Consider the following 72,089-nt stretch of genomic DNA (forward strand, 5'->3'; position numbering starts at 1 on the left):
TTGAAACTTTTTTCAGTTACTTAATTTTTGAACAGTGTACGGTTTCTTTCAGATATCCATTTTTTCCACGTAGAAGAAGTGATTTATATCCCAGTTTCAGCAGAGTATTATCAGAGTTTCATCAGTTTTTCTAGGATGATAAAAAAAAGTTTCCCCACCTTCTTCTATCAGTCCGTGAAAAAAGGGCAGCACTCAGATAGCATCCAAGTCCAGTCCGATTTTTTTCACGGACCCATAGACTTGCATTGCTGATTTTGATCCGACACATCGCTGCGATTTTCGGAGGAACCATTTGGATTGACAATAAATCGCACATGTGAACAGCCTCATAGACTTCACGGATAGAACTCGTACTTGAATAACGGACATCTAAAATGAGCTCATAACTCTCATTTTCCAAAAATTTTGACATGTCAAAAATTTTGGTTGATGTGGTTTGAGTGCTAAGATTTTCCACCGCTCGCTAAAATAAAAGAGAGTGCAGCGTCCATTCATTTCTGATCAGCTTTGATCATCTCGGCCTCAGAGAGCGGAGTGAGCGGTGTATGGATACAATGAAAGTTCAAAGTGGTGGGGTCTCAGGGCCTGGACCCCCGATGCTCAAAACTTCTGACGTGTCAAAAACTTTATAAAATGAGAGTAAACTTTAAATATTCTATTTGGCCATTTTAATTACAGTTCTTTCCGGGAATGTTAGATGACAGAAAACCTATACGGGAGCTGTAATAGCAGACATATCAGTTGTCACCCAGATTTCCCCAAAAAGACATAACTAACTAAACTATGGGACAGATAAGGATTTTTAATAAGTGGATGACTCAAGGACTTTAAAAAAAAAACAACTTTAGGTGGAAATGTGCTTTATGTCTAAATTTCGCTGTGTGCTTAAAGTGAACCCTGTAAAGAAGGTCTATAGGAAACGATAGAGTAACACGGTGTAGCAGAATATATAGAGGGGTTGGGCAATTTATTCTTTTTATATATATGCATGTATGTTGGCTACAACATGCCTGTAAATGGCAAACCGTGCAAAATTTTCAATGAAACCGAATTGCAAAAATTATTTTTAGCCTAAAGTACGGTACATATATTCGAGTTAAAAAAAAAAATTAAAATCAAAATAGACATTGACGGATAGGCCCTTAATGCAAATTAGATCTGGTCCATTTGCAGAAAGTCCTAAAAGGAAAAAAAAAAATATACCGTATATATTATTTTCGATTTAATTTTACCCCAAATTCAGATATATGACTGTGATCAGTTTATCTATCAAACTTATCAGACAACAGATTAAACAATACTACTAGAAAATCTCACGACCGGGTCTTTAACGATTGCTTCATGGGTAGAAATAAAAAATAAGAAAAATACAAACGATCAAGTTTTAAAGGATGTGCAGTATAAACGTATCCTAACAGTCTGCCAGCTGCCATGTCTATACTGTACGGGCAGATGGAGCGGCATTTCTGGTACATACTGGTCGTAAATTCACGGACAGTGGAATTATGCTTTTTTATTATAGTTTTTTTATTGTAGTTTTCTAATTTACCTCGAGTTCCCATTTATGACCATTTTCAAAGGCATCGCTTGCTGTCATTGACTGTAAAGTCCAGAAATAAAAAAAATAAAGTTCTGTTTCCTTCCAACCGTCCACCTTTCCCTTTCCGCCATGGACAGTTTTCATATTACACTTTTTTTCCTCAAACCCTACTTCCAAGAGTCATAACTTCTTCTTGTATTTTACCATATAATTTGCTGAAAAATGTGGAAAAAAATTCAAAATGAGGTGAAATGGAGAAAAAAAAAGAAAAAATACAATTCCGCCATTTTTTGTTTTTGGCAATTATAAAATTACTTGGCAATATAATTCCTCAGGTCTGTACTATCCCTACAATACCAAACTTTTATAGTATATATATATATATATGTATATATATATATATATATATATATATATATATATATATATATATATATATATACACTCACTGGCCACTTTATTAGGTACACCTGTCCAACTTCTTGTTAACACTTAATTTCTAATCAGCCAATCACATGGCGGCAACTCAGTGCATTTAGGCATGTAGACATGGTCAAGACAATCTCCTGCAGTTCAAACCGAGCATCAGTATGGGGAAGAAAGGTGATTTGAGTGCCTTTGAACGTGGCATGGTTGTTGGTGCCAGAAGGGCTGGCCTGAGTATTTCAGAAACTGCTGATCTACTGGGATTTTCACGCACAACCATCTCTAGGGTTTACAGAGAATGGTCCGAAAAAGAAAAAAAATCCAGTGAGCGGCAGTTCTGTGGGCGGAAATGCCTTGTTGATGCCAGAGGTCAGAGGAGAATGGGCAGACTGGTTCGAGCTGATAGAAAGGCAACAGTGACTCAAATCGCCACCCGTTACAACCAAGGTAGGCCTAAGAGCATCTCTGAACGCACAGTGCGTCGAACTTTGAGGCAGATGGGCTACAGCAGCAGAAGACCACACCGGGTACCACTCCTTTCAGCTAAGAACAGGAAACTGAGGCTACAATTTGTACAAGCTCATCAAAATTGGACAGTAGAAGATTGGAAAAACGTTGCTTGGTCTGATGAGTCTCGATTTCTGCTGCGACATTCGGATGGTAGGGTCAGAATTTGGCGTAAACAACATGAAAGCATGGATCCATCCTGCCTTGTATGGAGCATCTTTGGGATGTGCAGCCGACAAATCTGCGGCAACTGTGTGATGCCATCATGTCAATATGGACCAAAATCTCTGAGGAATGCTTCCAGCACCTTGTTGAATCTATGCCACGAAGAATTGAGGCAGTTCTGAAGGCAAAAGGGGTCCAACCCGTTACTAGCATGGTGTACCTAATAAAGTGGCCAGTGAGTGTATAATGTGTGTGTTAGTAGATAAAAGAAAATTTACAATGTTGTAAAAAATATTTGGGGGTTTGTCGCCGTTTTCTGAGACCTGTAACTTCATTATTTTTTGTCGAAAGGGCTGTGCGCAGCTTTCCTTTCTCGTTTCGAGATGTCGTTTTCATTGGTATCATTTTGAGGTACATACAATGTTTAGATCGCTTTTTTTTTGCATTTTTGGGGGGAGATGCGGCGACTGAAAAACAGCAATTTTGAGTTTGGTTTTTATTTTTTTCTTTGCGGCCTACGGGTTAAATAATGATAGGTTTTGATAGAAATATGTTTTGATTTTTTTCTAAATTTCTTGAATATGTTGGCGCTATATAAATAACATTATTATTTTTAATAAAGGGGGTTATTCAATGTTTTATATTTTTTTTATTATTCTAATATTTTTTTAAAACGGTTTGATCTTTTTCTTTTTTTCCAGTCTTCCTAGGGAACGTGAACCAATAATTGTTTGATCCCTTGCAATATATACTTCAATACTTCTGAATGAGTAAAGAAATGGTGGTGATGGGGAACCTCCAGTAGGCCTCAGGTTGTCATGGTAACCATTGGTACCCTGTGATTGGACACCCCTCTGGGATTTCAACACTTAAAGGGATATTCCCATCTCCAAGATCCTACCCTAATATGTAGTAGGTACAATAATATTAGCAAATACCTCCAACTAGAAATGTAGTATAGTTCTTCTGATTCGCCATGTCACTTATCTCATGTGCATTAACTGCAGCAACTTGAAAATCAATGGTTACGACCACTAACAACTAACTGTCACTATATCAGTGGTCGTAACTATGGATACCTAAGCTACTGCAAAGTCCTGCACATGTGGTAAGTGAAATAGGGAATTAGAAGAACTATACATTTCTAATTGGAGGCATTTGCTAATATTATTACATCAACTACATATTGGGATAGGATCTTGCAGATGGGATGCCTGGCAGAAATTGTGGATAAATGGATGTATAGTGGATTTAGAAGGGGCTGCAACCCCTTTAAATTTAGGTCTGGATAACTGTTACCAAACATGTCTCATTGATTTTGTAACGAGCCTTGCAGCTGTATCAGCAGGACCAGGCCGGACCAGTCATAAACAGAAAGATTACCATTCTCTGACCGCAGGCAGAAATATTGAAAATGGTGACAAAATAAAGAATAAAGCACAAAATATATTTAAAAGTTGCTTAACTTTTTGCTTTAAATCGATTAAACTTGGTTTACGAAACAGCAAAAAAACACCTTTAAGCTGCTGCAATAAAGAAGACTCCATCTGTAACCATAAAGAAGACTCCATCTGTAACCATGCATCAACGATCATTGATTCACCATTTTAGCTCCCCGGAATTAAGTACCAAAAAATCTAATGAATTATTATGTAATAATAGTACAGAACGGATGTTGAAGTGTTTGCCAACACCCTCCATGTTTTTATTTTTTAATTATAGGGTTTAATTTATTTGTATTATGAAGAGAACTTTCACGCAAAAAATGTAAAAATCGTCTATATATCAGCAGACAACATTTTGCAATAATGTTTTATTCCCTCACAGACATGTTGGCCTTTTTTCTATTTTGCTATGGCATCCATTTTGTGACACAGTAAGTGCAGCCATTTTGTGACACAGTCAGTGCAGCCATTTTGTGACACAGTAAGTGCAGCCATTTTGTGACACAGTAAGTGCAGCCATTTTGTGACACAGTCAGTGCAGCCAATTTGTGTCACAGTCAGTGCAGCCATTTTGTGACACAGTCAGTGCAGCCAATTTGTGTCACAGTCAGTGCAGCCATTTTGTGACACAGTCAGTGCAGCCATTTTGTGACACAGTCAGTGCAGCCATTTTGTGACACAGTCAGTGCAGCCATTTTACGACACAGTCAGTGCAGCCATTTTACGACACAGTCAGTGCAGCCATTTTGTGACACAGTAATTGAAGCCATTTTGTGACACAGTCAGTGCAGCCAATTTGCGTCACAGTAATTGAAGCCATATTGCCTAACACCTTCAAAATGGCTTCTCGTTAACTGATATTAAACCCCTTGTTTTGTTACTGACAGATCATTCTAAGAAAATGGCGGTTCTACCAAGAAACGAATCAATATATGGCGCACAAAATGGCCACCATATCAAAGCAGAAGAAAACCCCCACACAGGATTTCTGTGAGGAAATGTAACATAAGTGCTGCTAATCATTTTGGTTTAAGGTTGAGGAAGAAAAAGTGTTAATTAATTTTCAGATTTGGGAATACATTTGAAAAAATAAACACTCGGATCATAAGATTTCTAAGACAAACGTATGAAAACTATTAGTGTTGCCTACAGCAACCAATCACAGCGCAACTTTCATTTTTTAAGAGCGCCTTCAGAAATTAAAGCTGCTCTGTGATTGGTTGCTATTGAGGGACAAATTCAGTTTTTCTTTTAGACGGGATTATAAAACTTCCCCTATATATTTTAGGGCAACAAAAAAACATAAATTGATCACAGATTATCTATTCTGATCTGTAATGCCAAGCCTGACTGAGATCAATATTGTAGTTAACAACAATGCCCCCAGGTCCACCTCAGACCCATTTGGAACCGTACATTCGCTGTCCATTGCCAAGCAAATCTATGGGGGTTTTAGATTTAGCAGCTCTGTCCAGTTCTTAGTGTACGAGAGGTCCAAACGCCACGGCTTTAGTGAGAGGTGGCTAATCTCTATGGTTTGTAAGGATTGGCAGGGGTCCTGTCAGTCAGAGCTACATCGGTTAGGAAGTGATGGCTTCTCCTAGCGGTATACCATCCCAAATTATAGCGGGAAAACCCATTTTTGAAAAAAATACAATATTTTGCTGCTCCCACCAAAAGCACTGGTTGAGTTACCCAGTGGTAATGGCCATTTCTGTTACTGGTCCCAGTGGCATAACTTGAAGCTAATGGAAAATCTCCAAAATGACTCCTGACTATGGTGGGTCATTATTAGTATTGCCCAAAGTGACTTTTTGGGAAACCTCCAGGCTCCAGGGTTCTGGGTGTGACTGACTGCAATTCCTGCACCTCCCACTCATGGCCTTTTACATGGCAGAGGGTTTCTTGGGCAGCCTCACCACAACCCAAAAAGTGTCACAAGTAGAGATGAGTGAACCCGAAGTGAAAAGTACAGGGTTCGTACCAGAGTCCTAGTGTCCGGTGCTCAACTCCAAATACAAACTTCTCCTCTTCGAGAGTATAGAGAGTGAAAGATTCTCATTGATTTCTATAGGGATTGTGTTAAGGTACAAGTTCTGGTGCCCAAACTTTGGAATAAAGTTTGGTCGAACCCGATAAACCCAAACTTGCACAGGTCCGCTCAGTGTCAGACTGAAGAACTTTGGGCCCACAGGAGGATTTGAGTATTAGAGCCCACCTTTCTCTCCCACTCAAGAAACCCATAGCATCTGCAAAGTTTGCACTATGAACTCTCCTGAAAGAGAAGCCACAGCCCACCGGAGGATTTTCCGGTTTTCTGGTGGGCCAGTCCAAGCCTGCGTCCGCTCATCTCTAGTCACAAGTGCCCATGTTTATAATGTTATATTACTATTCATAGGCACCAGTATTAATGGTGGAAAGATCCAAAAATTGGGGTAATGCACATGCCCCACCGCTATATTCACAGGGAAGTCACATGATAAATACGGCCATTGGGCTACTATGGATAATTTCTTCATATATTTCTGTCTACAGGATAGCTGATAAATGTGTGATCCCAGGGGGTTCCCAATTATTATGGAACAAGGGATGACGGAGCAGTAGTGTGCACCCATGACCACCATCGTGAATGAGAGTAGTAGTCATGTATCTGACTACGGGACTGATAGATGTAATAAATGATGCGGTAGGTACAAAAAATTACTCGTAATTTGTGGCATTTATCAGACTTAAAAAAATAAATAAAAAAGTGCCTAAAAAATCAACAGAAGCCAATGTCCCAAATGTTTTCGAAACAGTGAAAAATTATAAATAGGGACTAAATTTATGAAAAAAAAATAAATATCAAATATTTTGTGTAGAATTGTGCAGAATAGATGGAATTATTACGTCTACATTCGAGCTCGGGACTTTACTCACAAAATGTAATGCTTGGTCGGATTGACGGCGATGATGGAAAGTAAACACGGTACAAATCGATTTGCTGGACCTGGTGCAGCATCAGGTCAGTATTCTGTGGCCGTCGGTTGGGAGCCTTATGGGCCACCTCTTACTGACTAGCATCCATGGCTCTTCTTATGATTAGCTCACGCCGCAACGTTGACGTCACACTACACTCGCTAATCAGAAGAGGAACCGATTCACCGCATGACCCCATCTGATGACCACCGATCAGTGACGTGGCCACCGGGCCGCGTCCTGCAAATCTATTTGCACCGTCACTATGCAGACTCCTGATTGTTAACGTAACGTGTGACAATAAATAATAGCAGCAGATGTAGGGATGAAAACAGTGGGGGGAGGTTTTCTTATAAAATACCTTCAGCGTCATCCTCCGTTAACAATTCCTCTGTTGCTAAAATAGTACAAATATTAAAGTGCAGCTCCGCCCTAGATTAACATTGACTCTGGATCCTGAAAATATCAAAAATAGTAACTTCATTCATTTTTTTCTTTGCGATAGATTTCAATTTGGAAACCATCAGCAAGCTGCTGTTGATTGATCTGTCAGTGTTCATCTTCTGTGCTGCTATTTGATACTTTGAGGGCACACTGATATCCTGCTATAAATAGCTTCGGACCTATTTTCTTCCCTGCAAATACACAGCCCCCAACATTCCCAATCTTTCATATCCGACATCTTACTATAGGAAACTGTCAGCAAGCATGCATGCATATTAGTTTGTTGGCCAATCATTTCTGGGGGCGTTTATGTTTTGCCCCCAACCACACCCCATGTGCCTCCCAAGAGCTTCCAACCCCAATTTGGAACACCCATTTTTGGGGGGTTTACATAAAAAATAACCAACTTTTGGCCCCTCCTGAGAATGTCCCAGACCCACCCCAGTGCATCCACTTTTGGGCTAAGATTTACTTAAACTCTGTCCCTTTTTGTCCCATGAGTACTAAGAAATCTGGGACATCTGGAGACAATGCCAGGATTTATGACGTTTACACCCCACTCTTCCTCTGACCCACCTTGTAAGACAGTTATCAACTGCATTTTACCTACTTGTTTACGGTCTCCATCCGATTAGTGAAACCTCCACATAGCCACCGTACAAGCCATCCACAGCTGGACAACATTGTTCATTAAATGACTAAGGTCCAAAATAGAGACACATAACAAGATCAATGGATCTGCCAATGCAGCTTGCTGATGGTTTCCTGGTAGCAAAAAGATCACTTTTTCTACTCTGCAAACTGTAGAAACATATTGAAAAATAAAATATAAATAGCAAAAGATATAGACCAATAAGGGGCCAATGTGGGTCAGAGGAGGAGCTTCACTTCCAAAATTAAAACGTATGATTATTACAGGCGAGTCAAACTCAAGGGGCAACGAGAGCTTTATTAAAAAAAGAAAAACCCTCATACTCCGGGTACCCAAAAATGCCCCGGAGAACACTTTCCTTACATCTTAAGAGGTTGATATGGTGGGAGACAACCTGGGCAAAATGTGTGAGGAATTGTAACTAGTGATTAGTGAACGTGGTTGGATAAGGTGTTATCTGAGCATGCTCGAGCCCTAAATATGTTCGAAATATATTTGAGTTCCCGCAGATCCATGTCTCGCGGCTGTTCGACAGACGCAACACATGTAGGGATTTCCTGTTTGTTAGGCAATGTGTCGAACATCCGTGAGACGTGCAGCCGCCGGGACTCAAACATACTATTCGAGCACTACAAATCACTCGGTTGGCACCTGAGCATGCTCATATAACGCCTTACGTTCGCTCATCATTAATTGTAACACAAAGTATATTAGAAAGTTAAAAATTCAGACATATTTAGAAAAAAAAAAGGATCACCCCTTTGAAACCTTACGATGAAGAATACTACACGCCTTGGTGGTGGACCTAATTTGGGACTATGATAGAACTGTCGTAATGTGAAGGACAAATCTCAGACACCTTCACTTTAGAATAAGGGGGTAAAAGATCCAATCTATTACAGTAGCCCCTCGAAAACCTCCGTAAGTTTGACCCGCCTGGTTTCCTGGAATTTACATTCTATGTCATCATGAAGAAGATTTTCGTTACATTTTTGTTGGTTTACGGTGTCTATTCGATCACATTTGGGCACTTTTTTTTTTTAATAACAATTGGCACTTCATGTTTCCTGTTTCGTCTTTAGGCACAATGTGACAGCGTCAGCTTGGTCAGTCCTTCTCTGTGCATTTTGTACAGCAGTTTGAACTCTGCAGGAAGCTGGTGCGATTCCTGCCATTTTGTAGTGAATTTTGTTCCTTTTTTGTCATAGTAATGATACGGAAGATCCTTCCCTGTATTAGGATCCCAACCGAACGGCCAGAACCCGTACAAGTGTATTTCATCACAGATGGAAGAGGCCAGCGTGTACATGAGAATGCCGGTGCTCAACCTCTTGGGAGATAAGTGTTTGTTTTTCCAATATCTGTAAAAAAAAAACAGAAAAATTAAATATATTTATATATATATATATATATATATATATATATATATATATATATTATATATATGTGTGTAAATTAACATATTTGGATTTAAAACAAAGCATTTTTTATATCACAATCTTTATTTTTTTTTAAATTGTAATCTTGCAATTTTTACATCTGCCACTCTTAAGAGAGCATTTTCAACAATTTTCTTATCAACAGAGGCAGGATTACAGTGATAGGTAACTCCCCTACTCCCCCTCCCTTCACAATGACTTTCACACACGCTGATTAGAAGCTTCAATACAATGTACATGTGTTGTTTCCTGAAACAATAGTAATTTTGAGTCTAAAAAAGCCCCAGTGGCCAGTGTGAAAAGCACAAAGTTTCTAATTTTTATTTGCAACAAAGTCTGTGATATAGAAACAAAAAATTGGCAATAAAATACATTACACAAAACATGAATTAAACATAAAGTCATTTTCTGATGACGGCTTCCCTTCAATGTCTGATATGAATTTGTTCTATTTGGGACCTACTAATATCATAGTGTGGATATCACAAATGTCCATTTATTCTTTGGAAGACTTAGGGTATGTTTCCACGGTAAGGAAACGCTGCTTGTTTGACGCTGTGCAGCGCTGCAGCGTCAAACAAGCAGTGTCCAGATGTTCCAGCATAGTGGAGGGGATTTGATGAAATCCCGTCTCCACTATGCGTGGAAACCCACACGCGGCGGCCCTGCGACTCCGGACATGCTGCGCGTCTTTTCAGATCGCAGCATGTCCGTACACCTTGCGGGGACGCAGCGTCCCCGCAAGGCATATCACAGGGCCCTATGGGAGAGCGCAATCATCCCGGATGTGAAGAGTTAACACATCAGGCATGATCGCGTCCCATTAAGGGGGCGGGGCTTAGCGCCGAGCGGCTTCGCCGCTGCGGCGATACCGCCGCCCATCCGTATCGTGGAGACATACCCTTAGCATGACTATACAGTGGCATGTAAAAGTTTGTGAAGCCCTGGTTATAATTACTGTTATTGTGAACAGTTAAAAGGAATATGTCACCCCAAAATTGACAGGCGTAGTTTATCTGCCCCATTGAGGGCAGAGCAAAGTACTGCAGTGCGCAGGCGCCGAGCCTCTCTGACCTTTCACGGCACCTGCGCACTGCAGTACTTTGCTCTGTCCTCAACAGGTCAGACACAGTACGCCTGCACAGGAGCCGCGGCAGGAAGAAATGAAGAGGACAACATCATATGAAGATGGGAGGCGCTGGACCCGGAGCACGACGCCCATCGGACCGGACCGCATGGGGACCGCCCCTGGGTGAGTATAATCTAACTTGTTTTTCTTATCTTTCAGGTTACATCGGAGGCTTATCTACAGCATTACAGAATGCTGTAGATAAGCCCCTGATGGCAGTGGCTGCAGCTTATAGGCAAATTTTTGGGGTGACAGGTTCCCTTTAAGCAAGTTAAAAATGAAATGAGCTCTAAAAGGGCTAAAGTTACAGATGACACATTTCCCTTGTATTTTAAGTTATATACACTGCTCAAAAAAATAAAGGGAACACTTAAACAACAGAATATAACTCCAAGTAAATCAAACTTCTGTGAAATCAAACTGTCCACTTAGGAAGCAACACTGATTGACAATCAATTTCACATGCTGATGTGCAAATGGAATAGACAACAGATGGAAATTATTGGCAATTATCAAGACACCCTCAATAAAGGAGTGATTCTGCAGGTGGGGACCACATCTCAGTACCAATGCTTTCTAGCTGATGTTTTGGTCACTTTTGAATGTTGGTTGCGCTTTCACACTCATGGTAGCATGAGATGGACTCTACAACCCACACAAGTGGCTCAGGTAGTGCAGCTCATCCAGGATGGTACATCAATGCGAGCTGTGGCAAGAAGGTTTGCTGCGTCTGTCAACGTAGTGTTCAAAGGCTGGAGGTGCTACCAGGAGACAGGCCAGTGCACCAGGAGATGTGGAGGGGGATGTAGGAGGGCAACAACCCAGCAGCAGGACCGCTACCTCAGCCTTTGTGCAAGGAGAAACAGGAGGAGCACTGCCAAAGCCCTGCAAAATGACCTCCAGCAGGCCATAAATGTGCATGTGTCTGCACAAACGGTGAGAAACTGACTCCATGAGTTGTTTCCTAAAAAAAACTCCAAACTGGCCGATGTGATTTATAAGACTCATACTCATCAAAAATGTTAGAATTGCAAGATTTCTATTTTTTTAATTTGTAAGTAAATATTTAAGAATTTTTTAAAAATACATTAAACTAAAAAAAACTAATTTAAATACTAGGTGAATTTCCAGTGCTAGCTTCCCTTTAAATTTACATTTGTTGCAGGCCATAATCTAGCTTTATGCAGTTTCCACTGTCTGTCCCCCAGCTATCCTATTCCACATTACTGGTCTGGCCAGTGAGACCCCTCACAATGGTCGATATCACATTTCACAGCCAGCATCACCCACCGTTTGCCAATCTCCGTTAGGGGCTCTTCCAACTGTGGCAACGAAGACTCAATAAAGGTCGGGCAATGAAATTAAGATCCGCTATGTGAGAAGACTATAAAACCCTAATGGATGGATGCTCGTAATAAAAGCTGGCAAATCAGATTTGGTCGGGTTACAGATCTTGATGAAATGCCAAATCATATTTAAAGTCTGCAGCAAGAATCTGACAATGGGAAAAACCGAGGACGAGGAAATAATGTGAGATTATTAATGTGTCACATAGAGGTTTGTCAGTGGCGTCAGCCTTTATTGCCGAGCTCACAAAATCTCCCGCAGCCAATAACAGCTTGCAATCAGGAGGAAACATACTACGTCTGGATGGGGATTTGTTGTTTATTAAATATAAACCCACAGTACACAGCAAAACGATGGTTTAGAGGGGATGTGTTATCAGAAAATAATATATTGTTAAAATCAGGTTTTTATGCTAAATATATATTTTTTAAAATATTTGATGATTTTTATTTTTTATACCACTATGTGTATTATAAAAAAAAAACCCTCACAATTATTACACTTGCTACAAGGTCTAATATTAGACTTCTACTTCTTATTGTTCACATTAGCAGCAATAGACTGACTCAGTCCCTATTTGTTTGCATAGAAGTATACCTCCCAACCAGCCCAGATAAAGGGGACAGTCCCGAATTGGGGAAAATGTCCGTTGTTCAAACAAAAGCTCTGTCCCAAGCTATGTAATGTTTTCTCCATGCAGGCCGGCATCGTTCTGTGTCCTGTACATTCATTGATTAACTTGTTTAACTTTAATGTCACCCATAAACTGTACAATTCAATTGAAAAATAAATTGAAATCTTTTGTTGTAAAAGAAAAATAAAGAACTTAAATAATAAAATTGCATAAATATACACATCCTTATACTAATATTTTGTTGGTGTGCCCTTTGAATTTATGACAGCATTCAGTCTTTATGGGTAGCAATCTATCAGCACATCTAGAATTGTCAATTTTTCCCCACTTCTCCTTGAAGTAGCACTCCAAATCTGTCAAGTTGTGAGGGCATCTTATGATTACAGCGCCCTCTTCAGGTCACGGACACATTTTCAATAGGATTCAGGTTTAGGTTCTGGCTGGGCCAGTCCAAAACTTTGACCTTCTTCTGACAAAGCCATTCTTTTGTTGATTTGAAGGTATGCTTAGGGTCATTGTCATACAGGAATATGAAATTCATCTTCAGCTTTTTAGCAGAGGCCTGAAGATTTTGTTGCAGAACTGACTGATATTTGGAACTGTACATAATTCCCTGCACATTGACTTTGACTAAAGCCCTAGTTTTAGCAGCCAAAAAACAGCCACAAAGCATAATGCTGCCTCCACCATGCTTCACTGTGGGTATAGTGTTGTTTTGGTGATGTGCAGTCGTTTTATTCAACTTTATGCAACCAATATCTTGCTAAACTTGTATTCTATTGCCCGTTACAATTCTTATAATCAAAAGAAGTGATGTTAAAAACTGTGTAAACCTCTGCGCAGAATTATTTTTTTCTGTTCAGTTCCTTGCTAAATTGTTTCTGAGAGTCCCTTATGTAGCCAAGTGTTCTGCAAACTGCTACACATCTGTTGGAGCTCCTGTTCGATTTTGATGGCTCACTCTCTTCTATCCCTCATTTCTTTCAGTGTTGGAGATAGCAGTAAATCTTAACCCCTTCACGCCGCAGCCCTTTTTCGTTTTTGCGTTTCTGTTTTTCCCTCCCCTTCTTCCCAGAGCCATAACTTTTTTTTATTTTTCAGTCAATACGGCCATGTGAGGGCTTGTTTTTTTGCAGGGACAAGTTGTACTTTTGAACGACACCATTGGTTTTACCATATCGTGTACAACAAAACGGGAAAAAAATTCCAAGTGCTGTGAAATTGCAAAGAAAAGTGCAATTCCACAATTGTTTTTTGGGATTTTTTTTATAATGTTCACCGAATGCTAAAAGTGACCTGCCATTATGATTCTCCAGATCATTACGAGTTCGTAGATACCACACATGTCTAGGTTGTTTTTTATTTAAATGGTGAAAAAAATCCAGTTTGTTAAAAAAAAAAGTCATCATTTTCCGAGACCCGTAACGTCTCCATCTTTCATGATCTGGGGTTGGGTGAGGGCTTATTGTTTTGCGCGCCAAGCTGACATTTTTATTGATACATTTTGTTGCAGATGCGATCTTTTGATCGTTCGTTATTGCATGTTAATGCAATGTTGCGGCAACCCAAAAAACGTAATTACTTTTGTTTTTCGCTACGCCATTTACTGATCGGATTAATTTTTTTTTATATTGATAGATCGGTGATACCAAATATGTATTTTTTTTATTGTTTTATTGTAAATGGGGGAATGGGGGGTGATTTGAACTTTTATATTTTTTTCAGTTTTTGAATATTTTTAAAAACATTTTTTTTACTTTTTGCATGCTTCAATAATCTCCATTGGAGACTAGAAGCTGCAGTTGTCTGATTGCCTCTGCTACACACAGGCGATGATCAGATCGCCTGTGTGTAGCAGAAATGCTCACTTGCTATGAACGCCGACCGCTGGGTGGCGCTCATAGCAATCCAGCAATGACAACCACAGGGGTCTCCTGCAGACCCCGGGTTGTCATGCCAGACCATGTCACCATGTGACACAGGCGCCAATGGGCGGGATTAGTGATGCCTTACCGGCATTTAACGGGTTAACAGCCGCGGGTGGATTGAGATTCCACCTGCAGCTGTTAGGGGCACATGTTCAAAACAGCTGACATGTGCCAGGAAAAATGTGGGCTCAGCGAGGAAGCACACATCAAAGGGAGGGGCACGACATGCGCAGTACATGAATGGCACATGTCGTGAAAGGGTTAAAAATGGAAAAATTTGTAAATATCTATAGTCTCGGGGAAGGCATAGAAAACAGACTGTAGAAAATTAAAAAAAGCTCATAAAGAGTAAATATATGCAGGATAGAAGCTGTGCTGAAATGTGAGCTAATAAAGACGCAGTAAGCTGGATATACCTTGACCTTATATCCAGCCTATTATACTGGGCAAGATACAAAGAACTCACATCCAGTCTGGTTTATTTGGAGGGACACACAGTGCTCACATCCAGCCTATATTACTGGGAGAGACACACAGACCTCACATCTAGCCTATATTACTGGGAGAGACACACAGACCTCACATCCAGCCTATATTACTGGGAGAGACACACAGACCTCACATCCAGCCTATATTACTGGGAGAGACACACAGACCTCACATCCAGACTATATTACTGGGAGAGACACACAGACCTCACATCCAGACTATATTACTGGGAGAGACACACAGACCTCACATCCAGACTATATTACTGGGAGAGACACACAGACCTCACATCCAGTCTATATTACTGGGAGAGACACACAGACCTCACATCCAGCCTATATTACTGGGAGAGACACAGAGCTTACATCCAGCCTATATTACAGGGAGGAACACACAGACCTCACATCCAGCCTATATTACAGGGAGAGACACACAGACCTCACATGCTGCCTATATTACTGGGAGAGACACAGAGCTCAAATCCAGCCTATATTACTGGGAGAGACACAGAGTTCACATCCAGCCTATATTACTAGGAGAGACACATACAGCTCAAATCCAGCCTATATTAGTGGGAGAGACACATAGAGCTCACATCCAGCCTGTATTACTGGGAGAGACACACAGACCTCACATCCAGCCTATATTACTGGGAGAGACACACAGACTTCACATCCAGCCTATACTACTGGGAGAGGCACACATACCTCACATCCAGCCTATATTACTGGGAGAGACATCCAGACCTCACATCCAGCCTATATTACTAGGAGAGACACACAGACCTCACATCCAGACTATATTACTGGAGAGACACATAGACCTCACATCCAGCCTATATTAGTGGGAGAGACACACAGAGCTCACTTCCAGCCTGTATTACTGGGAGAGACACACAGTGCTCACATCCAGCCTGTATTACTGGGAGAGACACACAGTGCTCACATCCAGCCTATATTACTGGGAGAGGCACACAGACCTCACATCCAGACTATATTACTGGGAGAGACACACAGACCTCACATCCAGACTATATTACTGGGAGAGGCACACAGACCTCACATCCAGACTATATTACTGGGAGAGACACACAGACCTCACATCCAGACTATATTACTGGGAGAGACACACAGACCTCACATCCAGACTATATTACTGGGAGAGAAACACAGACCTCACATCCAGACTATATTACTGGGAGAGACACACATACCTCACATCCAGCCTATATTACTGGGAGAGACACAGAGCTTACATCCAGCCTATATTACAGGGAGGAACACACAGAGCTCACATCCAGCCTATATTACAGGGAGAGACACACAGACCTCACATGCTGCCTATATTACTGGGAGACACACACAGAGCTCACATCCAGCCTATATTACTGGGAGAGACACAGAGCTCACATCCAGCCTATATTACTAGGAGAGACACATACAGCTCAAATCTAGCCTATATTAGTGGGAGAGACACACAGAGCTCACATCCAGCCTGTATTACTGGGAGAGACACACAGACCTCACATCCAGTCTATATTACTGGGAGAGACACACAGACTTCACATCCAGCCTATACTACTGGGAGAGGCACACATACCTCACATCCAGCCTATATTACTGGGAGAGACATCCAGACCTCACATCCAGCCTATATTACTAGGAGAGACACACAGACCTCATATCCAGACTATATTACTGGGAGAGACACATAGACCTCACATCCAGCCTATATTAGTGGGAGAGACACACAGAGCTCACATCCAGCCTGTATTACTGGGAGAGACACACAGTGCTCACATCCAGCCTATATTACTGGGAGAGGCACACAGACCTCACATCCAGACTATATTACTGGGAGAGACACCCAGACCTCACATCCAGTCTATATTACTGGGAGAGACACACATACCTCACATCCAGCCTATATTACTGGGAGAGACACAGAGCTTACATTCAGCCTATATTACAGGGAGGAACACACAGAGCTCACATCCAGCCTATATTACAGGGAGAGACACACAGACCTCACATGCTGCCTATATTACTGGGAGACACACACAGAGCTCACATCCAGCCTATATTACTGGGAGAGACACAGAGCTCACATCCAGCCTATATTACTAGGAGAGACACATACAGCTCAAATCCAGCCTATATTAGTGGGAGAGACACACAGAGCTCACATCCAGCCTGTATTACTGGGAGAGACACACAGACCTCACATCCAGCCTATATTACTGGGAGAGACACACAGACTTCACATCCAGCCTATACTACTGGGAGAGGCACACATACCTCACATCCAGCCTATATTACTGGGAGAGACATCCAGACCTCACATCCAGCCTATATTACTAGGAGAGACACACAGACCTCATATCCAGACTATATTACTGGGAGAGACACATAGACCTCACATCCAGCCTATATTAGTGGGAGAGACACACAGAGCTCACATCCAGCCTGTATTACTGGGAGAGACACACAGTGCTCACATCCAGCCTATATTACTGGGAGAGGCACACAGACCTCACATCCAGACTATATTACTGGGAGAGACACACAGACCTCACATCCAGTCTATATTACTGGGAGAGACACACATACCTCACATCCAGCCTATATTACTGGGAGAGACACAGAGCTTACATCCAGCCTATATTACAGGGAGGAACACACAGAGCTCACATCCCGCCTATATTACAGGGAGAGACACACAGACCTCACATGCTGCCTATATTACTGGGAGACACACACAGAGCTCACATCCAGTCTATATTACTGGGAGAGACACAGAGCTCACATCCAGCCTATATTACTAGGAGAGACACATACAGCTCAAATCCAGCCTATATTAGTGGGAGAGACACACAGAGCTCACATCCAGCCTGTATTACTGGGAGAGACACACAGACCTCACATCCAGCCTATATTACTGGGAGAGGCACACATACCTCACATCCAGCCTATATTACTGGGAGAGACATCCAGACCTCACATCCAGCCTATATTACTAGGAGAGACACACAGACCTCACATCCAGACTATATTACTGGGAGAGACACATAGACCTCACATCCAGCCTATATTACTGGGAGAGACACATAGACCTCACATCCAGCCTATATTACTAGGAGAGACACACAGACCTCACATCCAGCCTATATTACTGGGAGAGACACACAGACCTCACATCCAGCCTGTATTACTGGGAGAGACACAGAGACCTCACATCCAGCCTATATTACTGGGAGAGACACGACTGACAGTAAAAAATCTGGAACTTGGATTAGGCTGCAAAAAGGAATTATGAACATTTTTGAAAGAATGAAGATCACAGACTGAAAGTTAATGCATTTTTATTAACTTAAAGAGAACCTGTCTCCCCCCCCCAGGCGTTTGTAACTAAAATAGCCACCTTGTGCAGCCCTAATGCTGCATTCTGACAAGGTGGCTCTTTTGGTTCTGGTCCCTGCCAACGCTGCAATAATCGCTTTTATAATGTGCCCCTCATACCTTGAAATCGCCATGTCTTTCCCCCCAAACACACGCACCAGAGCCGTCACTCTGGGCTTGTGCGCGCCGGGCGCCGCCTCCTCTTCCTTCATTAGCATCCCCGCCGCCTGCGCTGTAAGTTCGAAGGGCAGCGCAACTGCGGTGTGCTGTGGTGTGTCTGTGTTGGGGGGAAAGACCTGCCCCCCTGGCGATTTCAAGGAATGAGGGGCACATTATAAAAGCGATTATTGCAGCGTTGGCAGGGACCAGAACTAAAAGAGCCACCTTGTCAGAATGCAGCATTGGGGCTGCACAAGGTGGCTCTTTCAGTTACAAACGCCTGGGGGGGGGGGGACAGGTTCCCTTTAAAGGGAACCTGTCACTTTATTAATGCTGCCCAACAATGGGCAGCATGAATCAGAGCTTGGCTCCATGGTTGTAGTCAGGTACATCTTTCTTTGAAACGTTCTGGTGTTTCAGAGAATTTAGCTTGAAGTGCAGCTCCAGATGATTAACTAGTGTCTTGCTATGTACACACGTGAAATAAACCTGTAAATCAACTGCAGAGGTGCGAGAAGAAGCGTCCCGGACTAGTCTTGTATTTGCCTATTGTCATTAAAAACATACAAGTCTATAAAAGAGAAATAATGTGTTTGTTCTGTTTACATTGTAACTATACTTTTTATGTTTTCTTTTTAAAAATCCCTGGGGTAGCCATATTGGATGGACTTTATTTCTGTAGAGTCTGTATAGACAATACAGCAGTTTGTGTGGGTTTTTTTTTTATGGCAATTGACATGAATGGGATTCAATTGACAGCAAACTGCTACAGATTATAACAGTCCCCTATTTACAAATGCCTTCAGCAAAGTACAATAGAGATGTCACTATATCTTCCTATCACTAATGATAATGGGATGACTCTGCTCATTCAACCCCAGTCTAAACAGCAAAGCCAACAACAACTGAGCTAAAGAAAACAGAAGGTGTCTCCTATAGTTAAAACTGCAATCTTCAGAGTGAATTTTTTTAAATGCTCTGGACACAGGTAGAAAAAATTTCCTTAGCATCTGGTGGGATAATTTTAGTATGACATACAAAAATATTTTTTTAAAATGTTTACACTTGGTGCAAGAACTTTTTTGATGATATGTATTATAGTATTTTTACAGCTAGTCTGATTCCATGAAAAGGGAAAAAAAAGTTAGAATATATTTTTGGGACAATTATTAAAATGGGAAACCTACCCAATCACTGGTCCAATCTATTGAGCAATTGTTTTCATGCAATGCACGCTTGACCAACCCTACACTAAGAACTGGGACCCATCATCCTCTCGATCAGTGGAGGTCCCAGCAGTTGGACTCTTATGAATTACGTTTTTATGGCATTTTAAGAACTGGCCTTTGATAGGATCACTGGTCCCTATAATAAAGGGCTAGAATTCAGACAGTCTCTTACCTGTTGACATGCTGCATGATATTTCCAGGCCAAGCCAACTGGACTTTAAGCTGTTCCCGATGTTCAACGAAAAAGTCGACCAGTGTTCTGGTGACTGTTGCCGAAGTATGAAAGAAAAATGCCGGAATCCACAATATGGCCCCATCCAGCTTTTTCAAATGTAAGAAAAAATTGTTCCGATCTTGAATGGTCAATAAGTTGTTGTAATATTTTTCCAGGATGCTGGGGTTGAACGTAGTCAGGTTAGTTTTCCTCCCCACATCTTTATGAAAAGCCTCAGTCGGAGCAAAGTTGCAACGAAAGACAAAATCAGCGCTGTCTATTTCCGCCCCACACTGACTTTCCGTGAGGATACCACTGTTTCCTATCACGGCACAAATGTTATAGTGTTTGTTGAGAATGGGCGACACGTCTGGAAGAAGCGCTCGGAAGTTATTGCTTATAGAAAATACGTATTTATGACTGGAGTAGTCGTAATGCATCAGCTGACCAGTTCGTACACTGTTCTTGGTCAGGGAAAAATTTCTGATGACGTCCACATTCTGCAGAATTTCTCTCCTTAGAAAGCAAAAAGAAAAAACAAAATTAAGAAAACTAAACATAATTTTCCCTAGTATTTCATAAAATATCAGGACTTACAGGAGTGTCTCAACATAACCCTTGGACCAAAGCTGGATTGCTGATTGACTGGTCCCGTCTGGTCTCACCAACCACCAATGATCAATTACAGTTGTCAATATTTGAGACTTTGTTCTCACTGCTTCTATAATATGGCATGGATTGTCAGAGTGTGGTTTGACATTTATCATTTTTCTTACGAATATTCCTAGTAAACTACCCTTACGTTAAGGCCATTATGGTGAAGATCATATATGAAGCCAGCATAATCAAGACCAGACCCCTCAAACGTTTCTAGACTTCAGAAATTAGACCCCAAACCTGACTCCAAAATTCAGACTTCATTCAGATCAGAAACCCCCATACCACATTGAATAATTTAGACCCAAGATCAGATCCCACAATTCAGACACAGAGCCAGAACTTATAGTTTAGACTCCAGATAAGACACCATGATTTGGACCCCACCATGTTTTCATTTTATATATGTTGACCACTAATAGGGAAATGGGGCATTATGTAATTAGGAATAGTGGTCTTGATTGGTTGTCGTCTAATTCCCGAACTTACCTCTGGCGAGCGAATGCTGTCCGGTTGAACACCCACTTGGCTGGTTTTTCTTGTAGTTCTTGCGTCAAAGAATTTGTTATTGGAACAAATGACGGGTCCAAAAACTTCATCGCAAACTGGGACCTAGCAGTACAAAACAAAATTATCATTACTTGATGTAAAATATAAGGAGTATTAACCCTTTTATAAATCAAATGTTCTTGGATTGTCCTAGTCATTCACTCTTGTTGGTTTCCAGAAAACATGGCAGCCATGACAACTCTTATCACACGTACAAGAGTATCAAAGTGATCAAGAGACTCAACTTAAGGCTCTTGCGTACCACAGCCGAATGTTTAACAGGTCCCCAACTATTCTGTGTAATTTTAGTTGCTGGTGTTTTTATATGTTACAGGGTCATTGGGAATCCCTCATCTCCTGGGTCTAGATGCAACTTCTACCTCTGCACCCTTTGTTGTTTCACACTAGGAAGTGATGCTGGAATCAATAATCTATGCAGGTTTTATAATTTAGCATTATATCACCCCCTTATGTAGACCTGTAACTGCTGTGAGGCCCAAAGTGTCTTCTCCATTGACGTAAGAAAATCGTGACCATGCAAAAAGGAAGATATAGTTCTCAAGAGTCTTCAAGAACCGCCGCACCTATGAATGAACTACCAGATTGTTGCATATGCCTGCTACCAACTTCACCAACATTGGAATACTAGTTTTTGTACTCAAAATGTTGCCAGTTTGAGTCCTGACACGGCCCATCATCAGGTCACGTTTACGTACTGTCGGCAGTCTTGACCTATAATGAAGGGGTCAGGGATGTGGCACACAATGACTGAAAGAAGAGGACCTGAAGCAGGGCCGGCTCCAGGTTTTTGAGGGCCCCAGGCGAAAGAGTCTCACTGGGCCCCCCCTTTAACACATACCACAATTCATGAATCACAGATACAGCAGAGAAATATAGGTATAGTCCAATGCCAGAATTCACTTCTTACATGAGTGATAGTTATTGTAAATTCTACAATACCATACAGCAGAGGGGCTTTATATAAGTCAACCCCTTATATGCCAATTTTTGTGGAAAACTTTTTAGGCTATGTGCACATGTTGCAGAATTGCTGCGGAAATTTCCACGGCAATTCCGCAACTCCTGCTGCGGGTATATCGCATGCGGAATTTGCATGCGTTTTCCCGCTAAACACTAGCGTTTTACAAGCGTAATTAGCTTGCGGAATGCTAGCGTTTTACAAGCGATCTGTAGCATCGCTTGGAAAACTGATTGACAGGTTGGTCACACTTGTCAAACATTGTTTGACATAGTATGAAAATAGAATAGATTACGCAGCACTCACCAGCACCGTGGTCAGCAGTCTTCTTTATTGCAACATGGAAAAATACAGCTTCACGGCACGGGGGAGTCTACAAGGTGAGGAGTGTGTGAGGCGTGTGTGAGTTCTCATGAACTGCAGCCTTGGAAAAGTTCCCACGCTCGAGTTCATATGAGTTCATCCACCAGAGGGCGCCTCACCGCAACTCAATGTAAGTACAGATCACTCAGATTTCCTTTCATTACCCGGGGGATTACAGACACGAGCAGTGCTTTAGCGCAGCTCCTGCCTGTAAATTGAGTTAACCCCTTCAGATGGATTACCTCGTGGGACGTGACGGTTCATCTGAGGGTATGTATCTTGTGCGTTTATTATTTTGCCAAGCGAGGGTTTTCAAATGGATTGAGAGAGCAATAAAATATTAAAACAACCGGTGTGTTTATTTCATTAAAATACTTTTTAATAATGTGTGTGTGCGTTTTATTAACCATTTCATACAATTGGATTAATAATGGATAGGTGTCATAATTGACGCCTCTCCATTATTAATCTGGCTTAATGTCACCTTACAATAGCAAGGTGACATTAACCCTTCATTACCCCATATCCCACCGCTACACGGGAGTGGGAAGAGAGTGGCCAAGTGCCAGAACAGGCGCATCTTCCAGATGTGCATATTCTGGGGTGGCTGGGGGCAGATGTTTGTAGCCAGGGGGGGCCAATAACCATGGACCCTCTCTAGGCTATTAATATCTGCCCTCAGTCACTGGCTTTACCACTCTGGCGGAGAAAATTGCGCGGGAGCTACAGCGCCCAAATTTTGCACATACACACTACTAACATTAGTAGTGTGGAATATGCAAAAAAAAAGGGATATGAGATGGTTTACTGTATGTAATCATGTCTCATATCATGTCGGGTTTGGGAAGGAGAAATGAAAAGCCGGCAATTGAATTACCGGCTTTTGACATATATCGCGCTGAATGAAATATAAATACAGAATATATATATATGTGTCTCAATGACATATATATATATATATATATATATATATATATATATATATATATATACTGTATATATGTTTTACCGAACATTTGAGCACATAAATCCATTAGATGTCGGTTTTGCAAGCCTGCGAGAAAATATCGCAGTACGGATGCCATACGGAGGATGCCATGCGCAAAATACGCTGACACACCCTGCCTACGGATCACTATTTTGGGAACATTCCTCCGTATTACGGCCGTATTACGGCCGTAAAAAACGGACCGTATTGTCTTACGCTGAGTGTGACGCCGGCCTAACGGCTGGGAGGTCTTTGCCTGGGGTCCCGTGTTTTGTCCACCACTGATTATATTCCTACTTGCTAAATTTTGACCTCAGTCACCCTAGAGGATTATATATTTATAATGGCAAATTTCAAAAGTAATCATGCCCCTCTTCGGAAGCCGCGCTCCACCACCATTATTCCAATTTTTGCAATTGCAGTTCATCAAAAGTGTCTACTATGTGGCATTTAAAGTGTAACCGTCATTTTAATTTTTATTTAATAAATCAATAGTATGGAAATAAGCAATTTTGTAATATATTTTGTCAGAGATCTGCCTGATTCTCCTCCTGAAATGATCTTTCATTCTTAAAATTCTCAATTCACGGGTAAAATGTGTCTTCGGCGACTGCAGACTTTCCCATTACTGAGATAGAAGATGATAGTTCGTTCTATGAAACTTGCAGCAGAACATCAGGGTCTGCTTGTAGCTCCTCTCCATCTCCATAAAACATTATAAGCACCAACTGTCATCTTCTATCCCAGCAACGGGAAAATCTATTCACTGAATACAAATTTTATCCCTGAATTGAGAGTATAAGATCAGTTCAGGACTCAGGAGGAGAAAGGAGCAGATTTCTCTGATAACATATATTACAAAGCTGGAGTAGCAATGTTTTTTTTTTTGAGGGTTTGCATCACTTCATGTAAAGACCATGCCGACAACTGTAAACATTTGGTTCTCTTTTTATTGTGAAGCAAACAAATAGGACAAAATAACTGAAAACTTCAGTGTGAATAACTATTCACCCCCTAAAGTCAGTACTTTGTAGAGCCTCCGTAGGTGGCAATTACAGCTGCATTATGCTTTGGATAAATCTCTGACCTTTCCACATCTTGCCACTGGGATTTTTGCCAATTCATCAAGGCATAACTGCTCCAACTCCTTCAGTTTAGATGCTTTCCTCTGATAAACAGCAATCTTCAAGTCTGACCACAGATTCTCAATTAAGGATTAAAGTCTGAGCTTTGACAAGGCATCATCAAAACATTTACACGTTTCCCCTTAGCCCAATTGACTGTTGCTTTTGAAAGTATGCTTTGCGTCATTGTCTTGTTGGAAGGTGAACCTCCGTCTCAGTCTCAAATCACTGACAGCCTGAAACAGGTGTTGCTCAAGAATATCCCCGTATTTTGCACCATCCATCTTCCCCTCAACTCAGACCATTTTCCCTGTCCCTGCTGCCGGAAAACATCCCCACAGCATGATGCTGCCACCATGTTTCACTGTGGGGATGGTGTTCTTGGGATGATGAGCTTTGTTGATTTGGCGCCAGACATAGCGTTTACATTAGCAGCTAAAAAGTTCAAGCTTGGTCTCATCTGACCACAGCAAGTTCCTACATACCGTACATTTTGGGAGTCTCCCACATGTCTTTTGGCAAACTCAAAACAAGCCATACAATTTTTGTGTATAAGTAAAGGCTATTTTTTCTCCGCACTCTTCCATAAAGTCCACCTCTATGAAGTGTACGGTTTATTGTGGTCGTATGGACAGATACTCCAGTCTCTGCTTGGGAACTCTGCAGCTGCTTCAGGACTACCTTTGGTTTTTGTACTACTTCTCTGATTATTGCCCTCCTTGCCCAGGCTGAGAGTTTTGGTGGGCTGCCCTCTCTTGGCAGGTTTGTTGTGGTACAATGTTCTTTCCCTTTGATGATAATGGATTTGATGGTGCTCTGTTGTGAACTATACTTTTTGGCTCCCTCTTGTGGTTACTAGCGGTATGGCTCTTGGATTTTCTTTCCCCAGGTTGGTAGTCACCTGGTTCGTTAGACCCTGGGTGTTCCTATTTAAACTTCCTGGATTCTTAGTCCATTGCCTGGCATCAATGTAATCAGTCCTTGTCTGGTTGCTCCTGTCTACTGGTCCTGATTTTTGCAAGATAAGCTAAGTCCTGCTTTCTTATTTTTGTTCATTTGCATTGTTCTGTTTTTTGTCCAGCTTGTTCATAATGTGATTCCTGATTTTGCTGGAAGCTCTAAGGGGGCTGATATTCTCCCCCCACACCGTTAGTCGGTGCGGGGGTTCTTGGATATTCAGCGTGGATATTTTTGTAGGGTTTTTCGCTGACCGCATAAGTCCGCTTTCTATATTTCTGCTATTATATAGTGGGCCTCTCTTTGCTGAATCTAGTTCATACTTACGTTTGTCCTTTCTTCTTACCTCACCGTTATTATTTGTTGGGGGCGTGTCTTTACTTTGGGGTACCTTTCTCTTGAGGCAAGTGAGGTCTGATTTTCTCTGAAAGGGTTAGTTAGTTCTCCGGCTGGCGCGAGACGTCTAGAACCAACGTAGGTACGTTCCCCGGCTGCTATTAGTTGTGGGCTAGGATCAGGTATGCGGTCAGCTCAGTTACCACCTCCCTATGAGCTGGTTTTTTATGTTTGCAGACTTTGCTGAAAACCCTGAGATCCTCTACCATTGGGATCATAACAGAATGCCAGGCCGAGTGAATAGTTAATGCATTGCAGAAGTGGGATTAAAAGAAAAGAAGGTCTGAGTTTTTTTTTTTTTCTTCTTCCCCTTTATCTCTGAGTGGCTTGAAGCTCTGCTGCAGACATGAATGTTCAGACTCTGATTACTAGTGTGGATCAGCTTGCTGCACGTGTGCAGGGCATTCAGGATTTTGTTATTAGCAGTCCTATGTCAGAGCCTAAGATACCTATTCCTGAGCTGTTCTCTGGAGATCGATTTAAATTTAGGAATTTTAGGAATAATTGTAAATTGTTTCTATCTTTGAGACATCGTTCGTCTGGAGACTCAGCTCAGCAAGTTAAAATTGTTATCTCCTTCTTGCGGGGCGACCCTCAGGATTGGGCTTTTTCATTGGCGCCAGGAGATCCGGCATTGGCAAATATTGATGCGTTTTTTCTGGCGCTCGGATTGCTTTATGAGGAGCCCAATCTTGAAATTCAGGCAGAGAAGGCTTTGCTGGCTATCTCTCAGGGCCAGGATGAAGCTGAAGTGTATTGCCAAAAATTTCGGAAATGGTCCGTGCTTACTCAGTGGAATGAGTGCGCTCTGGCCGCAAATTTCAGAAATGGCCTTTCTGAAACCATTAAGAATGTGATGGTGGGCTTCCCCATTCCAACAAGTCTGAATGATTCTATGACACTGGCCATTCAGATTGATCGGCGTTTGCGGGAGCGCAAATCCGCTAATCCTCTGGCGGTGTTGTCTGAACAGACACCGGACTTAATGCAATGTGATAGAATTCAGACTAGAACCGAACGGCAAAATCATAGACGTCAGAATGGGTTGTGTTTTTACTGTGGTGATTCTACACATGTTATATCAGCATGCTCTAAATGCCTAACAAAGTTTGTTAGTCCTGTCGCCATTGGTAACTTGCAGCCTAAATTTATTTTGTCTGTGACTTTAATTTGTTCATTGTCTTCCTACCCTGTTATGGCGTTTGTGGATTCAGGTGCTGCCCTGAGTCTTATGGACTTGTCGTTTGCCAAGCGCTGTGGTTTTGTCCTGGAGCCTTTAGAAAATCCTATTCCTCTTAGAGGAATTGACGCTACGCCATTGGCGGAGAATAAACCGCAGTATTGGACACAAGTGACCATGTGCATGACTCCTGAACATCGGGAGGTGATTCGTTTTCTTGTTCTGCATAAGATGCATGATTTGGTCGTGTTGGGTCTGCCATGGTTACAGGCCCATAATCCAGTTTTGGATTGGAGGGCTATGTCTGTGTCAAGTTGGGGTTGTCAGGGAATTCATTGCGATTCCCCGTCGGTGTCTATTGCTTCCTCCACTCCTTCAGAAGTTCCTGAGTATTTGTTTGACTATCAGGATGTATTCAGTGAGTCCAGGTCCAGTGCTCTTCCTCCTCATAGGGACTGTGACTGCGCTATAGATTTGATTCCTGGTAGTAAGTTTCCTAAGGGACGATTATTTAATCTGTCGGTACCTGAGCATGCCGCGATGCGTTCTTATATAAAGGAGTCTTTGGAGAAAGGACATATTCGTCCATCCTCTTCCCCTCTTGGTGCGGGATTCTTTTTTGTGGCCAAGAAAGACGGGTCTTTGAGACCTTGTATAGACTATCGGCTTCTGAATAAAATCACGGTTAAATTTCAATATCCTTTGCCACTATTGTCGGACTTGTTTGCTCGGATTAAGGGTGCCTGTTGGTTCACCAAGATAGATCTTCGTGGTGCGTACAACCTTGTGCGCATTAAGCAGGGAGATGAATGGAGAACTGCATTTAATACGCCCGAAGGTCATTTTGAGTACTTGGTGATGCCTTTTGGGCTCTCTAATGCCCCTTCAGTGTTTCAGTCCTTTATGCATGACATCTTCCGGAAGTATCTAGATAAATTTGTGATTGTTTATCTGGATGACATTTTAGTTTTTTCTGATGATTGGGATTCTCATGTAAAGCAGGTCAGGATGGTGTTTCAGGTTTTGCGCGATCATGCTTTGTTTGTGAAGGGCTCAAAGTGTCTCTTTGGAGTGCAGAAGGTTTCCTTTTTGGGTTTTATTTTTTCCCCTTCTACTGTGGAGATGGACCCAGTCAAGGTCCGAGCTATTCATGATTGGACTCAACCCACGTCTGTTAAGAGTCTTCAGAAGTTTTTGGGTTTTGCTAATTTCTACCGTCGTTTTATTGCTAACTTTTCTAGCGTTGTTAAACCTCTGACGGATATGACCAAGAAAGGTTCTGATGTTGCTAATTGGGCTCCTGCGGCCGTGGAGGCCTTTCGGGAGCTGAAGCGCCGGTTTACTTCGGCGCCTGTTCTGTGCCAGCCTGATGTCTCACTTCCCTTTCAGGTTGAAGTAGACGCTTCTGAGATCGGTGCAGGGGCTGTTTTGTCGCAGAGAGGCTCTGGTTGCTCTGTGATGAGACCATGTGCTTTCTTTTCCATGAAGTTTTCGCCTGCTGAGCGGAACTATGATGTTGGTAATCGGGAGTTGTTGGCCATGAAGTGGGCATTTGAGGAGTGGCGTCATTGGCTCGAGGGAGCTAAGCATCGTGTGGTGGTCTTGACTGATCACAAAAATCTGATGTATCTCGAGTCTGCTAAACGCCTGAACCCTAGACAGGCTCGTTGGTCATTGTTTTTCTCCCGTTTTGACTTTGTGGTCTCATACCTGCCTGGTTCGAAAAATGTGAAGGCTGATGCTCTCTCTAGGAGCTTTGTGCCTGACTCTCCTGGAGTCTCAGAGCCGGCTGGTATTCTTAAAGAGGGAGTAATCTTGTCGGCCATTTCTCCTGATTTGCGACGTGTGTTGCAGAGATTTCAGGCTGGTAGACCTGACCCTTGTCCACCTGACAGACTGTTTGTTCCTGATAAATGGACCAGCAGAGTTATTTCCGAGGTTCATTCCTCGGTGTTGGCAGGGCATCCTGGGATTTTTGGTACCAGAGATTTGGTGGCTAGGTCCTTTTGGTGGCCTTCCTTGTCACGCGATGTGCGTTCTTTTGTGCAGTCCTGTGGGACTTGTGCTCGGGCTAAGCCTTGCTGTTCTCGTGCCAGCGGGTTGCTTTTGCCCTTGCCCGTCCCGAAGAGGCCTTGGACACACATTTCCATGGATTTCATTTCAGATCTTCCAGTGTCTCAGGGAATGTCTGTCATCTGGGTGGTGTGTGATCGTTTTTCCAAGATGGTCCATTTGGTGCCCTTGCCTAAGTTGCCGTCCTCTTCTGATCTGGTTCCTTTGTTTTTTCAGAATGTGGTTCTTTTGCACGGCATTCCTGAGAATATCGTGTCTCACAGAGGATCCCAGTTTGTGTCCAGATTCTGGTGATCTTTTTGTGCTAAGATGGGCATTGATCTGTCGTTCTCGTCTGCCTTTCATCCTCAGACTAATGGCCAAACGGAGCGAACTAATCAGACGCTGGAGGCTTATTTGAGATGTTTTGTTTCTGCGGATCAGGATGATTGGGTGACCTTCTTGCCATTGGCTGAGTTTGCCCTCAATAATCGGGCTAGTTCCGCTACTCTGTTTTCGCCTTTTTTTCTGCAACTCTGGTTTTCATCCTCGTTTCTCCTCAGGTCATGTTGAGCCTTCTAACTGTCCTGGGGTGGATTCCGTGGTTGATAGGTTGCAGCGGACTTGGAATCATGTGGTGGACAACTTGAAGTTGTCACAGGAGAAGGCTCAGCGTTTTGCCAACCGCCGCCGCGGTGTGGGTCCCCAACTTCGTGTTGGGGATTTGGTTTGGTTGCCTTCTCGGTATGTCCCTCTGAAGGTTTCCTCTCCTAAGTTTAAGCCTCACTTTATTGGTCCTTATAGAATATTGGAGGTCCTTAATCCGGTGTCTTTTCGTTTGGATCTTCCTGTGTCGTTTGCCATTCACAATGTGTTCCATAGGTCTTTGTTGCGGCGGTACATTGTGCCTGTGGTTCCTGCTGTTGACCCTCCTGCTCCGGTCTTGGTTGAGGGCGAGTTGGAGTACGTGGTGGAGAAGATCTTAGATTCTCATCTCTCTAGACTGAGGCTTCCGTATCTGGTCAAATGGAAGGGCTATGGTCAGGAGGATAATTCCTGGGTGGTCGCTTCTGATGTTCATGCGGCCGATTTGGTTCGTGCCTTTCACGCTGCCCATCCTGATCGCCCTGGTGGTCGTAGTGAGGGTTCGGTGACCCCTCCTTAAAGGGGGGGTACTGTTGTGAACTATACTTTTTGGCTCCCTCTTGTGGTCACTAGCGGTATGGCTCTTGGATTTTCTTTCCCCAGGTTGGTAGTCACCTGGTTCGTTAGACCCTGGGTGTTCCTATTTAAACTTCCTGGATTCTTAGTCCATTGCCTGGCATCAATGTAATCAGTCCTTGTCTGGTTGCTCCTGTCTACTGGTCCTGATTTTTGCAAGATAAGCTAAGTCCTGCTTTCTTATTTTTGTTCATTTGCATTGTTCTGTTTTTTGTCCAGCTTGTTCATAATGTGATTCCTGATTTTGCTGGAAGCTCTAAGGGGGCTGATATTCTCCCCCCACACCGTTAGTCGGTGCGGGGGTTCTTGGATATTCAGCGTGGATATTTTTGTAGGGTTTTTCGCTGACCGCATAAGTCCGCTTTCTATATTTCTGCTATTATATAGTGGGCCTCTCTTTGCTGAATCTAGTTCATACTTACGTTTGTCCTTTCTTCTTACCTCACCGTTATTATTTGTTGGGGGCGTGTCTTTACTTTGGGGTACCTTTCTCTTGAGGCAAGTGAGGTCTGATTTTCTCTGAAAGGGTTAGTTAGTTCTCCGGCTGGCACGAGACGTCTAGAACCAATGTAGGTACGTTCCCCGGCTGCTATTAGTTGTGGGCTAGGATCAGGTATGCGGTCAGCTCAGTTACCACCTCCCTATGAGCTGGTTTTTTATGTTTGCAGACTTTGCTGAAAACCCTGAGATCCTCTACCATTGGGATCATAACAGTGCTCCGGGGAGATCAGAGTTTGAGAGATTTTTTTTATAACCCAACCCTGACTTGTACTTCTCAATAACTTTGTCCCTGACTTGTTTGGAGATGTCCTTCAAGGTGTTTGGTTAGTGGTGTGTTGTGAACTCTGTTTCCGGGCTCCCTCCTGTGGTCATGAGTGGTACTGTGTGAGTTCTCTCTTTGGGCTCCTCCTGGTGGCTCTTTTTGTTATTTTGCAGGTTTCTGGCAGGATCAGCTGTCTCGTCATCTGCTAGTTAGGTTTCCTATTTAATCCACCTGGTCCTTCATTCCTTGCCTGTTGCCGTTGTATTCAGTGCTATTCTGATTGCTCCTGTCTACATCCGTTATCAGTCTCTCCAAGAGAAGCTAAGTTCTGTTTGCTTATTTTTGCTCATCTGTGTTCAAGATGTTTCCTAGTATATGATGAGTTTTTGTCCAGCTTGCTAATATGTGATTTTCCTGCTTGCTGGTGCTCTGGGGTGCTGAGTTGCTCCCCCCACATCGTTAGTTGGTGTGGGGGTTCTCGCATTCTCTGCGTGGATATTTTTGCATAGGGTTTTTTACTGACCGCACAGATCCCTTGCTATTTTCTGCTATCTAGCGTTAGCGGGCCTCATTTGCTTAACCTGTTTCATCTCTGCGTTTGTCTTTTCCTCTTAACTCACCGTTATTATTTGTGGGGGGCTTCTATATCTCTGGGGATTTCTCTGAGGCAAGTGAGGTCTTTACTTTCTCTTTAGGGGTAGTCAGTTTCTCAGGCCATGAAGAGACATCTAGGATTTCAGGAAACGTTCCACGGCTGCCTATAGTGTGTGCGGTTAGGATCAGGTTTGCGGTTAGTCCAGTTACCACATCCCCAGAGCTCGTCCTATTATTTTCTACTTAGCTGGTTAGATTTGTGATCCTAAGCCACTAGGTGCCTCTTGCTAATGGTGTTGCAGCTTCTGTCGCCTTTCAGAAATGGTAAAGTGTGTATAGTGAAAGACTATCTGACTCTTAGATTGCGCACAGGGGACATCCTGTCACTAAGCATGGGACTTATGAAGGTAATTACTTGCGCCAAATTTTTTAGGGGACTCATAGTAGAAGGAGTGAATACATATGCATATGCCAATTTTTAGCTATTTGATCATGTAAATTTAATGTTTGTCTACTGTGTATATTTAGACTATTTAGTGCTGATGCATCACACACAAAATGGATAACAAAAATATTTAAAGACAGGTTTTAATGCAACAAAATAGGCAAAAAGCCAAGTAGGGGAATATGTTTGCAATCCACTGTGTCTTCATGTTGACTATTGATTATCAAATGTAAATGACGATTACTCTTTAAGGCTTCTTGGCTGGATGCAAAATAAGCTATCTAAGGATCTGTCAACGGGCTCGCTCTAACTTGCAGGTTTGTAAGGGCCCATATAAACACGCCAACCATGACAAGGACTATTAAATATTTGTATTACAGGCCTAAGAATTAAGGGGCACATTGTTGCTAACTACCTGTCTGTTTTGCCCAGCGCCAATCTCTGTCGGCACAGATCGGTCACAGACTACCACTCATGGCAATTCAGCAACTTCCACTGATATCACATTGGGAGAACAGTGACTTCTCTTCGGCTTTTGTCTGTTAAAGGAGGGGTGACTACTGACATCATGCTGACTGCGGGGAGCTGGCTGTCAATCAGCAGCATGATGTTGGTAGTCCCGTCCTGTTGACAGAGCAGCCTAGAAGAAGAAGAGCTGCTCTGTTGACTTGCAGCAGCTGAATTGCCCCCAGGAGCGGTAGGTGACCGATCCGAGCCAATGCCAGGTGCTTGACTCTGTTATCAACTACCTGCATTTTAGTTTTTAGGTCCATAGTAAATAATTAAATAATCCTGAACCACCCATTTAAATAAATGCTAAATGGCTATATAAACGTTGGTCGGTAGTTGTTTGTTGACCTGTTTAAATAGGCTAACCAGAAACCTAAATGTGCAGAATGAATGTTCATACAATTGTTCTGTGCACATAGAATATAATTTTATCAACAACACATATCTTATTTTCAACTGACGATGTATTGCCGATAACAATGTTTTCATACCTGAATAATCGACTTACTGACAAACAACTGTTTGCCTCAGTGTTTAAAAAAAGCAAATAATAGGCGAATGAGTTTTCTAATGAGTGCTCATCTCCCATTATCAGCTTGTCTAAATGGGCCCTTAAATGGGTTGTCCACTAGTAGGACAAGACCTTCTTAAGTATATTTCCCAATGTTAGATGAAAACACCATATACTCTCCTCCCACTAACTGGCTCAATGGCTCAAGTGGTATAACAATGCCACTTGAGCCTCGGAAGACCCAGCTCCAATATTGTTGGGTTGGCACCAATACAGAAGGTGAGTACGGTATATGTGTTTTTTAATTTACATTTGGGAATATAGTATTTAAGAAAGTGTTATCCTAGTAGTAGACAACTCTTCTAACTCCTTTGTGTTTTTCTGAACCCCTCTGTGCTGACTTATGACCACAGCTGGGCCGAACTTTGATAATGTCATAAATCAGCTAAGCAAAGCTCAGAAAAGTAAGTGAAATGTAAGATTAAATAGATAGAAAAGGACATAGAGAAATGTGAAATATCCTCTATAACAAGTGTGGGGAAACTACAGCATGACCTGCGGTTGAGCCTCTACAGTAGAAGTCTACAATGGCCCCTGATTCATCCCAATGGTGTAATAACCTGAGGCACTGTGATAAGCTGATGATAATTTGGTGGCATGGCTTGCAGTTGTGGCACCACTGGCATGGATGGCATGGCTCTCCTCCAGCTGTGTCCTGACAATGGCTTGTGTTACTCAGAGGCTCGCCAGTTGTTTAGCTTAATCTGCTCAAACCAGAGGATTTATATGATCCATGTGAGTGGAATTGCAGTCTCGCTGCTGGTAAGTGCTCGCATTTAATCTAAACAGGAGCAGCTGCTGCCAAATGTCAGATTACAAGCATTATAACAGTGTGTTCTCTATAAAGGACTACAATGAGAAACGGGGGAGGGGGGAGCGGAGGCTGCAGACCCGGGACACATCCACTCCGCACCTCTCTCCGATCTGCAAAAGCTGCCATCCTGATGCAGCAAAAACCATAGAGCCATCATTTCTAATACTGTGGAGTATGGCGTACATCTCCGGAAATGAAAATATTGGATAAGGAAATGCTCATGTCGTAGGTATCGGCACCAAACAGGAGATGGAGGCTCAGACACATGGGGCAAGATGTGCCAAGGGTTGTCGGATGGAATTACTGGTTACATGCCATAGTGCCAGTCTCATAGATATACGATAGTGCCAGTTGCAGTTATGCCATAGTGCCGGTCTCATAGTCATCCCATAGTGCCAGTTTCATAGCCATGCCACAGTGCCAGTCACAGTTATGCCATAGTACAAGTCTCATAGTTATTCCACAGTGCCAGTCTCATAGTCATGCCATAATGCCAGTCTCATAGTTATGCCATAGTGACGGTCTCATAGTCATGCCATAGTACCAGTCTCATAGTCATGCCATAGTGCTAGTCTCATAGTTATGCCATAGTGTCGCTCTCATAGTAATGCCATAGTACCAGTCTCATATTCATGCCATAGTGCCAGTCTCATAGTTATGCCATAGTGCCGGTCTCATAGTAATGCCATAGTGCCAGTCTCATATTCATGCCATAGTGCCAGTCTCATAGCTATGCCATAGTGCCGGTCTCATAGTCATGCCATAGTGCCAGTCTCATAGTCATGCCATAGTGCTAGTCTCATACTTATGCTATAGTGTTGGTCCCATAGTCATGCCATACTGCCAGTCTCATAGTCATGCCATAATGCCAGTCTCATAGTTATGCCATAGTGCCAGACTCATAGTTATGCCATAGTGCCAGTCTCATAGTCATGCCATAGTGCCAGTCTCAAAGCTATGCCATAGTGCTAGTCTCATAGTTATGCCATAGTGTCGCTCTCATAGTAATGCTATAGTGCCAGTCTCATATTCATGCCATAGTGCCAGTCTCATAGTAATCCCATAGTGCCAGTCTCATAGATATGCCATAGTGCCAGTCTCATAGTCATGCCATAGTGCCAGTCTCATAGTTATGCCATAGTGCCAGTCTCATAGTCATGCCATAGTGCCAGTCTCATAGTCATGCCATAGTGCCAGTCTCATACTCATGCCATAGTGTCAGTCTCATAGTCATGCCATAGTGCCAGTCTCATAGTCATGCCATAGTGCCAGTCTCATAGTTATGCCATAGTACCAGTCTCATATTCATGCCATAGTGTCAGTCTCATAGTCATGCCATAGTGCCAGTCTCATAGTCATGCCATAGTGTCAGTCTCATAGTCATGCCATAGTGCCAGTCTCATATTCATGCCATAGTGTCAGTCTCATAGTCATGCCATAGTGCCAGTCTCATAGTCATGCCATAGTGCCAGTCTCATAGTTATGCCATAGTTCTAGTCTCATAGTCATGCCATAGTGTCAGTCTCATAGCCATGCCATAGTGCCGGTCTCACAGTCATGCCATAGTGCCGGTCTCATAGTTATGCCATAGTGCCGGTCTCATAGTAATGCCATAGTGTCAGTCTCATAGTCATGCCATAGTGCCAGTTTCATAGTTATGCCATAGTGCCAGTCTCATAGTTATGCCATAGTGCTAGTCTCATAGTCATGCCACAGTGTCAGTCTCATAGCCATGCCATAGTGCCGGTCTCATAGTTATGCAATAGTGCCGGTCTCATAGTCATGCCATAGTGCCAGACTCATAGTCATGCCATAGTGTCAGTCTCAGTCATGCCATAGTGCCAGTCTCATAGTTATGCCATAGTGCTAGTCTCATAGTCATGCCATAGTGCCAGTCTCATAGTTATGCCATAGTGCTAGTCTCATAGTCATGCCATAGTGTCGGTCTCATAGTCATGCCACAGTGCCAGTCTCATAGTCATGCCATAGTGTCGGTCTCCTAGTTATGCCATAGTGCTAGTCTCATAGTTATGCCATAGTGCTAGTCTCCTAGTTATGCCACAGTGCCAGTCTCATAGTAATGCCATAGTGCCGGTCTCATAGTCATGCCATAGTGCCGGTCTCATAGTCATGCCATAGTGTCAGTCTCATAGTCATGCCATAGTGTCGGTCTTATAGTTATGCCATAGTGCTAGTCTCATAGTTATGCCATAGTGCTAGTCTCATAGTTATGCCATGTGCCAGTCTCATAGTAATGCCATAGTGCCGGTCTCATAGTAATGCCATAGTGCCGGTCTCATAGTCATGCCATAGTGCCGGTCTCATAGTCATGCCATAGTGTCAGTCTCATAGTCATGCCATAGTGCTAGTCCCATAGTTATGCCATAGTGCCAGTCTCATAGTTATGCCATAGTGCCAGTCTCATAGTCATGCCATAGTGCCAGTCTCATAGTTATGCCATTTGTCAGTCTCACAGTCATGCCATAGTGCCGGTCTCACAGTCATGCCATAGTGCCGGTCTCATAGTAATGCCATAGTGTCAGTCTTACAGTCATGCCATAGTGCCGGTCTCATAGTTATGCCATAGTGCCGGTCTCATAGTTATGCCATAGTGCCGGTCTCATAGTCATGCCATAGTGCCGGTCTCATAGTCATGCCATAGTGTCGGTCTCATAGTCATGCCATAGTGCCGGTCTCATAGTTATGCCATAGTGCCGGTCTCATAGTCATGCCATAGTGTCAGTCTCATAGTCATGCCATAGTGCCAGTCTCATAGTTATGCCATAGTGCCAGTCTCATATTCATGCCATAGTGCCAGTCTCATAGTTATGCCATAGTGCCGGTCTCATAGTAATGCCATAGTGCCAGTCTCTTAGTTATGCCATAGTGCCAGACTCATAGTCATGCCATAGTGCCAGTCTCATATTTATGCCATAGTGCCGGTCTCATAGTTATGCCATAGTGCCGGTCTCATAGTTATGCCATAGTGCCGGTCTCATAGTCATGCCATAGTGCCGGTCTCATAGTCATGCCATAGTGCCAGTCTCATAGTTATGCCATAGTGCCAGACTCATAGTCATGCCATAGTGCCAGTCTCATAGTCATGCCATAGTGCCAGTCTCATAGTTATGCCATAGTGCCGGTCTCATAGTCATGCCATAGTGCCGGTCTCATAGTCATGCCATAGTGCCGGTCTCATAGTCATGCCATAGTGCCAGTCTCATAGTTATGCCATAGTGCCAGACTCATAGTCATGCCATAGTGCCAGTCTCATATTCATGCAATAGTGCCGGTCTCATAGTTATGCCATAGTGCCGGTCTCATAGTCATGCCATAGTGCCGGTCTCATAGTCATGCCATAGTGCCAGTCTCATAGTTATGCCATAGTGCCAGACTCATAGTCATGCCATAGTGCCAGTCTCATAGTCATGCCATAGTGCCAGTCTCATAGTTATGCCATAGTGCCGGTCTCATAGTCATGCCATAGTGCCGGTCTCATAGTCATGCCATAGTGCCAGTCTCATACTTATGCCATAGTGCCAGACACATAGTCATGCCATAGTGCCAGTCTCATATTCATGCAATAGTGCCGGTCTCATAGTAATGCCATAGTGCCAGTCTCATAGTTATGCCATAGTGCTAGTCTCATAGTTATGCCATAGTGTCGCTCTCATAGTAATGCTATAGTGCCAGTCTCATAGTAATGCCATAGTGCCAGTCTCATAGCTATGCCATAGTGCCAGTCTCAAAGTCATGCCACAGTGCTAGTCTCATACTTATGCTATAGTGTCGGTCTCATAGTCATGCCATAGTGTCAGTCTCATAGTTATGCCATAGTGCCAGTCTCATAGTTATGCCATAGTGCCAGTCTCAAAGTCATGCCATAGTGCTAGTCTCATACTTTTGCTATAGTGTCGGTCTCATAGTCATGCCATAGTGCCAGTCTCATAGTCATGCCATAGTGCCAGTCTCATAGTTATGCCATAGTGCCAGTCTCATAGTTATGCCATAGTGCCAGTCTCATAGTCATGCCATAGTGCTAGTCTCATAGTTATGCTATAGTGTCGGTCTCATAGTTATGCTATAGTGTTGGTCTCATAGTAATGCCATAGTGCCAGTCTCATAGTTATGCCATAGTGCCAGTCTCATAGTCATGCCATAGTGCTAGTCTCATAGTTATGCTATAGTGTCGGTCTCATAGTTATGCTATAGTGTTGGTCTCATAGTAATGCCATAGTTCCAGTCTCATAGTTATGCCATAGTGCCGGTCTCATAGTCATGCCATAGTGCCAGTCTCATAGTTATGCCATAGTGCCAGTCTCATAGTTATGCCATAGTGCCAGTCTCATAGTTATGCCATAGTGCCAGTCTCATAGTTATGCCATAGTGTCAGTCTCACAGTCATGCCATAGTGCCGGTCTCACAGTCATGCCATAGTGCCGGTCTCATAGTTATGCCATAGTGCCGGTCTCATAGTCATGCCATAGTGTCAGTGTCATAGTCATGCCATAGTGCCAGTCTCATAGTTATGCCATAGTGCTAGTCTCATAGTCATGCCATAGTGTCAGTCTCATAGCCATGCCATAGTGCCTGTCTCGTAGTCATGCCATAGTGCCGGTCTCACAGTCATGCCATAGTGCCGGTCTCATAGTTATGCCATAGTGCCGGTCTCATAGTTATGCCATAGTGCCGGTCTCATAGTTATGCCATAGTGCCGGTCTCATAGTTATGCCATAGTGTCAGTCTCATAGTCATGCCATAGTGCCAGTCTCATAGTTATGCCATGGTGCCAATCTCATAGTTATGCCATAGTGCTAGTCTCATAGCCATGCCATAGTGCCAGTCTCATAGTCATGCCATAGTGCCGGTCTCATAATTATGACATAGTGCCGGTCTCATAGTTATGCCATAGTGCCAGTCTCATAGTTATGCCATAGTGTCGGTCTCATAGTTATGCCATAGTGCTAGTCTCATAGATATGCCATAGTGCCAGTCTCATAGTAATGCCATAGTGCCAGTCTCATAGTTATGCCATAGTGCTAGTCTCATAGTCATGCCATAGTGTTGGTCTCATAGTTACGCCATAGTGCTAGTCTCATAGTTATGCCATAGTGCCAGTCTCATAGTTATGCCATAGTGCCGGTCTCATAGTTATGCCATAGTGCCAGTCTCATAGTAATGCCACAATGCCAGTCTCATAGTTATGCCATAGTGCTAGTCTCCTAGTTATGCCACAGTGTCAGTCTCATAGTTATGCCATAGTGCTAGTCTCATAGTTATGCCATAGTGCCAGTCTCATAGTAATGCCACAGTGCCAGTCTCATAGTTATGCCATAGTGCCGGTCTCATAGTCATGCCATAGTGCCGGTCTCATAGTTATGCCATAGTGCCAGTCTCATAGTAATGCCACAGTGCCAGTCTCATAGTTATGCCATAGTGCCGGTCTCATAGTCATGCCATAGTGCCGGTCTCATAGTTATGCCATAGTGCCGGTCTCATAGTCATGCCATAGTGCCGGTCTCATAGTCATGCCATAGTGTCAGTCTCATAGTCATGCCATAGTCCAGTCTCATAGTTATGCCATAGTGCCAGTCTCATATTCATGCCATAGTGCCAGTCTCATAGTCATGCCATAGTGCCGGTCTCATAGTAATGCCATAGTGCCAGTCTCATAGTTATGCCATAGTGCCAGACTCATAGTAATGCCATAGTGCCAGTCTCATAGTTATGCCATAGTGCCAGACTCATAGTCATGCCATAGTGCCAGTCTCACACAGTCATGCCATAGTGCCGCTCATAGTTATGCCATAGTGCCGGTCTCATAGTCATGCCATAGTGCCAGACTCATAGTCATGCCATAGTGCCAGTCTCATAGTTATGCCATAGTGCCAGTCTCATATTCATGCAATAGTGCCGGTCTCATAGTTATGCCATAGTGTCAGTCTCATAGTCATGCCATAGTGCCGGTCTCATAGTAATGCCATAGTGCCAGTTTCATATTCATGCCATAGTGGCAGTCTCATATTCATGCCATAGTGCCAGTCTCATAGTTATGCCATTGTGCCAGTCTCATAGTTATGCCATTGTGCGGGCTCATCGTTATGCCATAGTGCCAGTCTCACATTCATGCCATAGTGCCAGTCTCATAGTTATGCCATTGTGTCAGTCTCATATTCATGCCATAGTGTCAGTCTCATATTCATGCCATAGTGCCAGTCTCATAGTTATGCCATTGTGCCAGTCTCATAGTTATGCCATTGTGCCAGTCTCATAGTTATGCCATAGTGCCGGTCTCATATTCATGCCATAGTGCCAGTCTCATAGTTATGCCATTGTGCCAGTCTCATAGTTATGCCATTGTGCCAGTCTCATAGTTATGCCATAGTGCCAGTCTCATATTCATGCCATAGTGCCAGTCTCATAGTTATGCCATAGTGTCAGTCTCACAGTTATGCCATAGTGCCAGTCTCATATTCATGCCATAGTGCCAGTCTCATATTCATGCCATAGTGTCAGTCTCATATTCATGCCATATTGCCAGTCTCATAGTTATGCCATAGTGTCAGTCTCACAGTTATGCCATAGTGCCAGTCTCATATTCATGCCATAGTGCCAGTCTCATATTCATGCCATAGTGCCAGTCTCATATTCATGCCATAGTGTCAGTCTCATATTCATGCCATAGTGCCAGTCTCATAGTTATGCCATAGTGTCAGTCTCACAGTTATGCCATAGTGCCAGTCTCATATTCATGCCATAGTGCCAGTCTCATATTCATGCCATAGTGCCAGTCTCATATTCATGCCATAGTGTCAGTCTCATATTCATGCCATAGTGCCAGTCTCATATTCATGCCATAGTGCCAGTCTCATATTCATGCCATAGTGCCAGTCTCATATTCATGCCATAGTGTCAGTCTCATATTCATGCCATAGTGCCAGTCTCATAGTTATGCCATAGTGTCAGTCTCACAGTTATGCCATAGTGCCAGTCTCATATTCATGCCATAGTGCCAGTCTCATATTCATGCCATAGTGCCAGTCTCATAGTCATGCCATAGTGCCAGTCTCATAGTTATGCCATAGTGCCAGTCTCATAGTTATGCCATAGTGCCAGTCTCATAGTCATGCCATAGTGCTAGTCTCATAGTTATGCTATAGTGTCGGTCTCATAGTTATGCTATAGTGTTGGTCTCATAGTAATGCCATAGTGCCAGTCTCATAGTTATGCCATAGTGCCGGTCTCATAGTCATGCCATAGTGCCAGTCTCATAGTTATGCCATAGTGCCAGTCTCATAGTTATGCCATAGTGCCAGTCTCATAGTTATGCCATAGTGCCAGTCTCATAGTTATGCCATAGTGTCAGTCTCACAGTCATGCCATAGTGCCGGTCTCACAGTCATGCCATAGTGCCGGTCTCATAGTTATGCCATAGTGCCGGTCTCATAGTCATGCCATAGTGTCAGTGTCATAGTCATGCCATAGTGCCAGTCTCATAGTTATGCCATAGTGCTAGTCTCATAGTCATGCCATAGTGTCAGTCTCATAGCCATGCCATAGTGCCTGTCTCGTAGTCATGCCATAGTGCCGGTCTCACAGTCATGCCATAGTGCCAGTCTCACAGTCATGCCATAGTGCCAGTCTCATAGTCATGCCATAGTGCCGGTCTCATAGTCATGCCATAGTGCCGGTCTCATAGTCATGCCATAGTGTCAGTCTCATAGTCATGCCATAGTCCAGTCTCATAGTTATGCCATAGTGCCAGTCTCATATTCATGCCATAGTGCCAGTCTCATAGTCATGCCATAGTGCCGGTCTCATAGTAATGCCATAGTGCCAGTCTCATAGTTATGCCATAGTGCCAGACTCATAGTAATGCCATAGTGCCAGTCTCATAGTTATGCCATAGTGCCAGACTCATAGTCATGCCATAGTGCCAGTCTCACACAGTCATGCCATAGTGCCGCTCATAGTTATGCCATAGTGCCGGTCTCATAGTCATGCCATAGTGCCAGACTCATAGTCATGCCATAGTGCCAGTCTCATAGTTATGCCATAGTGCCAGTCTCATATTCATGCAATAGTGCCGGTCTCATAGTTATGCCATAGTGTCAGTCTCATAGTCATGCCATAGTGCCGGTCTCATAGTAATGCCATAGTGCCAGTTTCATATTCATGCCATAGTGGCAGTCTCATATTCATGCCATAGTGCCAGTCTCATAGTTATGCCATTGTGCCAGTCTCATAGTTATGCCATTGTGCGGGCTCATCGTTATGCCATAGTGCCAGTCTCACATTCATGCCATAGTGCCAGTCTCATAGTTATGCCATTGTGTCAGTCTCATATTCATGCCATAGTGTCAGTCTCATATTCATGCCATAGTGCCAGTCTCATAGTTATGCCATTGTGCCAGTCTCATAGTTATGCCATTGTGCCAGTCTCATAGTTATGCCATAGTGCCGGTCTCATATTCATGCCATAGTGCCAGTCTCATAGTTATGCCATTGTGCCAGTCTCATAGTTATGCCATTGTGCCAGTCTCATAGTTATGCCATAGTGCCAGTCTCATATTCATGCCATAGTGCCAGTCTCATAGTTATGCCATAGTGTCAGTCTCACAGTTATGCCATAGTGCCAGTCTCATATTCATGCCATAGTGCCAGTCTCATATTCATGCCATAGTGTCAGTCTCATATTCATGCCATAGTGCCAGTCTCATAGTTATGCCATAGTGTCAGTCTCACAGTTATGCCATAGTGCCAGTCTCATATTCATGCCATAGTGCCAGTCTCATATTCATGCCATAGTGCCAGTCTCATATTCATGCCATAGTGTCAGTCTCATATTCATGCCATAGTGCCAGTCTCATAGTTATGCCATAGTGTCAGTCTCACAGTTATGCCATAGTGCCAGTCTCATATTCATGCCATAGTGCCAGTCTCATATTCATGCCATAGTGCCAGTCTCATATTCATGCCATAGTGTCAGTCTCATATTCATGCCATAGTGCCAGTCTCATAGTCATGCCATAGTGCCGGTCTCATAGTTATGCCATAGTGCCGGTCTCATAGTTATGCCATAGTGTCAGTCTCATAGTCATGCCATAGTGCCAGTCTCATAGTTATGCCATGGTGCCAATCTCATAGTTATGCCATAGTGCTAGTCTCATAGCCATGCCATAGTGCCAGTCTCATAGTCATGCCATAGTGCCGGTCTCATAATTATGACATAGTGCCGGTCTCATAGTTATGCCATAGTGCCAGTCTCATAGTTATGCCATAGTGTCGGTCTCATAGTTATGCCATAGTGCTAGTCTCATAGATATGCCATAGTGCCAGTCTCATAGTAATGCCATAGTGCCAGTCTCATAGTTATGCCATAGTGCTAGTCTCATAGTCATGCCATAGTGTTGGTCTCATAGTTACGCCATAGTGCTAGTCTCATAGTTATGCCATAGTGCCAGTCTCATAGTTATGCCATAGTGCCGGTCTCATAGTTATGCCATAGTGCCAGTCTCATAGTAATGCCACAATGCCAGTCTCATAGTCATGCCATAGTGTCGGTCTCCTAGTTATGCCATAGTGCTAGTCTCATAGTTATGCCATAGTGCTAGTCTCCTAGTTATGCCACAGTGTCAGTCTCATAGTTATGCCATAGTGTCGGTCTCATAGTTATGTCATAGTGCTAGTCTCATAGTTATGCCATAGTGCCAGTCTCATAGTAATGCCACAGTGCCAGTCTCATAGTTATGCCATAGTGCCGGTCTCATAGTCATGCCATAGTGCCGGTCTCATAGTTATGCCATAGTGTCAGTCTCATAGTCATGCCATAGTGCCGGTCTCATAGTAATGACATAGTGCCAGTTTCATATTCATGCCATAGTGGCAGTCTCATATTCATGCCATAGTGCCAGTCTCATAGTTATGCCATTGTGCCAGTCTCATAGTTATGCCATTGTGCGGGCTCATCGTTATGCCATAGTGCCAGTCTCACATTCATGCCATAGTGCCAGTCTCATAGTTATGCCATTGTGTCAGTCTCATATTCATGCCATAGTGTCAGTCTCATATTCATGCCATAGTGCCAGTCTCATAGTTATGCCATTGTGCCAGTCTCATAGTTATGCCATTGTGCCAGTCTCATAGTTATGCCATAGTGCCGGTCTCATATTCATGCCATAGTGCCAGTCTCATAGTTATGCCATTGTGCCAGTCTCATAGTTATGCCATTGTGCCAGTCTCATAGTTATGCCATAGTGCCAGTCTCATATTCATGCCATAGTGCCAGTCTCATAGTTATGCCATAGTGTCAGTCTCACAGTTATGCCATAGTGCCAGTCTCATATTCATGCCATAGTGCCAGTCTCATATTCATGCCATAGTGTCAGTCTCATATTCATGCCATAGTGCCAGTCTCATAGTTATGCCATAGTGTCAGTCTCACAGTTATGCCATAGTGCCAGTCTCATATTCATGCCATAGTGCCAGTCTCATATTCATGCCATAGTGCCAGTCTCATATTCATGCCATAGTGTCAGTCTCATATTCATGCCATAGTGCCAGTCTCATAGTTATGCCATAGTGTCAGTCTCACAGTTATGCCATAGTGCCAGTCTCATATTCATGCCATAGTGCCAGTCTCATATTCATGCCATAGTGCCAGTCTCATATTCATGCCATTGTGCCAGTCTCATAGTTATGCCATAGTTATGATCATAGTGACAGTTTTGTGGCTACGGTCATCCTGTAAGTTCTTACTTGTTCCGATCTTCCACACTACTCATCCCTCATTGGACAGAAAGTGTTACCTAAGCCGTCCATCAGCCCCATCACAATTTTGGAGTGCTCTCCTCACCTTATGCATGGTGCCCTCCTGGTCTGCAGTAAAGTGCAAATATCGACCATAGTTCTGCATCTGGTATAAAGCCCGATCAGAAATCAGCGTCATGGGGAAAAGTAGTGAAGTGTTACTGTCCTTACAATGTGCAATTAAAGGGCTTTACTACTTTTTTTTAAGTTTAAACAGATGATTCTACAAAAAATATATAGTTTGACAACATTTCAGTTTAGTAAAAAAAAAAAATAACAGCATAGTCACCTGCCCAATCCCCCACTGATCTGGCTCCGCTGCTTCCCCTGCCGGTCCCCACTTCCTTTTCCCGGTATTAGTATCCTCTACGTGGTCATGTGACGGCTGCATTGAAATACTTGGATCTGGAAGTGGGCACCAGCAGGCGCACTTCTCACTTCTCACGGTATTGTAGTGCGCATGTGCTGGCGCTCTTTGCCATTTCCCTGCATTTGCGCATTGCGCCGTCTGTGAGTATAATAAAAGCTCTTTTTTTGTGCCTTGCAGAGGGGATTGGGGACCAGAATGCTGTACCGGGGGCTTACAGGTGCTGGTCGTACTATATATGGGGAAAACTTGGTGACAGGTTCCCTTTAACTGGCATTGCATCTTGTGTGGGTGTGAAGGGTTAAACTAAGAAAACTTAAAGCAGGCTTCATTTTGTGCTTTTCGACTCCATCTTGCTGTTTTGAGATAAATTTTGTTACTAGGTAAAAGTTCATAGTTGTTATGAGACCTTGATTGTTTCAACCTGAACAAGGCATGAGAATGAGGGTGTATTGTTCTCCAAAGACCTTGACGTACAGGCTGTTCCTACATTCTTATAGGTTAAGAACTGTGAGCGTGTTCTTATGTTGATTGGTTGAAGTATAACTTCTAAGATTATGAAAAGTGTGACGCGATAAACAGGGCTTAGACATCTGCTCGATCCCCCCAAATAGAGACACACGTCTCAGTCTGGTCATTTTTAGTTGCCGGCAACGCTCTGTGGATCAATTTGAAAATCACTGAGTCAACCGTGAAGGGTCACTTCAGATCCTCCCTCAACATGGGCAATGTAGCTACAAAGTCTGGATTCCAGATAAATTCCAGTGACATTGTACATTGTTACATTGTAACAAATAGTCAGGGCAGATTTGAGCTCTTTGCCTAAACTGGATACAAATGTAGCAAACCCTCAGTTATAAAGTGCCCAGTACTCCTTATTGGAAACTGGTGTCCCCCCAATTGTTCTCTTCGGCCCCTAAGACATCAGGCAGGAGGATGTATGGCACTGAAGACACACTACTGTAAAGTGATAGGGCTTGCTCACGCCAGCATATATAGGCTGAGTGCCATGCAATGTTTTGTCGGATTTCACTCGGACCAGAGTTATTCTATAGGGCAGTGCAGATCTGCAATCCAGCACGAGGAAATAATCACAGCATGCTGCAAGTGGCTCCGCAAATTGGATCACACGCACCCATTCAATTCTATAGGTACGTGCAAAACTTTGGACTGCACTCGGGTGCCATCTGAGTGCAGTGCGACTTACGAGGACACATACAATGGAGAAGATGGAGAAATTAAGTTCTCCCCACCAGTGCTGTGATTCTCTCATGCAAGACAATCGGATCACAGTAAGGTGACACTTTGGATCAAACTAAGATCAGAGTTTTCTCAGAGTGTTATTAGCAAAACCGATCAGATGACCCCGGCAATACGCATCACCAATAGCCTCCAGTGCTACAGTAAAATGTGCATGGCATAATATGTCAATATAGCGGATAACAATATATGGCAGACTGGGGCAAAGTGTAGCCCGCGGGCCACATGCGACTTTTCAGGTGTTCCAGTGCGGGCCAAGTACTGGTACAGCCAAATGTCTGGATATATCATTTTGTTTAGGGGGGCTTTGTGGGGACACACTATGTAGGGGGGCTCTCATACTGTGTAAGGAGACTTTGTGGAGACATAATGTGTATGGGTCTTTGTGTGGACATATTGTATAGGGGGCTTTGTGGGGTCATACTATGTACGGGGCTTTTGAGGGGATACCATACTATGTGAGGGGCTCTGTGGGGATTTCATACTTTATGGGAACATCATACTGTGTAGGGGGGCTTTATGGGGATATACTATGTGGTGGGGCTGTGAGGGGATACCATACTATGTGGTGGGGCTGTGAGGGGATACCATACTATGTGAGGGGCTCTGTGGGGACTTCATACTTTGTGGGAACATCACAATGTGTAGGGGGGCTTTATGGGTATATACCATGTGGGGGGCTGTGAGGGGATACCATACTATGTGGGGGGCTCTGTGGGGACTTCATACTTTGTGGGAACATCACAATGTGTAGGGGGGCTTTATGGGTATATACCATGTGGGGGGCTGTGAGGGGAAGCCATACTATTTGTGGGGCTCTGTGGGGACTTCATACTTTGTGGGAACATCATGCTGTGTAGGGGGGCTTTATGGGTATATACCATGTGGGGGGCTGTGAGGGGATGCCATACTATTTGGGGAGCTCTATGGGGACTTCATACTTTGTGGGAACATCACAATGTGTAGGGGGGCTTTATGGGTATATACCATGTGGGGGGCTGCCATACTATTTGGGGGGCTCTGTGGGGACTTCATACTTTGTGGGAACATCACAATGTGTAGGGGGGCTTTATGGGTATATACCATGTGGGGGGCTGTGAGGGAATGCCATACTATTTGGGGGGGCTCTGTGGGGACTTCATACTTTGTGGGAACATCATGCTGTGTAGGGGGGATTTATGGGGATATACCATGTGGGGGGCTGTGAGGGGATGCCATACTATTTGGGGGGCTCTGTGGGGACTTCATACTTTGTGGGAACATCACAATGTGTAGGGGGGCTTTGTGGGTATATACCATGTGGGGGGCTGCGAGTGGATGCCATACTATTTGGGGGGCTCTGTGGGGACTTCATACTTTGTGGAAACATCACAATGTGTAGGGGGGCTTTATGGGTATATACCATGTGGGGGGATGTGAGGGGATGACATACTATTTGGGGGGCTCTGTGGGGACTTCATACTTTGTGGGAACATCACAATGTGTAGGGGGTCTTTATGGGTATATACCATGTGGGGGGCTGTGAGGGGAAACCATACTATTTGGGGGGCTCTGTGGGGACTTTATACTTTGTGGGAACATCATGTTGTGTAGGGAGGATTTATGGGGATATACTATGTGGGGGGGCTGTGAGGGGATTTCATACTATGTGGGGGGCTCTGTGGGGACTCCATACTTTGTGGGAACATCACAATGTGTAGGGGGCTTTGTGGAGTCATCCTATGTATGGGGGTTTTGAGGGGATACCACACTATGTGAGGGGCTCTCTGGGGGCTTCATACTTTGGAGGAACATCACAATGTGTAGGGGGGAATTATGGGGATATACTATGTGGGGGGCTGTGAGGGGATACCATACTATGTGGGGGGGGGGCTGTGAGGGGATATCATACTATGTGGGGGGCTCTGTGGGGACTTCATACTTTGTGGGAACATCATACTGTGTAGAGGGGCTGTGTGGGAACATCATACTGTGAGTGGGGACTGTAGGAGCATCATATTGTGTTGTGAGCTGTTGACCAAGGTACAAAGGCTGAATAATAGGAGCAAAATAATTTGCTACTTTATGTATTTTTTTTATAAAAATCAGTAAATTATATGTTTTTTTATTAGCTGCTTCAGGAAAGAACACCTTACATATATTAACAGTATCAGCGATTCTCCCGACTAAATGATGCCCAAGATTAAGTGATAAAAACAGGTATAAAACAATAATAATGAGCAGAATAAAGTTTGGCAGAATGGTTCGGCCTCCACAACAGTCACAGTCTCTCTTGTGGCCCCTTGGAAAAATTAATTGCCCACCTCTGATATAAGATATTCCATATTTTGGGGTCTGGGAGAACATACTAATGGGGCAGCAGCCTCACGGGGCCCAAGTAGTAAGGGGGCCCACTTCCACCTCCAAGCAGCAATCAGCTTCTGGCACAGACATATTATCGCACAGGGGCCTTTTCTGACTGTGTCCTCCCCGGATACTCTTTTGGCCCCATCTGGGTTAATGGTTCTTCTTACCTGGTGTACACCCTATGCAGAGGCCTATAACACTATGTGCTCCTTAACCGTGATTAGGTGTTATAGTGAAGCTGCAAATCATCATACTGTGCTATGTCCACCCTGCAGGCCTACAACATGCCCTGGCAATTATCATTCACAATTCTTGCAGGGTATTGGAAACAGTCAGCAAGCTTGATGGAAAAACTCACTTAGCAGCTCAACTGAGCTTCTATTATTCAACTCAAATCATCACAGCAAAGTTAGCGCAGAGACTGAGCCGGCAACACACTTTATTCAGCTCTGAAACCAGCAGAATTGTGATTTCAGCTCTGGAGCATATTACAGGCTGCAGCTGGCCATGACTACTAGTGTGGCTCATGTTATACATCCCCCAGTGTAAAAAATGTCAGTAGATGCCACGACACACATTTTCTAAACTATGGCACAAGTTGTTCTTCCTGTAAACTTTCCTCTGAGTTCTATCTGGGAAAGCTGGGTGCCATCTAATCCTCCTCTCTCTCTACTATATGTCATCCAGCTTTCCTAGATTCCTCTCTCCATCACCTCCTCTATCACTACATTACTAGGCAGGACTTTAGGAAAAGTTGGGTGACTTTTCCATTAACTCTTTACTTGTCACCCAGCTTTCTCTACATCATAGACAATCTGATTTATTTTTTTTCTTTTGAAGAGGATTTGCCTAATAATGGGCAAGAGGCAATAAAAGAGAACAATCCACTCCACCTATCAAGAAACCAAAACTTCACCAACTCTTATCATCCAAGCATCAGAAACCAGGGCAGTTCTTCTCTTCGCCCCTGCGCCATATGATCCTCTGGGGTCCAATCTGTGTCTCTCTCCACCAGTTATTGCAGTACTACAACTCCCAGTGTGCCATGCCAGCTGGAAGTTGTAGTCCTAGAACAAAAAAAAGCTGGAGAAGCTGCACAGTGTGGAGAGCAGACCTTCTGCCTATACACAGAGCAGGGAATCAGCACCTGGGACAGCAACAGAAATCAGGACAGGGGGGAGCCATAGTGGCCAGCGAAGGGTTAATGATGTCACAGGGAGGGGCTGCTACTAATAAGACCACTGTGCATTAGATGATGATGGGTGAGGACCCCTCCATTGTGCCTGATTACACTGCGCCTGCGCCAGGATGATGGCCATGGAATATAGATGAGGCAGGGACCATGATGGACAATCTCAGCAGTGATAGCAGAATGAAGCCCCTGGCAGCCCACCCTACAGCGAGCAGAGCCCCCTGGTACAATGTATCCCCCTCCCCCACTGATGAGCTGGGGTCCACATACCTGAATCCCGCATGGAACATGTACATCCTGGGGCCCCCCGCACTGGCGTATTTGGGGGTGGTGAAGATGTTGTCCTTCTTCAGGGACACGTAGCTGATGAGGGAGAGGATGAGGAGGGCGACGCTCAGCATCACCAGACCCAGCACACTTGCCACCCGCACCATCTTGCAGATTCTCATCCCTGCTCAATGCAGCGGCCACATAAGAACTAGGTCGGTGGGGAGACACGAAATAATAACACGGAGATAATCCGCAGGGAGAGCCCGGAGCCTGGGAGACTTAGCAGGAAGATGGAGGGCAGCGCTGCACAGGGGAAATGGCAGCTGAGGCGTCTGTGCGGCTGGGAGCCCCCCTCATTGTGCAGCGCCAGCTGCCAGCCTGCAATAATGGAGGCCTCTGCAGCCCACTCATCTATGGGAGGGCAGGAAACCCCCCATACAGCCCGGAATCCCCCTCACACAGCCCGGCTGTGCCTGTGCCTGGTGGGAGGAGGCTGGGGGCATGCGTAGTGCGGCTCCGCACCGGGGTCCCCCTGCCAGGGATGCCAGGGAGCAGCTCTGCCCTCACCCCGGCAAAGGGGCGAACAACAACTGCTTCTCTAGCTGGGTTATTTCCTGCTATTATATGTATGTTTTATTATGATGAATTATTGTTGCAATAAATATATATTTATAAAAAAATAGCTAAAATACTCTATAAATTATCTGTCTCATATTTAGTCAGCTATTGCTCCCAGCTATCCTTTATCTATTTATATATTATCTATCATCTGTTTATCTATCCATCCATCCATCTATCCATCCATTCATTATGTATCTATCTATTATCTATCATTCATCTATTATCTATCTATTACACACTGCTCAAAAAATAAAGGGAACACTTAAACAACAGAATACAACTCCAAGTAAGTCAAACTTCTCTGAAATCAAACTGTCCGCTTAGGCTATGTGCACATGCTGCGGAAAAAACCGTGCGGAAACGCAGCGGTTTACATTCCGCAGCATGTCAATTCTTTCTGCGAAATCCGCAGCGGTTTTCCACCTGCTCCATAATAGAAAACCGCAGTGGAATCCACAGAAAAACCACGGAAAATCCGCTATAAATCCGCAGGAAAAACGCTGTGTTTTTGCCCTGCGGATTTATCAAATCCACTGCGGAAAAATCCGTAGTGGACCATTCTACTTGTGCATATAGCCTTAGGAAGCAGCACTGACTGACAATCAACTTCACATGCTGTTGTGCAAATGGAATAGACAACAGATAGAAATTATCGGCAATTATCAAGACACCCTCAATAAAGGAGTGGTTCTGCAGGTGGGGACCACAGACCACATTTTAGTACCAATGCTTTCTGGCTGATGTATTGGTCACTTTTGAATGTTGTTTGTGCTTTCACACTCGTGGTAGCATGAGATGGACTCTACAACCCACACAAGTGGCTCAGGTAGTGCAGCTCATCCAGGATGGCACATCAATGCGAGCTGTGGCAAGAAGGTTTGCTGTGTCTGTCAGCGTAGTGTCCAGAGGCTGGAGGCACTACCAGGAGACAGGCCAGTACACCAGGAGACGTGGAGGGGGCAGTAGGAGGGCAACAACCCAGCAGCAGGACCGCTACATCCGCCTTTGTGCAGGGAGGAACAGGAGGAGCACTGCCAGAGCCCTGCAAAATGACCTCCAGCAGGCAACAAATGTGCATGTGTCTGCACAAACGGTTAGAAACCGACTCCATGAGGATGGTCGGAGTGCCCGACTTCCACAGATGGGGGTTGTGCTCACAGCCCAACACCGTGAAGGATGCTTGGCATTTGCCACAGAACACCAGGATTGGCAAATTCGCCACTGGCGCCTTGTGCTCTTCACAGATGAAAGCAGGTTCACACTGAGCGCATGTGACAGACGTGACAGAGTCTGGAGACGCCATGGAGAGCGATCTGCTGCCTGCAACATCATTCAGCATGACCGGTTTGGCAGTGGGTCAGTAATGGTGTGGGGTGGCATTTCTTTGGAGGGCCACACAGCCCTCCATGTGCTCACCAGAGGTAGCCTGACTGCCGTTAGGTACCGAGATGAGATCCTCAGACCCCTTGTGAGACCATATGCTGGTGCGGTTGGCCCTGGGTCCCTCCTAATGCAGGACAATGCCAGACCTCATGTGGCTGGAGTGTGTCAGCAGTTCCTGCAAGATGAAGGCACAGAAGCTATGGACTGGCCCGCCTGTTCCCCGGGCCTGAATCCGGTTGAGCACATCTGGGACATCATGTCTTGCACCATTCACCAACATCACGTTGCACCACAGACTGTCTAGGAGTTGGCGCATGCTTTAGTCCAGGTCTGGGAGGAGATCCCTCAGGAGACCATCCACTGCCTCATCAGGAGCATGCCCAGGAGTTGTAGGGAGATCATACAGGCACGTGGAGGCCACACACTACTGAGCATCATTTCCTTGTCTTGAGGCATTTCCACTGAAGTTGGATTAGCCTGCAATTTGATTTTCCACTTTGATTTTGAGTATCGCTCCAATTTCAGGCCTCCGTGAGATATTAATTTTGATTAACATTGATAATTTTTATGTTTTATTGTTCTCAATGCTTTCCACTATGTAATGAATAAAGATTTACAACTGGAATATTTTAATCAGTGATATCTAGGATGTGGGATTTTAGTGTTTATCTTTTTGAGCAGTGGTATATCTATTATCTATCTATCTATCTATCTATCTATTACATATCTATCAATCTATTATCTATCTATCTATCTATCTATCTATCTATCTATCTATCTATCTATCTATCTATCTTGAGAAAGGATTTGTTTTATCTGAAACGTTGCCACGCCTCTTTTCCCCATCTTTTTGTGCTGTTTCCCTTTTTGTTTACTGTCTGAAAGGCCATTGGAATGCTGGTCAGGGAAGCGTGCACGCTTTAACCCCTTTACCCCCAAGGGTGGTTTGCACGTTAATGACCAGGCCAATTTTTACAATTCTGACCACTGTCCTTTTATGAGGTTATAACTCTGGAACGCTTCAACGGATCTTGGCGATTCTGACAATGTATTGTACTTCATGATAGTGGTAAAATTTATTTGATATTACCTGCGTTTATTTGTGTGAAAAAAACGGAAATTTGGCGAAAATTTTGAAAATTTCGCAATTTTCCAACTTTGATTTTTATGCAATTAAATCACAGAGATATGTCACACAAAATACTTAATATTTAACATTTCCCACATGTCTACTTTAAATCAGCACAATTTTGGAACCAAAATTTTTTTTTGTTAGGGAGTTATAAGGGTTAAAAGTTGACCAGCAATTTCTCATTTTTACAACACCATTTGTTTTTAGGGACCACATCTCAATTGAAGTCACTTTGAGGGGTCTATATGATAGAAAATAACCAAGTGTGACACCATTCTAAAAACTGCACCCCTCAAGGTGCTCAAAACCACATTCAAGAAGTTTATTAACCCTTCAGGTGCTTCACAGGAATTTTTGGAATGTTTAAATAAAAATGAACATTTAACTTTTTTTCACAAAAAATTTACTTCAGCTCCAATTTGTTTTATTTTACCAAGGGTAACAGGAGAAAATGGACCCCAAAAGTTGTTCTACAATTTGTCCTGAGTACGCCGATACCCCATATGTGGGGGTAAACCACTGTTTGTGCGCATGACAGAGCTCGGAAGCGAAGGAGCGACATTTGACTTTTCAATGCAAAATTGACTGGAATTGAGATGGGACGCCATGTTGTGTTTGGAGAGCCCCTGATGTGCCTAAACATTGAAACCCCCTCAAAAAGGGACACCATTTTGGAAATTAGACCCCCTAAGGAACTTATCTAGATGTGTGGTGAGCACTTTGACCCACCAAGTGCTTCACAGACGTTTATAATGCAGAGCCGTAAAAAGAAAAAATATTTTTTCACAAAAATGATCTTTTCGCCCCCAATTTTTTATTTTCCCAAGGGTAAGAGAAGAAATTGGACCCCAAAAGTTGTCCAATTTGTCCTGAGTACGCTGATACACCATATGTGGGGGTAAATCACTGTTTGGGCGCATGGGAGAGCTCGGAAGGGAAGGAGCGCCTTTTGACTTTTCAATGCAAAATTGACAGGAATTGAGATGGGACGCCATGTTGCTTTCGGAGAGCCCCTGATGTGCCTAAACATTGAAACCCCCACAAGTGACACCATTTTGGAAAGTAGACCCCTAAGGAACTCATCTAGAAGTGTTGTGAGAGCTTTGAATCCCCAAGTGTTTCACTACAGTTTATAACGCAGAGCCGTGAAAATAAAAATTATTTTTTTTTTCCACAAAAATAATTTTTTAGCCCCCAGTTTTGTATTTTTCTAAGGGTAACAGTTGAAATTGGACCCCAAAAGTTGTTGTCCAATTTGTCCTGAGTATGCTGATACCCCACATGTGGGGGGAACCACCGTTTGAGCGCATGGCAGAGCTCGGAAGGGAAGGAGCGCCATTTGGAATGCAGACTTAGATGGATTGGTCTGCAGGCGTCACATTGCATTTGCAGAGCCCCTAATGTACCTAAACAGTAGAAACCCCCCACAAGTGACCCTATATTGGAAAGTAGACCCCCCAAGGAACTTATCTAGATGTGTTGTGAGAACTTTGAACCCCCATGTGTTTCACTACAGTTTATAACGCAGAGCCGTGAAAATAAAAAATCTTTTTTTTCCACAAAAATTATTTTTTAGCCCCCAGTTTTGTATTTTCCCAAGGGTAACAGGAGAAATTGGACCCCAAAAGTTGTTGTCCAATGTGTCCTGAGTAGTGTTGAGCATTCCGATACCGCAAGTATCGGGTATCGGCCGATACTTGCAGGTATCGGAATTCCGATACCGAGATCCGATACTTTTGTGGTATCGGGTATCGGTATCGAAACAACATTAATGTAATAATGTGTAAAAGAAATAATTAAAATAAAAAATATTGCTATACTCACCTCTCCGACGCAGCCTGGACCTCACGGAGGGAACCGGCAGCGTTCTTTGCTTAAAATTCACGCGTTTACTTCCTTCTGTGAAGTCCCGGCTTGTGATTGGTCGCGTGCCGCCCATGTGGCCGCGACGCGACCAATCACAGCAAGCCGTGACGTAATTTCAGGTCCTTCAGGATTTTAAAATTACGTTCTGGCTTGTGATTGGTCGCGTCGCGGCCACATGGGCGACGCGACCAATCACAAGCCGGGACGTCACGGGAGGCAGGACACGCGCGCATTTTAAAATTCCTCTTTTTCTACCTATTATCTATCTATCTATCTATTATCTATTATTTATTATCTATCTATCAATCTATCTTCTATCTATTATCTATGTATTATCCATTTATCTATCTATTATCTATCTATCTATTGTCTATCAATCTATCTATCTATTATCTATCTGTCTATCTATTTATCATTTATCTATCTATTATGTATCTATCTACTATCAATCTATTATGTATCTATCACATACAGGTGCTTCTACACCTGCAGATTCCTATAAAGGAATAGGTGTAAAACGCTGCGGAATCCGCACAAAGAATTGATATGCTGTGGAAAACAAACTGCAGAGTTTCCGCACGGAATTTTCTGCAGCATGTGCACTGCAGATTTGGTTTTCCATAGGTTAACATGGTACTGTACACCGCATGGAAAACTGCTGCGGATCCGCAGCCAAAGCCGCAACGTGTGCACATAGCCTAAAGAGACAAACTGAACATTTTGCAGTGGTCTCTTAATTTTTGCCAGAGCTGTATATGCGTTTCACTGAAATAAATTAACTTTTTGATGATATTCCAATTTTGTGAGAAGCACCTGTATATATGGTATATTTTGCCTGAAATACAAAGGAAATGTGTCATCTTTTGCTTTGGGTCTCTTAGAGATCATTTAATCTTCAACTTGCTTAACTGTTCACAATAACAGTAATTTTGACCAGTGGTGCCCAAACTTTTACATGCCACTGTATTAAACTTATAATGCTTACTAGACTCTATCTATAGTCACTACTTTATGACCTAAATCTTCACCCAGGGCCGCCATCAGGGCAGTATGCCCTTACTAGCGTAGCAGTCCTCGGATGCACGTTCAGTTTAAGGACTCTTTCTCACATCCGTTTATTTCCAGTACCGGAAAACTGGTACCGGAGATATCCGTGTCCGTGTGTCCATGTGTTGTGAATGCAATATTTTCGGCAGACGTGTGGCAACCGTGTGCCGCATTAGTACTACATGGACGGCCGCCGGGGAAGAAGCGCTACAGAAAGTGCTGTTCCCCGGCGGCAGGTGCTGAAGACGGCTCTCATCATTCTCCCCTGCTCTGCCGGCACTCGGCGCTCGCAGAGGAGAATGATGAGAGTTATATTAAAGTCTGAATGATGACAGCAGGTGGGGTTTTTTGGGACTCTTACTCCCATCATCCGACACCTGCTGCCGCTAATAACAGTGACAGCAGGAGTGGATGATCGGGGTATTCCTCACCCGCCGCCTTTGATCTAACTAAATAAATGAATGAAAAACCCGGCATGGCTTCCCCCTATTTTCTATAACCAGCCTTGCAAAATTCTCAGTTGGGGGCTGCAACCCTCAGCTGTTGGCTTCAGCAAGGCTGATTATAAAGAATAGAGGGGTCCCCATGCTGTTTTTTAATTATTTAAATAAACAATTTTAAAAAATGGCATTATATTTGATAACCAGCATTGCTAAAGCTCACAGCTGAGGGCTGCTATTCTCAGGCTGGTAACGGGCCATTGCTGTAGGTCCCCCAGCCTAAAAACAGTAGCCCACGGCTGCCCAGAAAAGGCACATCTATTAGCGGTAGCAAGTGGAGTTCATATTTGTGGCCTTGCCTAATTTCACCGAAGCCCTCGATCTCCTGTAATAAAACTAAAACAAAAAAACAGCAATATACCATATCTGTCCATCGTTGTGTCCCACGCTGTAATCCATGTCTGGGGGCTAAATAGTTTTCAACCTGGACGGTGCCAAGATCTGATCATCGCCTCTACGTAGCAGAGCCGATCGGGTTGTGGCAGCTTCTAGTCTCCCATGGAGACTATTGAAGCATGCCAAAAAAAAAGTTTATAAAAATAGAAAAAATAAATATAAAAGTTCACATCACCCCCCTTTCGCCCCATTCAAAATAAAGCAATAAAAAATAAAATCAAACATACACATATTTGGTATCTCCTCGATCAGAATCGCCTGATCTATCAATAAAAAGATTAACCTGATTGCTGAACGGCGTAGAGAGAATAAAAGTAAAAATGCCAGAATTACGTTTTTTTGGTCGCCACGACATTGCATTAAAATGCAGTAAGATCATATCTGCACCAAAATGGTATCATTTATAATAATAATAATAATAATAATCTTTATAATAATAATCTTTATTTTTATATAGCGCTAACATATTCCGCAGCGCTTTACAGTTTACACACATTATCATCGCTGTCCCCGATGGGGCTCACAATCTAAATTCCCTATCAGTATGTCTTTGGAATGTGGGAGGAAACCTGAATACCCGGAGGAAAACCACGCAAACACGGAGAGAACATACAAACTCCTTGCAGATGTTGTCGTTGGTGGGGTTTGAACCCAGGACGTCAGCTTGGCACACAAAAATTAGGCCCTCACCCAACCCTAGATCATGAAAAATGAAGACGCTACGGGTATCGGATAATGGCGCAATTTTTTATTTTATTTTTTTTAACAAAGTTTGGAATTTTTTTCCACCACTTAGGCTAGGTTCACATTGCGTTAGGGCAATCTGTTAAGCGCATAGAGCTAGCGGATTGCGCTAACACAATGTTTCTGTAGGGTCCGCGTTCGCCGTCCCGGCTAGCGCAGATCCCCAATCTGCGGTAGCGAGGAACGGACCTCGGGCGCACCTCGGACGCTGCTTGCAGGTCCGTCACAAAAGAACGGCACATGCCGAAAATGGCATGCGCTAGCGATGCGCTACAGGCAAAAATAACATTGCTGTCAATGGGTGCGCTAACGGACCCATTGCAAGGCGTTAATTGCGACATTTTCGCCGTGCAACGCAGTCCGTTAGCGTTAACCCATTAACGCAATGTGAACCTAGCCTTAGATAAAAAAGAACCTAGACATGTTTGGTGTCTATGAACTTGTAGTGACCTGGAGAATCATAATACCATGTCAGTTTTTAGTATTTAGTGAACCTAGTAAAAAAGCAAAACAAACAAGTGTGGGATTGCAATTTTTTATTCAATTTTACAGCACTTGGAATTTATTTCCCGCTTTCTAGTACATGACATGATAAAACCAATGGTGTCGTTCAAAAGTACAACTCATTCACAAAAACAAGCCCTCACACGGCCATATTGATGGAAAAGTAAAATGTTATGGCTCTGGGAAGAAGGGGAGCAAAAAACAAAAACGCAAAACCGAAAAAAGCTCCAGGGGTTAAGGGGTTAATTACAGCGGGATCCTACCTACCCATAGATGCAAGCTTTGCTGGGAGAGGTGTCCACATTCACCCAGAAATTCAGACTTCAGCCTGAGAGAGGTATTCACATTAGATATGTAGGGACCCATCAGTCTTGAGACCACCTTGTCGTTGGTTGATGGGCTTGCATGAATTGGCCGAATTATGTGCTAAGCGTCTCATTTTTTCCTAGTATTCAGAAGCAGTATTGCTATTCATATTTCATATATTTCACATTGACATGCTTTAGCACGATAGAGTTCAACTTCGTTTTTATTTTTTATATGGAGGTGGCTGCTTCTAGTATGCACGTATTCACACGAACTTGGATGTGCCAGTCAGATTTTTATTACCTGTACACTGTACACTATATGCACTATATACAGAGCTCCTGTGTGTAATTTCACTGGTGATCACTGTATTACCTGTACACTATATACAGAGCTCCTGTGTATAATGTCACTGATGATCCCTGTATTACCTGTATACTGTACACTATATGCACTATATACAGAGCTTCGGTGTGTAATGTCACTGCTGATCCCTGTGTTACTTGTACACTATATACAGAGCTCCTGTGTATAATGTCACTGATGATCCCTGTATTACCTGTATACTGTACACTTTATGCACTATATACAGAGCATCAGTGTGTAATGTCACTACTGATCCCTGTATTACCTGTAAACTATGCACTATATACAGAGCCTTTGTGTATAATGTCACTGGTGATCCCTGTATAACCTGTACACTATACACTACATACAGAGCTGCTGTGTATAATATCACTGCATTACCTGTATACTGGCACTTATGGTAATATTAGTATTGTTTTTTTAATTAATGATCAGTGTTGTAGTATTTGGTCACTATGTGGTGGTAATATGTGGTCTGGTCACAGTGTGGTGGTATTTGTTCCTTGTATGTGGTATTATTGGTCACTATGTGGTGGTAATATGTGGTATGGTCATGGTGTAACAGTATTTGTACCTTGTATGTGATTTTATTGGTCATTTTAAAAATAGAAAAATAAATAAAAATATACCTAAAAAGAGTATTGGATATTTTAACAAATGTTTAATAGGTTAGAGTAGAGTAGGGCCCGGTCAAAAGAGTCTACCTTGTCATGGTGGCGGCTTAAAAAATCTTTTGGTCAAAACAAAAACTGCTGGCTATGTATGTGATATGGTTCTAGATGGGAACTGTCACTGTGTGATTGGTGAGGAGATCATGCAGAAGTGGAGTTTTTCCAAGAGAGGGCGGTGGGACGGTGGAAGGTTTGTGGGGTGGAGGTAGAGCTGGGGGTGGAGCCTGAGAAGAGTCTCAAGGGGGCCCAAAAATGTTGCCAGTAAGGCCCTGAAATTCCTGGTGGCAGCCCTGTCTTCACCTATACCTGTTTCACACTATACATGACAAAATATTTCTGAAACCGCATGACACTATTCACATTATAATGCACAGCACAGAACGATTGGTATCTTTAGGGGTAGGAACACAATAGTATAATCCACTACTCTTACAGCAGATGCAATAGAGTCTGGAAAATGACAGTGCCCTACAGCAATACGCAATCACACTGTGTCTGTGACTTATAGGGGTTGTGCAGGCTTGGGGTTCAAGTCCGCAGCCATTCTATGTGACTGCAGACTTGTTAAATCATCACAGCACAGACACTGTGCACAGTCAGGATTATCTGGTGCTTCTGTCGGGAGTGAGCATGTGATCAAATATATGCGATTTGCATACTTCCTGACACATTCCAACTTGACGTGTCTAGCCTCACTCAATTAACTTGTATTGAGCAAGTCCACTCACGTCTAGTTGGCATGTGACCGCATATATGCAAATCGCATACTTGTGTTAACTTGGCCGTCAGGTTCTGGCAGTTGAATACCTTGACAACGCATCCTGTGTGTGCAGTGAGGATTCACAAGTCTGCAGTCACATAGAGAGACTGGAGCCCTCACCCCAAACCTGGACAACCCCTATAAGTCACAGACTCAGTGTGATTTTGTACTACAGCACAGACAACAGCAGCTGTCTGCTGTCCCTGTCCAACACAATGTCAGTGGAGCGCCCCCACTGCCGCAGGGCCGAGGGGTACCCGGTACCGGGCCTTTCTGTCTCGGTTCTGGGATTGTCACGGAGGCTAGACCCGGTCCGTGACCCTGCTGAGGGGCGTCCAATGAAAGTTGAGAGCGATAGTGGTGTGGTGCAGGTCGCGATGAATAACGAGGACACCAGGTTGCAGTCTCTTTACCTCTTTACTGAAGGTTTCAGGATCCTCAATCCAGAGTACGGTTAACTGGGATATCTGAGACCGGCCGGTCCGATGGCACCTCCAGAGTTCCCTTTGCAGGTGGAAATCTGTGCCTTCCTTCTAGCGCTTGTGTGTTGTAGTCCTTCCCTGCTCATCACCATGGGATAGTCCTCACAACTGTTGTGTCTGTTTCTGAAGTTCCCTCACAACTGATTCTGATGTTCTTCTCCGTCCCCCAGATGATATGGCTAGGACGCACCCATATGACGGGTAGGCCTGGAGTTCTTCCGGGACCCTAGAGTCGCCCCTCTCCCACTGTTGCCCCCTATGTCTGCTTAGGTGATTTAGGTGAGACAGCCCGCCTATAACTGACTGTCCTGCCGTAGGTTTGAAGTATTGCTTGGAGCCTAATACTTCCTCGGCGTTTCCGGCAACCGGCTACGCGCCTCAGTAGGATGTTGCCTCGATCTTACAGCACGACTCCTACTGGTGTTATCTCCTTGTTGCGTTGATCTCGTTTCTCACTCTTCACATTAAACCTCGCTTCTTGTCCTTTCTTTGGGTACCGCCGCAATGAAGTGCAGGCGCGGTCCCGTAACGTTCTTTCTGTTCGCTAGGCCTCTGTCAGGATCCCACCCCTGACAGGGACCCCCCGAATCTTTCCCTGCAACACCCTCTGCCACAGGATGTTGCCTGGTTCCAACCCAGTCAGCTTCTCTCTCACTTCCTATCTAACCCCCAGTTTTACCAGATTGTGAGGAGTGGCCTAATACATAGCACCCTTAGCTCCCCCTGGAGGCCAGACTGTAAAGTGTATTGGTGTTTGTGATACCTGGTCAGGTGAACTCCTTCAGTGCCATCAGACGTACCATAGCCCCCCTTAGTGGCGGAGCAACAGTACTGCAACGACCAGGACTCTGGGGCGCTGCACTCCCCCCCGGTTAAATCCAGTACTCCCGGACTGGGAAGAAAACAACAATACATGTCAGCAAAAAGACATACAATTTCTAGAAATGCAATAACAAGTAAATTTTAACAGAGCTTCCCTTTATGGGAGGTGAGAACACTTGAACGTTACAAACATGGTTAAATATTTTAAATAACATACTATAAATAACTTCTCTTACCCAGCCGGGTATTCTACTTAGTGCAATTTCTGAACAATAATTTAACATTGCCTTTAAGGACGTATGAGCTGAATCCACTAAAGACCTACTATAAAACTAACTTTTCCTTTAAGGGCGTATAAGCTGAACCCACTAAAGAATTTCTTATAAAACACTATAATGCTAATCAACTTTTCTTCATTTTTCCAACTTTACATTCGCAGGACCGCCTGTCTATCTGTCCCAGGCCTACTGCCTCTCGCTCTTTTGCAGGACCGCCTCATTCCTCGTCTGGGCCTACTGCCTTTCTGCTACTATACACAGTATAGAACTTATCAACCTTCTCTCAGATCACTGAGCCATCTCTGTATGGCTCCTAGGAGGACTCGTCATCAATTAACCCCGTACGGGTTCACTTCCTGTCCTCATTCTCTAACACATCATTAAACATTTCCTACAATCAACTAACTGACTACATATAACTTTTACATGTAAGCATTATTACTACTTCTCTTAAGGCATCTTTATACTTTAAGTGCTATTGGTGAACGTTCCCTTTAAGAGAGAACCAAGTCTCTTGGAGGTAGTGCAACTTCTCAAGCTGCAAGTTCGTGTAAGGCAGGGACTCCTGTACTGTTTCCGGGAACAGTTTCTTCGCAAAGAGTCCGTTTCCTTGTAAAACCAGTAGGGAGCACCTTTAAGAAGGTGCAAACTATTTACAATGAGTTTGTAATCATGCAGTGTTCATGATCCAGCAGTTCTTTTCAACAGTGATAAGCAGGAAACAAGACAAAAAGGCAAAAATAGGGATCCCGGGTAAACTAAGGGATCCCTTTAAGAGTTAACCCTAGTCGGGTTGTAGCAGCAGAAACACATGAATTTTAACCAAGAACTAATTTAAACAATATCTTTATTATAATATTAGGATAAATAAACCAACACAACCCCTTAAAAAACCCTTCTATTATAGACAGGGTTACCTGGTATGTGTGTACACGGGCATAGGGGTAGGGTACCTATGTAAGATCTGACACCTATGCGTCCCTATAGTGTCCCCTACCTATTTGCGGAGGTTGGCACCCTCTTGGACGCAATGTGGCGCCCCCGCTCCTCGACGACTGACCCTTAATGCCCTATGGATCCCTGGTACACCGTAATTAGGGACACCTAACGACTGCCCACACTTAGGGCCCACACCTAACAAAACACATACCAAATGAAATTTTCACCCAAATACCACAATGTCAAAAAGATACGCCGTAGCAAAAACTTATACGGCACAATAGACAGTCTATTCTAAACCTCCTTCACCGGCTATTATACCCTTGTGCGTCCCTATCCGCACTGCCCTGCCTAACAGCGGAGGTTGGCACCCTCTTGATCGCAAAGTGGCGCCCCCGCTCCTCGGCGGCTGTCCCTTGGATGCCCTTAATAGGTCCCTACAGATAATTGAGTCCCCCTAGGGAAAGGTGCCTATGGGGCTATATTAGTGGGCTATGCTCTGAGCACAAGGTCATTGCAGTACCAAAAAGCACAGTGAAGGAGACCTAGTGTCCGTATATACCAGCTATACTAATGATTTATTCACACAAAACAAAAAATAACAATATTCTCTACGTACCAAAGATGCATATACACATTAATGGCATTGCTATATCAGATAATATATGGTGAAAAGATCAAGATATTAAATTATTAAAAACTCTGGTGCACTTATCTGTGCCCGGATCTCGCCTCTACGCGTTTCCCCCCCATGATATGGTTCCTCAGGAGGCACATGGGAAAAAGAACCGTGTGTTACCACATCGGTGATATGCTGTGCCTGGTTGTAGGTGCAGGTGTTTAAATTAGTTCTTGGTTAAATTTCTGTTAAATACTAATTTGGGGTTATCACCTTATACATTTCTCCCAGCAGAAACACATGGAAAGACGAACAGTTAACTATATACATTTCTGTAAAGCATTTATGCTTACTCAGGTTCTGGCTGATCCGGAGGTGGCCTCCTTCCGGGTCTCACCCGGCATACGGCCCGCGATGGTATAGAGAGGCCGGATCCTCGTCCAGGCAGCGGCACCACTCCTCTCCGGGCCACCTTCCTAGACCGGGAGCAAGCGCGACCCATAGATGCAATGTGGGCCGGGATATCCTGGGGTTCCGCGGTGGCGGGTTCCGCTGCCTTTCCTGCAGGGGATTCGTCCTCTGGCGTTCTGGCAGCATCCTGGAGAGTGGCGCACCGCTGAACGCCCCGAGCCGTCCAGCCGACTTCCCTCCTCCATCGGGTATAGGTCACTGCGTCGCCAGGTTCTAAATCGCGGTCTCTGTCATATCTTCCACCGCAGGGCTCCACTTCCTTCCGATCAACACGGACCTGCAGCGGCTCTCCAATTTCCTGGATGACTCCCCTGCCCTCTCGGGAATTGAAGAATACCACTACACCCCAATGTGACGGGGGAACCTCCTCAGCACCCGTCAGGTCGATTTGGACCGCAGGTTGGGGTCTATTCCTCCACGCCGTCATCAGGCGCCGCAGATGTTCTGCCTCCGGCAGGATCCTCAGGCCCTGTGCCTGCAGTTCGCACTCTGCCGCGGCCGGGATGGAGGAAGCAGGGGACACCGGAGTTAGACGGACCTCCGTAGGCTGGCCCAGCCGAGCGGTCACACGAGTGTCGGCCTCCCGGCGGCATGCTATCTGCCGGGCCTCGGCTGCAGCCACACACTCTTCAGACGGCGGCCAGTTGGGTCTGCTCGGCAGTAACTCCGTGAGGGCCAGTCCCTGCAACGATGGCGAGTCTGGGGCTGTGATGGGTAGTCCAGCCTCATGCTGGGTCGGGTCGTCCCCATGCAGTGCTTCCGACGTCGCCATCTTTGCCTCCTCCTCGGTATCTTCTTCCCGCGCTCTCTTTCGTGGGCGGCCCCGTCTCCATGGTCTCCACCCTCCAAAGAGAATAAGGAGGCGGACTTCAGCTGCTGACGGACACGTCCTCAGGATACAGAAATACTTAGACTGGGCGGCCATTGTCTTTCGCTCTCTTCAGCTTGTCTATGCCCACTCCACGCCCTTCTTCTTCTCCTGCGCTCTCCTCAGCGCTGTAATGGCGGCGGTTTTGGCGGGGACTTTTGGCGGCAAGTGGCAATACACAGTCTTTGTAATAAGTCACAGTTCAAGCACAATAAATCACAGTTCCAAGGCACACATGACCTGACTCTTCAGGCTTAAGTAGATCCTGTTCGTGACGCCAAGTTTGGAGCGCCCCCACTGCCGCAGGGCCGAGGGGTACCCGTACCGGGCCTTTCTGTCTCGGTTCTGGGATTGTCACGGAGGCTAGACCCGGTCCGTGACCCTGCTGAGGGGCGTCCAATGAAAGTTGAGAGCGATAGTGGTGTGGTGCAGGTCGCGATGAATAACGAGGACACCAGGTTGCAGTCTCTTTACCTCTTTACTGAAGGTTTCAGGATCCTCAATCCAGAGTACGGTTAACTGGGATATCTGAGACCGGCCGGTCCGATGGCACCTCCAGAGTTCCCTTTGCAGGTGGAAATCTGTGCCTTCCTTCTAGCGCTTGTGTGTTGTAGTCCTTCCCTGCTCAGCACCACGGGATAGTCCTCACAACTGTTGTGTCTGTTTCTGAAGTTCCCTCACAACTGATTCTGATGTTCTTCTAAGTCCCCCAGATGATATGGCTAGGACGCACCCGTATGACGGGTAGGCCTGGAGTTCTTCCGGGACCCTAGAGTCGCCCCTCTCCCACTGTTGCCCCCTATGTCTGCTTAGGTGATTTAGGTGAGACAGCCCGCCTATAACTGACTGTCCTGCAATAGGTTTGAAGTATTGCTTGGAGCCTAATACTTCCTCGGCGTTTCCGGCAACCGGCTACGCGCCTCAGTAGGATGTTGCCTCGATCTTACAGCACGACTCCTACTGGTGTTACCTCCTTGTTGCGTTGATCTCGTTTCTCACTCTTCACAATAAACCTCGCTTCTTGTCCTTTCTTTGGGTACCGCCGCAATGAAGTGCAGGCGCGGTCCCGTAACGTTCTTTCTGTTCGCTAGGCCTCTGTCAGGATCCCACCCCTGACAGGGACCCCCTGAATCTTCCCCTGCAACACCCTCTGCCACAGGATGTTGCTTGGTTCCAACCCAGTCAGCTTCTCTCTCACTTCCTATCTAACCCCCAGTTTTACCAGATTGTGAGGCGTGGCCTAATACATAGCACCCTTAGCTCCCCCTGGAGGCCAGACTGTAAAGTGTATTGGTGTCTGTGATACCTGGTCAGGTGAACTCCTTCAGTGCCATCAGACGTACCATAGCCCCCCTTAGTGGCGGAGCAACAGTACTGCAACGACCAGGACTCTGGGGCGCTGCATCAGCAACTCCTATCAATTTATTATAATTAGTTCTATTGATTCTCTTCTCCTGAAGCACTATCTTTATTCTCAGCACTATGTACAGTATCTCTGACCGAGCTATGAGGTCATCTCTCCTAAAAAATGGAAGCAACATCTCCTGCCTAGGCTTTCATAGTGGCTGCAAGTCATCAATCACCTCTTGACCTGTAGTTCCCCTTAATTGTCTAACTATTCTGCCATAACTTCAAGACATTATGGTAAAACCCGCAGGCCATGTGATCCTTCTTCCCAGTCTTATGCTATCTGTAACCTCTATTGTTTGAGATTTAAGCAAAATGAACAGGAAACTATTCAGATTTGCAAACTTCAACAAATTTAAAAAAAAGAAAAAAAAAGAAAATCAATATTTGTGCAGAATCGATTCGCTCACCTCTACCAGCTACCTAAACGTTGTGCAGATCGAGTACACCCCTTCATGGCAGCGGTAATTCCTCATAGCAATGGCCTCTTCTTTCGGGATGATGCCTCACCGCACTATTCAGAGGAACATGACAAAGAGCTCGAGGTGATGAGAAGCTACAACTCCCGAGGGTTCTAATCAGTTGTCAGGCCATGATGGGAGTTGTCATTTTTCACGAAGGCATGAGATCCACAGGTCTTACACCATAATCTAAGGCATCTAAACAGTCCACATTAATGCAAATCTTAGCAAGTCCCGCTCTATGTATTGACTATTGGGTTCCTTTACTGATCCTATTCCCCAAACCACAGAACATGTGTCTCCCGGATAACATCTAAGAGATTGCTTGCATTTTATTTTACAAAAAATCTTTAATTTGTTGATCAATAGCTCCCATGTTAATAGCTCTTTGAAACATTACATCCATTTAAATTCTGAGGGCGGCTGCGGCACGTTATCCCGGTCACGCTGGTATTATCCTGTACTGTGCTGACACGTAGCTGCACAGAAAGTATGTGCACCCTGCAACTCATTAAAGGGAAACTACCATTAGAAAATAAACTATTGTTTAAATCCAGGGTTTTGTATTAAATTGATTTTTATTTATTTTTTTGCAATGTATTTTTTTTATATATTTAAAAATTTGTATTAAAAGTAAAAATGAGAAATGTTGCACTTTTCACATTGGCCATTATTTATTTATTTTTTTTAATTAAACTTCCTGATGTTTCAGGAAATCCTCATGTACAGATGTACAGATCCTATCTCTCGCATTGAAGCGTCTAATGAACATGTGCAAGGTAGGAAGAGCTGGGATATCACCTACCTTCTGTCATTGTCATCCTGCCTCTGATGATAAGGAAACTGCTGAAAACTCTTCTTGAATGGACAGGAACTAGAAATCTAAAAAAAAAAGTTCCAGTGGCCAGTGTGAAAATTGCAAGATTACTAATTTTTTACAATTTTATTTTGTATTATTATTACTATTTTGATTAAATAAATGTAACACAAAATCCTGATTTAAACACTGGGTCAGTTTCTGTTTCTTAAAGGGATGTTGTGTCTCAGCTCCTGATGTACTGTAGGTTTATGATCAATGGATTGGTCAGGGACAGACTTTCATGTGACACTGACATCTGTAGCTATAAACAAGAGAGGAAAAGCATGGACCCTCGAAAGGAGCTACAGGAGTGGTGGACTTTACCATAAACAGGCAGATACAGTGAAAGAAATAAGTATTTGATCCCTTGCTGATTTTATACATTTGCCCACTGACAAAGACATGAACAGTCTATAATTTTAAGGGTAGGTTAATTTTAACATTGAGAGACAGAATATCAAACATAAAATCCAGAAAATCACATTGTATGAATTATATAAATGTATTTGCATTTTGCAGTGAGAAATAAGTATTTGATCCCCTACCAATCATTAAGGGTTCTGGCTCCTACAGACCAGTTAGATGCTCCTAATCAACTCATTACCTCCATTAAAGACTGCTGTCTTACTTAGTCACCTTTATAAAAGACTCCTGTCCACAGACTCCATTAATCAGTCAGACTCTAACCTCTGCAACATGGGCAAGACCAAAGAGCTTTATAAGGATGTCAGGGACAAGATCACAGACCTGTATAAAGCTGGAATGGGCTACAAAACCATAAGTAAGATCCAGGTGAGAAGGAGACAACTGTTGGTGCAATAGTAAGAAAATGGAAGAAATACAAAATGACTGTCAATCAACATCGATCTGGGGCACCATGCAAAATCTCACCTCGTGGGGTATCCTTGATCATGAGGAAAGTGAGAGATCAGCCTAAAACTTCTCGGGGGGAACTTGTTAATGATCTCAAGGCAGCTGGGACCACAGTCACCAAGAAAACCATTGGTAACACATTACGCCATAAAGGTTTAAAATCCGGCAGTGCCCGCAAGGTCCCCCTGCTCAAGAAGGCACATGTGCAGGCCCATCTGAAGTTTGCCAATGAACACCTGGATGATTCTGGGAGTGATCGGGAGAAGGTGCTGTAGTGAGATGAGACAAAAATTGAGGTCTTTGGCATTAACTCGCCGTGTTTGGAGGAAGAGAAATGATGCCTATAACCCAAAGAACACCATCCCCACTGTCAAGCATAGAGGGTGTTTCTCTACTAAGGGCACAGGACTACTTCACCGCATCAATGGGAGAATGGATGGAGTCATGTACCGTAAAATCCTGAGTGACAACCTCCTTCTCTCTGCCGGACATTAAAAATGGGTCGAGGCTGGGTCTTCCAGCAAGACAATGACCCAAAACATACAGCCAAGGCAACAAAGGAGTGGCTCAAAAAGAAGCACATTAAGGTTATATGGAGTGGCCTAGCCAGTCTCCAGACCTTAATCCCATAGAAAACCTATGGTGGGAGTTAAAGCTCCGGGTTGTCAAATGACAAAATCTTAATGATTTAGAGATGATCTGCAAAGAGGAGTGGACCAAAATTCCTCCTGACATGTGCGCAAACCTCATCATCAACTACAAAAAACATCTGACTGCTGTACTTGCTAACAAGGGTTTTGCCACCAAGTATTAAGTTTTGTTTGCCAGAGGGATCAAATACTTATTTCTCACTGCAAAATGCTAATAAATTTATATTAATTTATACAATGTGATATTCTGGATTTTATTTTTGATATTCTATCTCTCAATGTTAAAATGAACCTACCCTTAAAATTATAGACTGTTCGTTCATGTCTTTGTCAGTGGGCAAACTTACAAAATCAGCAAGGGATCAAATACTTATTTCCCCCACTGTATATCATCTCACCATGTTTTCAGCCTCCCTCACCTAGGTATTCACTGAGATGGAGCTACTAAATTGCTTTTTAGGTCACGGATACAAAAAAAACCACTATACATTTAGAGAAGGAAGAGAATGACATACGACATACATGTGGAGGGAAGGTAGAGACTGACAGACCCTGTACTACACATGGAGGGCAAGTAGAGAGTGACAGACCCAACACTATATATGAAGAATAAGTAGAGAGTGACAGACCCAACACTATACATGGAGGGCAGGTAGAGACTGACAGACCCTGTACTACACATGGAGGGCAAGTAGAGAGTGACAGACCCAACACTATACGTGATATACGTGAAGGGCAAGTAGAGAGTGACAGACCCTGTATTACACATGGAGGGCAAGTAGAGAGAGACAGACCAAACACTATACATGAAGGGCAGGTAGAGAGCGACAGACCCTGTACTACATATAGAGGGCAAGTAGAGAGTGATTGAACCCACACTGTACATGAAGGATAAGTAGAGAGTGACAGACCCAACACTACACATGGAGAACAGGTAGAGAGTGACAGACCCAATATTATACATGAAGGGCAAGTAGAGAGTGACAGACCCCGCACTCTACATGAAGGGCAAGTAGACAGTGACAGACCCCGCACAATACATGAAGGGCAAGTAGAGAGTGACAGACCCTGCACTACACAGGAATGGCAGGTAGAGAGTGACAGACCCAACACTAAACATGGAGGGCAAGTAGAAAGTGACAGACCCTACATTGCACATGAAGGGCAAGTAGAAAGTGACAGACCCTACATTACACATGAAGGGCAAGTAGAAAGTGACAGACCCAACACTATAGATGGAGGGCAAGTAGAAAGTGACAGACCCTACATTACACATGAAGGGCAAGACCCGTGGAAGCGCAGCAGCGCGAAACGGCCGTCGTCTGTCACAAATCATATTCTCCCCTGCTGAAGATTCTTCCGTTGCAATAAAGGACTATTTTTCGGATGGTGAGTGCTCTCAGTTTTTTTCTTTCATTGGAGTATACATATATATTTTACATTAATTGTATGACTTAATATTGAGCAGAATTCAGTATGCCGACATCCTCCTATATACAGTATGACCCCCCATGTAGCCCCCTGAGTTAACAACCATAGCAATCAACCTATGGAGATCTTATACATGCAGTTAGCACTACAAAACAACCATATACCTCATAGTCAAGCTTCTGTGGACATGGACAATTATATATATATATATATATATATATATATATATATATATAGACCCTATATGGCCTGAACAGTTGTGTACTTAGCTTAATGTAATGGCATTTTCTTCTGATGCATTTTCCTCCTCTTTTGGTCATTCAGGGTTTCATCAGAGAACTCCTTCAATCAGGACAAGAATAGGAGACCATACAGTATGAGCCCTCACATAGTCCCCAGTATGAGCCTGCGCAAAGCTCCCTGTATACAGTATGAGCCCCCATATAGCCTCCTATATACAATATGAGCTCATACATAGTCCCCTATATACAATATGAACCCACACATAACTCCCTATATACACTATGAGCCTGCAAATAGCCTCCTATATATAGTATGAGCCCACATATAGCTCCCTATATACAATATGAGCCCAAACATAGCTCTGAAGATACAGTATGAGACCTTCAGTTCCCCCGGCATTCTGCTCCAGTCCCCGAGGTTCCACTTCTATTTGTGGCAGGCGCGTACATGCTGGCGCAATGATGTCATTGCGCTGACATATTACAGCAGAGGCGACAGGAGCTCCCCTGGCACTGAACTGCCATTCTGTATAGTCTGTATCTATCCTCTATAGTACCAGGAAAGCTCCCTGCCGGGGTATGTGTGCCGATGGCTACACACAAAACATTAAAGTGAGGGCAATCTGGCCATTGGCTCTCCGAAGCCTTGGGACCCGGCCAGCGGCCCAGACTGCCCTCATTATAATCTGCCTATGGACAGAACCCACGCTATACATGGAGGGTAGATATAAAGTGACAGACCCTGCACTACACATGGAGGGCAAGTAGAGAGTGACAGACCCCACACTGCACAAGGAGGGCAGGTAGAGAGCGACAGAACATTTGCTGCTGTCTAGCGCACCACAGCTCCACTACAGAAAGTATTGCTGTATATAGTACAA

General features: G+C 43.9%; 1 protein-coding gene across 1 annotated transcript; it reads right to left on the reverse strand.

Annotated features, from left to right (window-relative positions):
• Nucleotides 1–7,545: 7,545 nt before the first annotated feature.
• On the reverse strand, nt 7,546–50,991 carry ST8SIA3 (ST8 alpha-N-acetyl-neuraminide alpha-2,8-sialyltransferase 3). Its single transcript, XM_077282532.1, has 4 exons — nt 50,511–50,991; nt 21,250–21,372; nt 20,062–20,619; nt 7,546–9,498 (listed from the first exon to the last, which is right to left on the reverse strand). Exons 1-4 carry the CDS (start codon nt 50,687–50,689, stop codon nt 9,216–9,218), a joined length of 1,143 nt encoding a protein of 380 aa, XP_077138647.1. The 5' UTR covers nt 50,690–50,991; the 3' UTR covers nt 7,546–9,215.
• Between the last annotated feature and the right edge of the window lie 21,098 nt (nt 50,992–72,089).

This window comes from Ranitomeya variabilis, chromosome 1 (assembly GCF_051348905.1).
Source record: "Ranitomeya variabilis isolate aRanVar5 chromosome 1, aRanVar5.hap1, whole genome shotgun sequence".
Taxonomy (NCBI): Eukaryota; Metazoa; Chordata; class Amphibia; order Anura; family Dendrobatidae; genus Ranitomeya; species Ranitomeya variabilis.

What these genes read in the sequence shown, in the direction of transcription:
- ST8SIA3 (XM_077282532.1), bottom strand. Translation starts at nt 50,689, where the DNA reads ATGAGAATCTGCAAGATGGTGCGGGTGGCAAGTGTGCTGGGTCTGGTG. An exon ending in ATGTTCCATGCGGGATTCAG is followed by an intron (nt 21,373 to 50,510) that starts GTATGTGGACCC and finishes TTGTACTGCTAG; the next exon opens with GTCCCAGTTTGCGATGAAGT. An exon ending in ACAGCATTCGCTCGCCAGAG is followed by an intron (nt 20,620 to 21,249) that starts GTAAGTTCGGGA and finishes TTGCTTTCTAAG; the next exon opens with GAGAGAAATTCTGCAGAATG.